Below are 72,089 nucleotides of genomic sequence, written 5' to 3' on the forward strand. Positions count from 1 at the left end.
TTCGAATAATCTTATTATTCAGGAAGTCAAAACATGCAAAATTGACACAATAGATAAATAATCAACACAAGATAGAAACTTTCTTATAAATAACACACCTTTATTTAATCATCATTTGTTGAATATGACATTATCTATTACAAGTTTCCTACCTATCTAATCTAAACTAATATCGTCCTTCAGCCCTACGCTCCTAGCGTGCTGCAAATGCTTGACCCTACTCAGTCCCTTCGTAAGGGGATCTGCTGGGTTATCTTCTGACGATACCCTCTTCACAACGAGGAGTCCCTCTTCTACCCGATGTCTGATAAAGTGGTATTTCCTGTCGATATGTCGAGATCTGCCATGATCCCTTGGTTCCTTGGTTAAGGCAACCGCTCCTTCATTATCACAGAAAATTTCCATGGGCTCCTTTATGGATGGCACGACTCCAAGGTCTCCAATGAAGTTCTTCAACCATATAGCCTCCTTTGACGCTTCGCTCGCCGCAATATACTCTGATTCGCACGTTGAATCAGCTACGGTCTCTTGCTTGGAACTTTTCCAAGTCACTGCTCCTCCATTTAGGGTAAAGACCCAGCCCGACTGCGATCGGAAGTTATCCCGATCCGTCTGAAAACTAGCATCACTGTACCCTCGTACCCTTAAGTCATCACTCCCACCGAGGACTAGAAACCATTCCTTGGTTTCTAGTATAAAGGCTGAGATGGCAGAGATGAGTCGAGTACCGTATACTTCCATTGTAGGCTCGATCATGTATGCTATGACTTGTACTCATCCTGATGTGTCCTCTGCATTGAGCATGGTCAGCAGATATCAGGGGAACCCTGGCAAGGCTCACTGGACTGCGGTAAAGAACGTTCTCAAGTACCTGTGGAGGACTAAGGACTGGGTCGTTACCCTCGGTGGGAGTGATGAATTAAGAGTAGTAGGGTATAGTGATGCCATCTTCCAGACTGATAGGGATAATTTCCGCTCTCAGTCAGGCTAGGTCTTTACCTTAAATGGAGGAGCAATAACTTTGAAAAGTTCCAGGCAGGAGACATTGGCTGATTCAACTTGTGAATCAGAGTATATAGCATCAAGCGAGGCAGAAAAAGGAGGCTATATGGATAAAGAACTTCATTGGAGACCTTGGAGTTGTACTAGCTATAAAGGAGCCTATAGAGATTTTCTGTGATAGTAAAAGTGCAGTTGCCTTAGCCAAGGAACCAAGGGATCACGGGAGATCCAGACACATCGATAGAAAATACCATTTCATTAGACACCGAATAGAAGAAGGACTACTCGTGGCAAAGAGGGTATCGTCAGATGAGAACCCAACAGATCCCCTCATGAAGGGACTGGGTAGGGTTAAGCATCTCCAGCATGCGAGGCGCATAGGGCTGAAGGATGATATTTGTAACGACGTAAATTTTCAAACAAATTTCTCAATTTCAAAACACGATGTCACAATAATAAATCTTATTCCTTTAATTTACAAAACGCATCTCCATAATTGTTTGTTTAATAATCCAGGATCCTCGAAACATAATTCTTGCTCTGGTGTGTACAATCAAGCCGGTGTCGTCCCGTGATCTTGAGAAAACTTGAAACACATAACACGGTAAGCACGAAGCTTAGTGAGTTTCCCAAATACCACACACAACACATTTACCACTCGAGACTATAACTCAATTAGTCCCTCTGGTCGATGTGTCTTAGTGGGACCCTCCAGTCCCATAGCTCGTCGGGCCCTCTGGCCCGGTCTAGCTCGTTGGACTCTCCGATTCGGTCTGTAAGGCTCCGCATGGCATAAATCAAAAAGAAATAATGTACATCATAACACATAAAGCAGGATAACATAATACTCAATGTAATCACATAAGACCTTCTGGTCACACATAACTACCACTCAAGGTAAGGTATAGTGAGAAGACTCACCTCAGATGAAGCACGGTCACTAAACATGTTGCTGCTGCACACCGGCCTCTAACATTGTGCCAAATCCATAGTAACCTTAATTAGGACCCAAGACTATACCCTTAAATACAGTCCATTAACTCAGTCCATAATAACTCAAACTACTTGGGCCCACCAAGGCCCAATACTAAATGGGTCCACTCAAATCTCAACCCTTAAACTTGAGTAAAAAGGCAAGCCCAACACAAGGGCCCACTAATGGCCCAATCTTCCCAATTGGTCCCAACCCCAAATGGCCATAACCCTTTACAAATTCTCAGGGTGGCTCAGTAACTGGGAGTACGCTCAGCGTACATCCCAGTCTTGTTCATTTGACTCTATTGGTCTTAACTCATCAAGAAAAAAGCTACCATCTCAGATCTTGTAACACCGTAAAAAATTAAAACAATTTTTCGCATTTTCAAAACACATTTTCCAACCACATTTATTAATAAAATGTCATTGTATCATATCCTTGTTTCACAAAACATTCCCCAAGATCAAAATACATAAAATCCCATATGTGTGTACGAATCATGCCGGCGCCTTCCCGCGTTCATCACTGGTACCTGAAACACATAACACATAACACCGTAAGCATAAAGCTTAGTGAGTTCCCCAAAATACCACTCTAACACATATCAGCCACTCGAGGCTATAACTCTGTTTGACCCTCTGGTCAATGTGTCTCAGTGGGACCCTCCAGTCCCAACTCTCTGTGGGCCCTCTGGCCCTAACTCCGTGGACCCAAAGGTCCTAACTCTATGGACCCACTGGTCCTAACTCTGTAAACTCTGAATCATGCATATCACATATCACAACAATTATAACACATAAATAGCATGCAAATACACTGGCACCTAACTCTGAAACACATTGTCACATACTCTGTTTACCACTTCAAGTAAAGTATAGTGAGAAGACTCACCTCAGGTAACTCGGTAAATCTCTGACTCGGTAAACGCTGGCATAGCCTCCGCCTAATCATATGAAATAAATACCTTATTTAATATAACTCTCAAACGCTAGACTATGTTCTCTTATGACACTCTCCGAAGGGTAAAAGACCATTTTACCCCTCTCATAACTCAAAAGGCCCCACAATAGACCATACCCTAAAAGTCAACCAAAAGTCAACTTTCGGGTTACGCTGCGCGTACCAGATGTGTACGTTGGGCATACCCGGCTGCCTCTCAGAATCGGGGAATGCCACCCAGTACGCGGTGCGTATTGGGATTACACCCGACGTACTCCCCTGCTTCAGTCCTTTAGCTCTTGAGGTCTTAAACAGTTAAGACCCACGTCCAACTTCTAGATCTGACCACTTCTAAGCCTCCTAATCCATAAAGTTGATGACTTTAAGCCTTTGCATGGCTGAACAAGTCACCAACTCCCATAACATTCCATTCTCTAACTCTAGAAGGCTTATTACCCAAGCATGACCTCATATCAACAACCAAGATGGAAACTTTATGGATCTAAACCACTAATACCACTGAAAAGGGACAGATCTCGGACCATGGAGCACCTTACACTCCTAAAGTCTCCACCTTTGGGGTTTTTAACCCTAGAAATGGCACATGCAACAACAACCAAAAGAAGAGGAAAGTTTTGAACTTTATACCTCTAAGTGTAGCCCCTTTCTCTGTAGATCTCAGATCCAAATTGGCACTTCAAGCTTTAGCCTCCAAGAACTCCTTTCCTTCTTCTTCACTAAGTCACCAATGCACGAAAAGCTCCAACAACACTCACACACACTAAGGGCGATGGGAGGCTCTCTCTTAGGGTTTCACTCAATGATATGGAGGCTGAGAAATGAGCCTTGGCACCCTTTAAATAGTTCACAAAACAGATTAGGGTTTTTGCATCTGGGCCGGGTACGCCCGACATAACTCTGGGTACGCCCAACGTACCTTGGCGACTCCGCATCCAAAATAAGCGCATGAGTACGCCCAGCGTACTCCTGAGTACGCCCAATGTACTCATTTGCCACACAATTCTTCTAAAGGGCTAAACTTGACAATAAGAGAAAAGAAGGAGGATTGAATAGTTGTACCTGAATCTTGGGATGTTACAGATCTCGATCGAATAAAGTCTCTTATAGCATAAAGTTGGTGACTTTAAGCCCCCTCAAGGCTGAATAAGTCTAGATCTCAATTAATCTCACTAATTTACCATAAAAATCCTTGTATCTCTTAAAGGGGAAGGTCTTGACAACCAAGACTCCATTTTTATGAACTCTAACGTCTGAATACATCAAGGAGGACAGGTACAAGGTTCTGGGGTGGACCAACCCAAAAAGCTTCAAGCTTTGGGGACATAAACCCTAAAATGGACCTTTAATTTAACTATGCAAAATAAGAGTAAAACTTTGAGCTTGATACCTCTGAATGATGCTCCATCCACAAGGAAACTCGGATCCATAAGCTTGAACATCCATTCTTCTTCCTAAAAATTTCCTTCTTCTCAAAATAATCCCACAAGGGTACTTCCTAAGCCTCCAAATGCACTCATAAACTAAGGAACGAGATCTAGGGTTTTGGGAGGAGGAAGGTACTGGAAAATGGTGGTTGGAAATGAAGGCATGATATTCTTTAAATAGGGATACTCCACAAGTTAGGGTTTTCTTCCTAGACCTAGTACGCCCAGCGTACTGGGTGGCCTTCGCGTTCCTCCCACGTATATGAGTACGCCCATCGTACTCATAATTACGCTCGCATACTCGAACTGCCACACTTTTCAAAATAAGGGTCAAACTTGCCAAATCTTCAAACTATCGTGGTTCCTTCATTACAAGTCCATTTACAACGAACCTTATATCCACGGAGAGGTGACGAGAAGCCCTATGCTCCCAACAACTCGTCCCAGCCCCCCGGGGCTTCCTTATTCCCGAGTTGCAGCCCACGAATCCCTAAATCACGGACGTTACAATATTAGTTTTAGTAATTAGATAGCTTTGAAATGTGTAAAGTGTAATTGACATTTGATGATAAATAAAAGTTTGTTGTTTATTTATAAGTATAAGTGTTGCTATCTTCTGTCAATCATTTACTGTCATTTCATTTTGCATGTTTTGACTTCCAGAATAATTATGTTATGGTATATCATATTATTCAAATTCTCCACAGTCGGTCGTATGTTGGAAGTAGATATGAATCAAGACTGTCATGAGTTGGCTTGTAGATGTCTAAGATGTTGGACATAGCAAGAGTTGTTACAACACTCATGAGTGCTCATAAGTTCTGAGTATTGGATTCAACCCACGCTCACTTATATCGCTTCATGGAAATAAATCGGAAATAGGGAAACAAGCTGCTAGACAATACGTAAGACATTGTTCCATGTATTTGTCCGGCTGATATCTAGAACAGAGGATTATATGATTACTTATCTTAAATGGCGTATCATCATCATCTCAGTTCCGTAAGACCTTGAAAGAGCTACGATTGTTGATCGGTTCCTGAAGTCATTCTTGCAGTTATAGTTATTAGACTTATCCAAGTGGGAGACTGTTGGATTAGGTGTCTAAGTTCATAAGTATTCCTGGAATGTACTTGACTCGGTTGGCATGGTCCATTTGGGTTGCATGGCATTGCAACACTTGGATAGACTAAATGAGAGAAATGACACTTAAGGTTTAATAATATATTATCAATTCTAATATATTAATAATATTATTTAATTAGTATTGATCAAAGAATTAATTTTGAATTAATTAAATGATCAAAAAGAGACTAATTAAATATATGGGTTTGATTGTGTAAATCATCTATTCTTGTATAGTGGGCTAATGATCCATGGTTTATATGAATTGGGCTAAAACCCATAAGGTGCTCTATGGATAGTCCATGGAGGTTACAAACCCATGGATCATGGAATATGAAAAGCCATGCACATTAGGGTTTACATGGAGTAACCCTACATGTGGCATACTATATAAGAAGCTCCAAGGCAAGCAAAATCGGCCACTAAGTGTAGAACAAGAGGGCTAGCCGATTTTGAGTGATAAGTATCTTCTCTCAAGGTTATTCCATTTGTTGTGGTGTTGTGTGAGAAATTTGAAGCATCACACTTGAGGTGTTAGACTTACAAGGTTCTCAAGGAATCCAAGCAACAAGAAAGGTATGTTTTCTTACTAGCTTTTATGATTCAAGTTTCCCATGTCATGCTAGATAAGTTAAGAACCATGGAAATCAAATTTTCATGTATCTTAGTAAAACATAGATCCAAGGTTTCTAGGGTTGCATGTACACCTTAGGAGTGTTAGATTTCTCAAAACCCTTCAGTAATTTCCAGAGTTAGGAAGGGTAGTACCTACTTAAGTTGGTTTGAGTTATGTTTTGGTTTCAGCGCCAGTGGGTGATAGTTTGAGTCCTAAGTGGGGGAGAACTGGGATTCTCAGGTTAAGTATTTTAGCCATTGAGGGATTTGCCAGTTCGTTGTTTTGGATTGTTGTCTTCGGATTAGTTGAGCAGATGTTGATCAGTGCATCTTTTCTAGAAGTGAGTGTGTTCAGTTCCATGTGGGTATTGATTATCTGGATTAAATGTCAATGTGTCCTTGACCACTAGTCATGGGGTTCATCATTCATCAGAGGTTCTCTCAAAAGTTTAATTGTGTCAGTCGAAATTTAGTGGTCGGGCCAATCTATCATCAAGTTCAGTATGTTCTATGTTCAGCCTTCGGGTATGTTTACCCTCAATGGTGGAGTGGGAACTTGGTTCATAGCAAACTCAGGTTTTGGTAACCTTCGGGATCACCTTGGAAGTCTTCTCAAGCTAGTTGTGTAGTGGTGAAATCCATTCGATCTCAATCAAGTATGGGATCTTGTTTCGACTAATCATAAGGATGTTTTTTTGTTATTGATTGAGGTGTTATTTTGATTTTCTCTGGTAATTCTTCTCTCTTTGGATGAGATTACGTGTTCCTTAAGGATGTGCATGGTGGTTTTTCATGTGAGTTGGGCAAGATATCATTGGATCCCTTATTTCATATTATTGTGCATGGTTCTTTTGGGTTATAGCCTTCGAATTGGACCAAGAGTGCAGTCGTTATCCTATTCTCGGGTCGTGTGCGACCATGTTTTCATAAGATTTTTTTTGGTAGCAACATGTTATGCTCAGTTGGCGTTGTGAGGGATTTGATTAGGTCCCTTCAATGCAATGGAATGAGGTAAGTATCTTTAGGCCCGAAGCACTAGGTGAATGATGCGATGACGACAAGGTCGATGTGATATAAGGAGCGTTCCAGACATGGGCTGAGGCCCAGGGAGGGCATTGCAGACTCATGTTGTGGTCTCGGAGGCAATCCAGACCAATGTTGAGGACCTGGCAGATGTATTCCAGTCATAGGTTGTGGGCCTAGTGAACATGATTGTTCATTTCATATGCTTTTGATACTTTCGGTGTTGACGTACTGATAGGAGTCGGGCGAGTCACAAATTAAGTGGTTTGGATAGAGGTATCAGTAAAGGCTGTAGGGAGTATCAATTAGGTATCAAGAAGTCTTTGTGGGATGTATGTATTATAACTCCGGTTGTTCGCAAGTTGTTGCTAGGGTTTTTTTTTTCAAGTTGGGAATTGGTTGGGAAGTCGTAAGTCATAAAGTTCTTTATGAATGTCTCGAGCGGATGCCCATGTGGAGGTACACCTGAGCCGACAAGGAATTGGATGTAACGCAAAATTTTCATGGTTTGATCATCTTTGATCGTCGAAGCAGTGGTTGGTAATGGCATGGCAGAGAGTCAAGGGTTATTAAGGTTTCAGTACATCATATGGTTTGGTTTTGGGTGAAGATCGCGGTTGATATGTTTTGAGGATCGTTTCTGCATGTTTCTGGTGGTGTCTCCAGTCAGGGACTGGGGGTAGATTTATAATTGGATGCTCATCGGTTTTAGGGAAGGGTCTGCAAGAAGATATTATGAGTCGCCATTTCCGAGTGGCCTTTTGGTGAAAACTTGTGTTAGAAATCGTGAGTGTATCTGTGCAAGATTTTTATTCAGGGAGATGTGGGTCAAGAAATTTGTATGTCAAGGAAATAGCTAGAGGGTTCAGGTTTTAGCTTATGCGTCTGTGCTCGGGGATGGTTCTACCCGTGTGAAGGTCGGGCAAGTGATGTGGCCTCAGGATTATAGCAACATCGTATTGGCCCGTCAGTTAAGTAAATTTATATCTTGTATCTCATTTGTGTTCATTGAATTGTTATCATCAGGAGTTAAATAGATAATTTGATGGATTTAGCATTGGTTCAGTATGTGCGATTTGTTAGGGAGTCAGACCAATTCGAGACCTCAAGTTTCATATAAACTAGATTGGGTTTTTGCATGGGATTGTGGATTCGTTTTCTTCGGGTGGAAAATTTTTGTTGGGATCCGTTGCCTTCGGAAGGTAATGGTATGTTTAAGGTTGTGGTTATGTCCCTCATACTGTCGAGCATGCCGGAGATGATAATGAATGATTTCGAGGACAAAATTGTAACATACACGTTTAGTTATCGTGTTTTATAATGAATAATATTGTGAAATATTATATGAATTTGAGTATTGAGTTTTTAACAGATAAGTTTTACTTGAATTGAAGTAAAACTATGTTTAGAATCATTCAGAATGTTTTGGAAGTCTTATGAGATTCCGAACAAAAGTCAAATATTGAAATTTAACGAAAATATAAAATTCGAAATAAGTATAATTATATTATTGAAAGCTGTAAAGAATCTCGTTAGAAACATTTAGGCAAAAACCTCATCAAATTCCGAGTTATAACGAAGAAGTTATGACCAATCGAAGATCTGCGACAAAACCGACAAACACTATTTAAAGTAAAAAGTGAGTTTTCGATAAACTACTTTTTAGCCTTAGTGATCTATATTAAATTCGTAGTATTCGTTAAACCGAGAATTTTTATAAAAAGAATGTCCAAATCTGAATTCGTATGAAGAAGTTATAATTTTTCTAAGTTTCAGAATAACAGTAGATAGCTAAAAACTCGGAATAAAGATCGAGTGATTTTTAGCCGAAACAACCTAAACGAGAATCGAAGGTCTCGTCAATAGTAGTACAACGGTAAAAAGATAGATGAAAACAGACATCGGATGAAGAAATTATGAATTTTTAACGGATTTTCCTGTCCCAGTCTGTTAAAAATAATAATATTAAAAAATAAAGCAAAAATTAGCCGATGGAGTCTAAACGAAAGTTGTAGAACATATTTTCACCTACGTGTGCATATAAAGAACGTCAAAAATGGAGCTCGTATGCGAAAGTTATAGATTTTTGAAGTTCGGGGCACAAAATTCGAGAATAATCCCAAAATCCGAGGAATTTCACATGGTCAGATTTCGGCCACGTCATCCTCGCTCACAGCATTCCTCGTGTCCGAATTTATGATTCATCCAAGGCTAGCTATCGACTCGTGTCACACCCTCCTCGCACCGAAGGCTCAGCTAACCAGAATCTGACGCGTGCCTTCCACCTGTCTCGCCCTCGCACCCGCCACATGCCCCCTTCGCATGCTCGCCACCTGCCTCCCTCACATGCGAGCCACGTCCCTCCTTCTCCTCCCTTCGGATCTGAAGCCTCCCCTATATAAAGGGAGGTGTGAGATCTCCCGGTTTTGGTTGGAACTTCTCACATTTTTAACTCATAAACCCTCTTTTAAGCTACTTAGCATCCCTGAAGCCCCCAGATCATACCCAACACCCGAAACATGTTCCGAAGTGCCCAAAGAGCCAGAAAAATTTATATTTTCGGTTTGAAGCTCAACCCTCGCAAGGCTCGGTTTTCAAGCAAGCTCCCGATTTTCATCGAAGAAAGTTAATTATAGTAACGAAGTGCTGCCCAAATTACTATTTTAACCTCCAGTTAATTCATGGTGAGTTCAACGTATAGGAACAATTTTATGTTATGTTTTATATGTTCTATGTGCTTTTCCATGTTATTATCTTGTGTTGTTTTTTCATGCTATTATGGTAGCAAAGTTGTACCTCTGACCATGTGATCAGTGAAAGGACTTAGATTCACGATGGTATTGGTATGTAGCCTCTAGCCGTGTAGAGCATGCCTCATAAGAGAATGACTTCTACCCCTATGGCATTGGTAGGAGGTTAGATAGGGCTAAAAGCCTAAAATCTACCAAAATGTTTAATCAGAAAGTGTATGTCTTCTGTGCCATTTGGGTTGAAGCTTTATTGATATATATCGAGTATTGAAATTGTTATGTCTCATTGATTGTATATCTTTAAATCAAATCATTGATTGATATGGAAATCTTGTCACATGATTCACATATGCCTTTGTTGTTCCTTGTTCATCTTTGCTTCAGCCATATTGAAGTGTGTGTGTGTGTGTATATATATATATATATATATATATATGGCATAACATTATATTGTATCTAGTATTGAACTCACTAAGCGTCACCGTTTATCCCTCATAATGTTTAACTATTGCAGGTAATAAGGATCTAGTATAGTGATATATTGATAGAAGATTTTGAATAGTTTAAAACTATTACTTTTGTATTTAGTACTCATGTATGTATAAATTATAGTATCCTGGGAAGTTATGTAATAAATAAAACTTTGTAATAGTCGGTTTGTATCCAGTCTTATGTAACCAAATTATCAATGTAAAATATTATTTATGAATATGCAAGTAGCATGTTTTGGAGTAATATGATGTAGTTCAATTTTAGAGAGGGGTTCTCTTATTTGAAAGTGTGGGTCTTTCAAAAATTGAATTTAAATGGGGAAGAGTTGTAACACCCAGTTTTGAATCACTTTAGTATTCAGTGATATGGTCCGATCATCAGTTATCTTAAGGCTTAGGATATTGGGGAAGAAGGATTTGGCCCTTTTTGGATGAGGGTGTTAAAGTCCAAGTGATCTGAGTGTTCGATGGTGTTTCAGAGCCCAAGAGCATAATCGTAAATTGTTATCTCAATCCTTTATAAATTTTGGGTTTGGATCGGGGAGTTTTAAGGCTATGATGGGTTGCTAGAAGTGTAGGGCTTCGCGTTACCTTTCCGTAGGTATAAAGTTCGTCGGAAATGGACTTAGAATGAAGAAGTTATGGCATTCGGAATAATGTAGGGTTTTAGGGAAAAACCCTAGAACGCGGGGCGTACATGGGGAGTACGTTGGGCGTAACTTGGCGTGCGCTAAGCGTAGTCAGTAGACTTGGTCGCGAATCTTCGACCTCGTACGTTGGGCGTACGAGGAGTGTCTAAACCCTAAATTTTGATCATATGTACCCAATTTAAGCATCCTTATTCCTGAGGGTTGACCTCCTTATCAACCACTAAACCCCCTGAAACCCTAAAAACGAGTCTTAGCCTCCATTGTTGGGTGTTTGAGCCTTTGGTGAGGATTTAGTGTTCATTTGTGGATCTAGAAGAAAAAGGAGGAACTTGAAGACGTATTGTTTGAAGGAAAGCTTTGAGATCCAACATTTGCATCTTATTTTGGTAGCTTGGGAGGTATAAAGTCATAACCTTGACTTTTCATTGCATAGATCTTCTTCTTAGTTCATTTTTTGGTGATGTTGACCCTTTTGGTTGATGATTGGGAGTTTAAGTCGTTTGTGAAGCTTGTAATTGTAGATCTGGTTATATCATGGGTTCTTTGGGCATAAAGGTGCAAACTTTATGGTGGTTTTGGTTCCATGCATGTATTAAGTCAAATATTAAGCTCTTTTGAGCTCTAGAGTCCCATTTAGCCATGCATGCACATAAAGTTGGAAACTTTATGGGATTAACCACCTTGGGGAAGTCAGATCTGAGTTTGGATCCAAGTCTTAATGGATTAAGTGTTTAATTGGAAAGTTGGTTTTGGGCTGGTAAGTACGTTCAACGTATAAGTATGTACGTTGTGCGTACAAGCCTCCCATGCTGTACGCTGAGCGTACAGGCTGAGTACGCAGTGCGTACTCAGCAGACTTGGGCCTTTTTGTTTTGGGCTTGGTCATGTTGGGCCACCTGGATTTTATGGTTGGGATGTTTTGACTTGATGGACTTTCTTGGGTAAAGGCCCACGAAAGGAATTGGGCCCAATTTGGAAAATCGGGCCATTTTTAATCCTTAGATGTTTATTTTTTGATTTTGGGCCTTTGGTCATCTAGTTTGGGCATTGGCTTTGGGCCAAGCTTGAGGAAGGGTAAAAAGTCTTTTACCCTAATTTGGACTCATAGTGTGAGTCAGGGGCTAAATGTTGATGGGTTGTCATTTTGGTATATGATAGCGCGTGAATTTTAGTGGATCTGCAGTCAGAGATTATTCGTGGGATCAACTGTTGATGGGGGGTGTTGTCTTGTTATTGGCGGTTCGGGAATTTGTCAGCCAACAGCCAGGGACCATATGTATGATTCGGCAGTGAGAGGTGAGTTTTCCTCACTGTACTTTCAGGTCGAAGGTACCAAGGCCGGCCCATTGGTTTGATAAGTCGATATGCTAAGTATGGAATATATATATATATATATATATATATATATATATATATATATATATATATATATATATATATGCATGCTAGTCTTGATATGCTAGTCTAGTAGATCGGTAGAAGTACTTGTGATTCTGTCTGCATGATTACTTGTATATGTTTGTTGGCTGTTGGCATATTGTGTTGGGTTGAGGTTGTAGTGCTTCATGTTGTAGCCAACAAACCCTGGAGCATTCCCGATATGAGCTGAGGGCCAAGTAAGGCATGTCTGACTCATACTGAGGGCTCAGGTGCATTCCATATACGAGCTGAGGACCTGGTTGGTATGTCAGACTCGTACCGAGGGATTGAGGGTATTGGAACAATCCAGAAATGAGCTGAGGGTCGAGCAGGGCATGCCAGAATCATACCAAGGCTCAATAGAATTCTAAATATGAGTTGAGGACCTGGTTGGTATCCCTAGACTCATATTGAGGGTTGAACATCGGTATTCCAGTCCGATGACGGATTAGGTTGGAGCAAGCCAGACATAAGCTGTGGGCCCCCGGGGCAAGCCAGACTTATGATGTGGGCTCAAGAGTAGGCCATATATGAGGTGTGGGCCAGTTAGGCAATCTAGACTCATACTGTAGGCTCAAGGGTAATCCATTCTCTTAGTTGTGGACCCAATATATGTTGTTATTTGTATATGTTATCTGCTTATGTATTGGTACTTTGGGGGAACTCACTAAACTTTGTGCTTACAAATTTGTTTGTGGTTTAAGGTTCTTCAGATGATTCGTAGCAAGGTGAAGGCATGAGCATACACATCCTTGGTTTTACAACGGATTGAATCTTGGGAGACTATGATTTTAAATCATGTTTTGGAGACAATGTTCTTGTAAACACTTTTGTTAATAAATGGGTTGTTTTGAAAAGTTTTAATTTGCTGAAATTTTTGGGACGTTACAGAAAACATTGCTCTAAGTCATAAAGTTTCCACCTTTATGACTTTCCATGGCTAGATAAGGCCCAAAAGCTAAAACCCTAACTCCATAATCCATTAAGACATTACAACTCTTGCAAGGAAGGAAAAGAAGGGCCAAGATCATATTTTTATAACATTAAACATTCCAAAACATCCAAAAGGACAACTCATTTGGTCTAGAGTAATCCATACTCACTTAGACCGACAATATGGGACTAAAAGCACATAACTTCTAAAACTAGTAAGATCTAGAGATATAATCATGAAGTTCAGAACTTTGTACCTTCTGGAGGTTGTTCAAGGGGTGTAAAACTCATATCTATGAAGCTTGGAGCTCCTTCCTTGCTTTCCAATGGCCTCCTTCCTTCCACGATGAACACCAAACACCAAAAATGAGCTCAAGACACCACAAATGGGGGTTAGGGTTTGTAAGGGGCGAAGTGGCCAATGGAGGCTGATGAAAGAGAGGGTCTCATTGAGATAATGATGCTTTAATAGGGTCCAGCTGTCCAACCCATAAAAATTAGAGTTTAGTCGTCAACCATGTATGCCCATCGTACGTAATCAGACCCACATTTTCATTTAAATGCCACTTAGGACCACTTTGCAAAAAAAAATTCATAATAAGGGTAAAAAACGTGAATTACCTTAATAGTGAATATTACAACATCCGTAGGATTTTATTGAGGCTAAGCACCATTTATATGCAAAAAACAAAGGATATTTTCGTCATTCACAATCACTTAACATAATTTGTTAGCAAAGTTAGTCACACGAGCCTTTTGTGTGTAAGACTTGCTCCTTAAGGACCATCTCAGGGAAAAAAAAGTTGTAAGGACCATTTTAGGAAAAAACTATAAACCTAAATGACCATTCATGTAATTTACTCTTGAAACTGTTATTAAGCATTATGACATAAATTGTAGTTTTATTGTCAAATATAACAATAATAAATATTTGACTAATTATAACCATTTACACAAACTTCATATGTATTAGATTAGGGTAAATTACACCAATCATCCCTCGTGTATGTGCCCAAAAGCACGTTTGGTCCCTATTTTCAAAAATTAACTCGGACCATCCATCATGTCGTTAAAAGTTGCACGTTTCGTCCCTAACAAATTATTGTGTTGCGGTTTTAGTCCTTGCCGGATCTGAAATGACTATAACGCCCTTTGTGTATTGTTTTCCATTAAATTAAATTTTATTATGATTATTTTTAATTTAAAAAAGAAAAAAAGGCCCCTGTCCTACCTTCCCACCCACCTCATCGTCCCCTTTATCGATATCTCTCTTCCTCTCATCTCTAACTTCTTCCAAGAAACCCAAAACCACCATCCTTAAACCATCGTCGACAGCTACTCCCTCCGGTGGCCACTCCCTCAGGTGGCTATTCCAATCACCGTCCCTAACCTCCAATGAACCTTCTCTCTACATCCATCGACGTTTGAAGCCACTTACAACATCGTCATCGCCACTTGAAAATGTCGATCTCTACCTGTAAGCCATCGTCACCACGTCTTCGTCGGAAACCCTAGCACCTGAAAACCATCGTTGTCTTTGTACCATTGTCTTAGAGAGAGCTAGAGGACCAACATCTTTGCACCATTGTCTCAGATCTACACCATCATGTAACAGATCGTCAACTCCTAGAGTTTCGAGACGAAGAGGAAGGATAGGGAGGGGAACGACGACGTCTGGTTGAAGAAGAACGATGTCCGAATAGATCACATCAAGTCTCCTCACTGAAACAAATTCTAGGATTTTTTTTTCAAACAAGTTTGGGGAGAAACCATCCGGAGTTGCAGGTTTCATGACAATGGTAGGATAAGGGATTGAACAGTTGGTGTCCGACTACAGTGTTCCTCATATCCTTTCATATCCCTTCTTCGTTTAACTGATTTTGTAGATCTAGGGTATGGATTTGGGTTTTATTTTAGGGTTTAATTCCAGGTTTATTTTTTATTTTTGGAGATGAATGGTGGTGTTTTTATCGGAGATTGCTGGTGGCCGGAGGTGGCTGGTGTTAGAAGTGACTGCTGGTTGTAGGAGGTTGTTGATGGGGGGAAGGTTCGGAACCAATTTAAGTGGAATTTCCATTTTCTAAAAAGTATACTTAACAAAAAAAATAGTATATAAATTATAAACAAATGAAAAATAAATGAAAAAGAAAAAAAGGGCAAGATAGTCATTTTATGTCTGCGAGGGTCGAAGCGTGCAACTTTTAATCAAATGAGGGACAATTCGAGTTAGTTTTTGAAAATAGGGACCAAACGTGCTTTTGGGCACATGCACAAGGGAGGATTGATGTAATTTACCCATTAGATTAATTAAACTCATAACACAATACAAAATAAGTTGATAGATATTATATATTAACATTACCAACTAAGAAATATTATGCACAACAAAAAAAAATGGCTTCCAAGTTCCAACTAATGAGCAAGTATATCTTTAATTTTTGGTTTTCATCTTTTAGTTTTTACACAAAAGCTTCGTGCATGTTCTTCGACCTTAGTAATCCAGAATTAACACCATCAAATGACCGTACATTTTAAGTTGAGATCAACCTTAAACCATACATTTAGACCCAACTCAAAGAGAGAAGAAAAAAACCATGTCAAATTAGAGTTTTATATTTTTTTAATGTCAAACAATAAAACTATAAAAGTGTAACAAACTATATAAAGTGTTTTAATAATAATAATGAGCCAATGAAAAAAACAAAATCTTTTGTTTTTAAAATACAGTTATAACTGAAAGAAAAAACTATTACTAATCCTAAACGTGTTTTAAACAAAGAAGTTAGTAATGCTGTTTTTTAGTTTAATAGTATTTTACTATTTTTAAATCACAATCACATAAATCGATACATATTATGACATTACCTTCGTGTACCCGGTTAATAAATACCACTTCGTGAGCCAATGAAAAAAACAAAATCTTTTGTTTTTAAAATACAGTTATAACTGAAAGAAAAAACTATTACTAATCCTAAACGTGTTTTAAACAAAGAAGTTAGTAATGCTGTTTTTTAGTTTAACAGTATTTTACTATTTTTAAATCACAATCACATAAATCGATACATATTATGACATTACCTTCGTGTACCCGGTTAATAAATACCATCAAGTTTATGAATATACCCACGAGTATCAACTATCCTGTTTTATAATACTAACAAATTAAAATGTATTGGAACATTCACTATTAAAGATTCAATTTTAATCATATGTCAAAGATGACTTGATTCTTCTAATAACTCTAACGTTAACAGCATCAACAACTTTACTATCTAATAAATGTTGCATAAGTTAATCATCACCATAAAAGAATTATAATTTCTGAATTTTATAACAAACTAATCAAGATTATAAAATGAATATTAAAAACAATATTAATAGCTCTTATACTCATATAAGTAAATAGTAATTATCTTTCTATTTATAATATTCTATATAGTAATATTTTAATCTAACGTTGACATGATATATCACATATATGAATGGTTGGAGACGAGGACAGGTAAATGGGTGGTAATCGGATGAGTATAACCTTAAGACGGGTATGAATGGGCAACAAGGGTGCACGTTACTCCGACGTGGCACAACTAAAACACCATTATAATGTCGGCTACACCGCCCTGACATGCGTTTTCCAGCGTTAAGGTATTACGTGTTAGGGTGGTAACGGGTTGCATTCGATCGATTTTTTCACAACGGTCATAATTTGGACCTTTTTTAAACGGTTAAACTGTAAAAAAAATTATTTTTTCAAATTTAACTCTAATTTTACACCTATAAATACACATCTAACTTCATTTTTTACCTACGCATTCAACTTATTTCTCTCATATTATTTTATAAATCCTCAAACAATTTCTCATTCCATTACTATGGATCAAAACCCCAACACTTCTCATCTCAACACAAACACATCCCCTCCTCTTGGTTTTGCACAATACGATGTGTATGTGCACATCCTCAACTCCCAAAGCACACCACAATCTCTAATTTTCCCTGAAAAATTTTCAATCACGCCTCACCCCTATCACAATTCCCTACAACCATTCTACAAAACTTTTTCAACATATTCGCTACCATGCAAAAAAATACCACACAACCACCACCCACGCAAGAAACGGTTCTTGAGACGCAAGCGGGGGGAGTCGGAAAAAAATGGCCAACAAAGGGAGAGCAAGAAGGAAAGGGAAACGGTCGCGGTGGAGCAATCGGAAGAAGAACCTCCAACATGGTGGACTGCGGAGGAAGAATACGCATTGGCGGTGTCGTGGTGCGGGACATCAAAAAATCTAACTCAGGGAAACGATATGAGAAAAGTCGTTTTCTGGGAAGTTGTGATTGGAAAATTTCGGACTATTTTGAAGAAGGATAAAAATTATGCAATCACGATATGTTGAGTAACAAGTCGACTCAAATAAGCAGGAAGTGTACCAAGTTTAATTCCATCCAGAACAAACTTTCCTCACATATGCAAAGTGGTGCGAATGATTTTGATGTTTATAAAGCGACGAGGGATCAATATCATGTTGATACGTGTCATGTTTTCGAGCACAAAAAGTTTAGGAGATTGTTAAGGAAGACCCATATGGAATAAAACAGACACATTTTCGGAACCACAATCCAAGAGGTATCGTAGCTCGAGTTTGGTCGACGTTTTGGGAGCACGCACAAACATCAACCTCAATGCGGACACGAACGAGCTACCAGAAGACCTCAACGACATTGAAGAGATCTCCCCACCTCGATGACCGATAGGACACGACAAAGCGGGGCAGGCTTAACGACATGCGGAGGAAAGCGAAAGTAGACTTTGAGAGCAAGCGTAAGTGAAACAAAAATTTGACGCCCACAATGAAATCACACTTCAAAGATATGAGTTGTAACGTGAACATTTGGGGTTCCTTCGTCGAGAAACCGAAGAAGATCGCATGACGAAGGATTTGACAATTCTTCAAACTAGCAATGAGAATATGCCACCGAGACGGACGTAAGTGCTCCGAAAAATGAAGGCAAAGATTGAGCGGAAATATCTAAGTGAAGAATAGTGTATCAGTTTTTTAAAATTATTAGAACTATCATATGTTTTCGGTCATTGTTTTTTTCTTCTTTTGTAATGTTGTTCTTATTTTTAAAATGATATGTTTAATTAAGTATTTAATTTAATTATGTTCTATTAATTTATATGTTTTTTTTAAAATATTATGACATAAATTAAAAAAATAAAACAAATTAGAAAAATAGAAATTAAAAACATAAAAAATATAAATAAAAAAGAAATAGAAAATGGTAGATGTTATCGGATGTTATTTGGTGTTACCCATTTTCACATTGGGTGTTATAACACCAAAAGTATGACTAAGGGTGTGTTCGACAAAATTCGCTGGTAGCGGGTAGTTTGTAGCGTTTTGTAAAACGCTACATGAAGTAATATTTGGATTTGAAACGTTTTGTTTAAACTAAACACTAGAAGCTTGTAGTGCCAAACAAGACTTTCTGTTCAAAACGTAATGTTTTGTTAAACGCTAGAAGCTACAAGCTTGCAAACGATCCGTACCGAACACGCCATAAGATAATTAGATAAACATTTTTGGCATGATAACATCTTCCTTAATAAATGAAGGTTTTTTTTGCCACGTGTCAATCTCTCATGAGTTTTGACACTTGTCATTTTATGGTAATTTTGAAATAAATATTATCTACTTGTCAATTTTTGGTTTGTTTCAATTTTCAAATTAAAGTCATATACTTATATATGTAAGTATTAAATATTATATATATGATATTAAATTACAATAAATATATTTCTTTCTTTCTTATTATAAAGTTATACATTAAAAAATATTTTTTGTTTACACTTTAATGTTAAAACTTTTTTAAAAAATCAACCCGTATAATATACGGGTCTCACACCTAGTGTAATAGCATATTACTTACACCCGATTGCCTAAATCCTCAATACCATAAGTCCATAACAATTCCAAGACCAAAATCCACAAATTTTTTAAGAAAATATCTCATATTCCGTACCATAACCATTTACCTGCTCAAAAGTTTCATGTTCGGTTTTACCGCTGGTTTCGGATATTTTTAACATCCTAAGGGGGTGTTTGGGATATCTTTTGAGAGAGCAAAAGAACTTTTGGAAAAAGATAACAAACAAAAGATGTTTAGGGAAAGCTCCTTAAAAGCTCCTTTTGGATTTTTAAAAAAAGGAAAACTGACTTTTTAGAAAAATCAAGAAAACCTAGCTTTTTTAAACATTTGCCAAAAGATCTTTTACCCCAAACACCCCCTAACTCGCACAAAACCCTATATGCTCCCACTGAAGGCCTGGACTCTTGCCTTGCTCAGACATCACGTCTCTTCTATCGGCCGGTGTAGCCATCCGTACGTCAACATTGGTGGGCGTCGCTTGGTGCTGAGGTATGTAGATCGTCTCCTGATGCAATTTCACTCTCTCACTTATCAAGCACATATTTTGATCGAGGGTTTGTACATAATTTTTTATTACACTCTACAAAAGGGACAAATTCATCAATTGTTTTTGGTTTTATGGTCATTAGTACTGGTTGATTTCTCCTGGTTTCTCTAAAGCGTATGGAATCGAGTTTATTCAGAGATCTACCATGTGCTATTTGTGTGGTTATAAACCCTACTTTCTGCTAGCTTTTTGAAAAGTTCATTTACAGAGCTTATTCAATACTGGGATGCTGGGCATAGCTGAAATTTTTGCCATTTTTTGAAGTAACTTCATCATATATCCTCAACTCAAGTTTATTGTGATTCAGATTATGCTTCTATTATGTTCTCAATAGGGCACTATATGTGCCAAAATCAATTGCTTCTTTTTATGGATTTGAGGACAACATCACAATCCATTGATCAGTTGGCTGGAATTAAGCAGGTGCAGAAATGGCTGGAAACATTGTATTCAACGAGAATGAAGAATTTGTGTACAGAATTAGCACTGCTGATGAGTGGTCAGAACTGCAAACAAGTGGATGTACATTCGGTCAACAATTAGACAAAGATTCTGGCTTTATCCATCTCAGTAAGCTCAATCAGGTTCTCATCTCTCCTTTTGCATTCAATTGCATTGTCTTAATATGGTATTTAGATTGATTTTATTATGAGGTTTTGTTTGTTGAGGTATAATAACACATCGATACACCAATTTTAATAAAATAATATTGTAACATCCCAAATTTCCATAACAAGATTTAACCTCAATATTCATAATAACTCCTAAGATCTTACAATTTCAAACATAATAACTTAGATAAAGCAAAATTAAAGAAAATTCAACAACTAAACATAAAGTTTGGGTGCAATGTTTCTTTAATGCTTCCAATAAACAAAAATTCTAAGTTTGGGTGCAATGTTTCTTTAATCCCATATATATAGGATTAACATCTAACGTCACAAATAATAATTTAGGCAGATCTATAAAATATATAAATTTCTAGCACAAGAAAATCATAGTCCAAACATCACAATTTAGACTACAAGTAAAATATAATACTTACTTAATTATGGGTTGGTTCTTAAATTTTAATAGTTCAACTTAGATGGCTGTAACGCAATTTAGATTAGTGTGCATGGTGCGGTTTTTGGGCTAAACCGAACTGCAAAATGAAGGCTGCGGTTTTTGTAATCTAAAAATCGATGGGTGCGGTTTTTCCAATGGCTTGGTTTCGGTTTTAAATGGATTGTCATCTTTGGTGCCGTTTTGATGAGGTAGGTACTTTTTTTGAAATCGTGAATATATTTGATTGCATGAATGCATTGTGCGGTTTTTCCACTGTCGGTTTCTTTTGTTGTGGACTTCAAACTGTGAAAACAAGCCCGTTAATAGTCAAGCAGCTCGTTCACCAATCGAACTTCAAATTGTGAAAAGTGAAAACAGGCTCATTAAGACATTAGGTCATTTCTTTGATTCCATCGAGTCATTTTATTGATTCCATTTGCAGCCCACAAGCACAAATAATGAACTATTAACTATTACCCCATTTCTTTAATAAGTTCTCACCAACAAAAAATAAGGATAAATTCCAACAAACAAAACATCATGATAAATTCGCACTAAACATCTTTTTATTGTCAACAAAAAATAAGGATAAATTCCCATCAAGTGTCCAAGTCATATATGTGATATATCATGCCATTATAAAAATTCTATCAAATGTATTTTGCCATTTTCCACTTAAGCATCCTAAATATGAAAAAAACCATAAAAAAGAAAATCCACAATAACTTAAACGAAATATACACCTAAACATAATATGTTACGTGCTAGCCAAACAATCTACATTTTGTTTAGCATCCTTGGAAATTTTTTTGTGCATTGAAAATGTATCTACATAACAAATAATATGATAATATTAATATGTATTTCAAATATCAAGTTAAAACTCAAAATATATGAAGAAAACTTTACTAATTTATTTAGCGACCAACTTCTCATTCAATTCTTCTATTTGTTTATCTCGACATAGTACCAACTACCTCAAGATCCGCTAGTGTAGATCGTAGCAAATCTTGTGCACAAATTAAGGCTTCTATGGTCTCGATGCTAAGCAAACTTCTATCAAGGTTTCTATGATCCGACCGATGATACTAAATATGAATTCTGATGCAACCGTAAAGATCGACATTGCCAAGATATGTCTAGCTAGTCTAGACAACATAGAGAATTTGACCGAGTTCGCTTTTCACCAACCTAAAATATCAAAACATTCATCCCTTTTTCTTTTCCTTTTGCTAAATAAATATCCGCTTCACTCTTAGGCCTCGTTTGTTTTTCTACAAAAGTACTTTTTGAGCACTTTTCCTTTCTGGCGGGTAGACGTTTTGCAAGTGCACGTCTTCTTCCGCAAACTTGGAAAAAGACAAAAGACATTTAACCACTTCCAAAACAAACAACACCTTAGTCTTGAAACACCACCCTGTGTGTTTTGTGCTTTTGTTTTCTCTACTTTATTCTTGTAGTGGTTGAATAATTTATGAAGAGTATTCTCCACCTTTCCTAGTATTTGTTTGCCTTTCTTGAAATTTTTACAGTAAATTGTTTCAATGCAAAAACTGCATATCGAATCTTGAAGCATGGATCCAAGACAACCACAACATGTCATTCATGCCGTCTTAATATTTTTCATATTTAGCTTTCATCGACTTTGCCATATTTTTCTTTTGTTCACCCGTACTTGAGTCATGTATATGGCACAGTCGACTAGACCTGCCAATCTGTGTCTGTGTGTCGTGTATACGTGTTAGACACAAATTTACATGACACGAATTTGGCAAACACAAACACGACACGAATTGTAAAACGTATCTTGGGTATCAAACGTGAGCACGACACAAATAGACAAGTTTTTAATCGTGTTACACAAAACACGGATAAACATGAATTTATGCGATTTTAATTTGTGACTATACGTGTCGCGTGTCGACACAAATTTAATTCGTGTAATATACATGTGTAAACGGATAAATTCGTATGTTTGACACACGTAAGACACAAAACACGAATTTCTAAAACCCATACAAAGAAAACTCATATTCGTGTCGTGTTCAAATTGTCGGGTCTAAAAGTCGATGAAAGCTAACTTTGATAAATATTTGGACTATATAGATCACATATGTTGCAGTTATCTTTGGATCTATGCTTCAAAAATCAATATGTTGCCTTTTGCATTGAAACAATTTATGCTAAAATTTTAAGAAAGACAAACAAATATTACAAAAGGTGGTGAAGACACTTCATGAATTGTTTAGCCACTATAAGAATAAAGTGGAGAAAACAAAAGTATAAAATAGACGTAGTGACAAGTCAAGTAGTTTTTGTGACACAACTATTGACGTAGAGCTTGAATTTGACAAGTATGATGATGCAGGTCAAGAGACCAACAGTGAAGTGAATACATAAGCTTTTAAGCTCGGTGAGTAATTATGGTTTTGATCATTTAAGAGCAATAATTTATGCATGCTTTAAAACATTTCTTTGAGATCTCATGGTTACATGTAAGTAGGCCAAAATTGTTAAGGGGTTAGCTAACCTTGGGATCCATAAAAGGATGTCCCATAAGGTCCGGTTGCAAGTTGGTCCTTCATACCATACCCCCGTACGATGGGTATTTAAATGACCAAACTTAACATGTATAAAACATTCATGCTATCTTGATAATATACCATAAACATGCTCTTTAAAATATTAAGCAGTAATAAAGTAGTATAACTAATGTACTATAAAACATGTTTTTAAAACATTAAGCAATTAATCATGGCAAAGTAATTTACAACATATTATAGCATGTATGACTAATGTACTATAAAACATGTTTTTAAAACATTAAACAATTAATCATGGCAAAGTAATTTACAACATATTATAGCATGTATGTATCCCATTAAATCACATAAGTACTCACTTTGCTTTAGCTTGAACCTTTATGCTTTTAAAGCATTCCTTCTACTAATTATTTGTAAATGATTTTTTTTGGAATGAAGAAAAATGGTAATATGGTTAGCTATTTATAGATGAATTAGGTGCATCACATCTCTTGTTCTTTATGCTTTAGACATGATACTCTCATAGGAATATGACACATTGTACTTGTTTCATCTTATCTCCTTAGAGTGTTACACATCATTTCTTATAGCCTTGATTAGTCATTTATAACTTAATTAAAATCTGGACAACTTATAAATCTATGCCTAGAATCTAGTTATAGGTTTACTTGGTCACCAAGCTATGGACTTCTATGCTTATATGACTTGTTCCTATGTTGTAGAACTTGTAAGCTCCTTAGAAAGCATGATATAAGCATTTGTAAGCTACTTGTGTGCTTGCTTACTTAGGTTTAACTTTTCTTGCTAATGAAATCTTCTACCCTTTTTCTATAGCAATCATTAGTTGTTTATGGCTTTCCTTTATACAAGTGAGTCATATACTTAATTATATGTATCTATATAAACAATAAAAATATACCTTTGTTGTAAAATTTTCTATCTCTGAAAACTGGGCTGTTACACCTTCTCACCCTTATTAGAATTTCGTCCTCGAAATTTTATTCGAAAAGGTGTGGGTATTTATTGCGAATTTCTGACTCGACTTCCCATGTTGCTTCCAACCCATGAGAGCAATCCTAATAGACTAATAATAAAGATATCTCCTTGTTTCGAAGTTTTCTGACCTTACGTTCTGTGATAGCAATTGGTTTTTCTACAAAGTTAAGTTTGTCGTCAACTGTGACATCTTCTACCGGGATTACTACGCCTTCTTCGGTAATGCATTTCTTTAAGTTGGATACATGAAAAGTGTTGTGTATCGCTTTTAATTCCTCTGGTAACTCAAGTTGATATGCCACTGCACCTATCTTTTCGCTTATCTTGTATGGTCCGATGTATCGTGGTCGTAGCTTCCCCTTTTTACCAAAACGTAGGACCCATTTCCATGGTGATACCTTCAACAACATTTTGTCACAAACTTGGAATTCAACAGGTTTTCTCCTTTTATTGACATAAATCTTCTACCTATTTTGTGCTACTTTGAGCCTTTCTCTTATTTGAGTTACCTTGTTAGCGGTTTGTTGGATGATATCAGGTCCAATTAACATCTTTTCACCAACTTCCATCCAACAAACATGTGTCCTGCACTTTCTTCCATATAGTGCTTCATATGGTGTTGCGTTAATGTTACTATGGTAACTGTTGTTATAAGAGAATTCTATCAGAGGTAGATGAGTATCCCAATGCCCTTTTAGGTCGATTGCACATGCTCGTAACATATCTTCCAAGGTTTGAGTTGTACGTTCACTCTGACCATCAGTTTGGGGATGATACGCCGTACTCATTTTCATTTGTGAACCCAACTGCTTTTGGAAGCTTCTCCAAAAATTTGAAGCAAAACGACGATCTCGATCTGATATAATCGATATTGGCACTCTATGCCTTGAATCAATTTCATCAATATACATTTTGGCCAATGTTTCCAATGTTTGTGTTTCCTTAATTTGCAGGAACTGTGCAGTTTTGGTCAATCGATCTACAATGACCCATATTGCATCCAAACCCTTTGGTGTTTTTGGTAGTCTTGTTACAAAGTCCATAGTGATATGTTCCCATTTCCAAACAGGAATATCTAATCGTTGTAACTCTCCATAAGGCCTTTGGTGTTCAATCTTAACCTTCAGACATGTGAGACACTTCTTAACATAGTTGGCAATTGACTTCTTCATTCCCGGCCACTAATACAAAGTTTTCAAGTCTTTCTACATCTTATTACTTCCGGGATGACTACCGCACCTAGTTCTAAATCATGTGTTGGGTATCCTTTCTCGTGTTCTTTTAATTGTCGAGATGCAAAAGCAATTACATTCCCCTTTTGCATAAGCACACACCCCCATCCTTGCTTAGAGGCATCACTATATACCACAAAGTCTTCACTTCCTTTTGGTAAACTTAAAATTGGTGCACTACTTAACTTACTTTTCAAGGTCTGAAAAGCAATTTCTTGTGTTGTTCCCCAATTGAAGTTACATGCCTTCTTTGTTAATGCTGTTAGTGGAGCTGCTATCTTGGAGAAGTCTTGAATAAACCTTCGTTAGTAACCTGCTAAACCAAGGAAACTTCATATCTCCGTTGCTAAACATGGAGTTTTCCACTTTGTAATGCACTTAATTTTACTTGGGTCTACCATGATACCTTTTTCATTTATAACATGTCCCAAGAATTCGACTTCTCGGATCCAAAATTCATATTTTGAGAATTTTGCATAAAACTTTTCTCGCTTTAGTAGTTCCACAATTATTCTCAAGTGTTGTTCATGCTCCTCTTTGCTTTTGGAGTAAATGAGAATGTCATCAATGAATACGATGATGAATTTATCTAAGTAAGGTTTACATACCCGATTCATGAGATCCATGAAAACAGCTGGTGCATTTGTTAAGCCAAAAGACATGACTAGGAACATGTAATGCCCATATCTTGTTCAGAAAGCTGTTTTTGGAATATCTTCCTTTAATATCTTTAATTGATGGTATTTTGATCGTAAATCGATTCTCGAGAAATAGCTTGCTCCTTGCAATTGATCGAATAAATCATCTATCCGGGGTAAATGATATCGATTTTTGATCGTGACTTTATTTAATTCTCGATAGTCGATACACATTCGCATGGTCTCATCCTTCTTTTTAACAAACAATATTGGTGCTCCCCAAAGTGACGAGCTTAGGCGAATAAACCCTTTGTCAAGTAGTTCTTGCAACTGGGTCATAAGCTCTTGCATTTCAAAGGGTGCTAGCCTATATGGTGCTTGTGTTATGGGTACTGCTCCAGGTACCAAATCAATACAAAATTCAACTTGTCTATCAGGTGGTAATCCAGGTAGCTCATCAGGAAATACTTATGGATATTCACCCACTACCGGTACCCCTTCTGTTGATTTCTTTTCCTTTTTAGTATCTATCACGTATGCTAAGTAGGTTTCACATCCTTTGCGTATTGACTTTCTTGCCATTCTTATCTTCAACCTTTACCATCTTCTTGTGACATATTATACTCTTCCCAATCTACCATTCCAAAATTTCCGTCTTCATAGTTGTCGATTTCTCCTATACTGACTTGTTCGATGATTTAAATATTTTCTTGAATATACGAATATTCAATTTGATTTTCTTGGATTTGATCGTCGTCTGATTCTGCCATCTACTAAAAGATTAAATTTATTAATAATAATGACAAAATAAGATATATATTTTTTATTTTTTTAGATAAAATATTAATATTAAAGAAATAACTTAAGATGTCAAAATTTGGGGAAATAAGAAATTTTTTCCCTATCTGTTGATTCTATACATTTCGAATAACTTAGGATGTCAAAATTTAGGGAAATAAGAAAGTTTTCCCTATTTGTTGATTCTGTATGTTCCGAATATATATATATATATATATATATATATATATATATATATATATTATCCTTATGCTGTATTTTTAGAGTGTGGAGGTTTAATAAAGCAGGTAGTGGTAATAACCGAGCTCGTCTTGTATCTGGAGTATTTGGACTCGGTTTTCATCTAAAAGCTGGGTTTTAAGTTCCAGTTTTGCTCTTGTTTCTTTAAGCTCTTCTTCCAAAACCGTGATATAAGTTCTCTGCTCGTATGCTTCTTGCTGAGCGAGATAACATTGTTGATTGGCCTCAGTTATCATATTTAGTAGCTCGTTTATATAACAGAGTTCTGGTTTGCAAAATCATAGTGATTTTCTCCAACATAAGATGCAGCATCTGGTGGTGGAGGATGCGCCACACAAGGTGGAGGTATAACCTCTTCTTCTGGCCAAATCATCTCTTCCCATGGAAGCTTGCTTATGAAGTTGTTATTGGTTTCTGAGAGTTAATCATCAGAGATGAAAATAATTGGTGCAAGGTTTTGGTATGGACCAACTTGATTAATTGGCATCGGACATTCCAGAGGGTGATTTATTGGGTTTGGTTCCTTGCGCCTAACTCCAGAAGGGCCTTCACCGATTGAAACATGTATTCGTTACAGAGTGTATAATATATATATATATATATATATATATATATATATATATATATATATATATATATAAGAAAATCAAAGCTATTAAATCTTTATTTTTAATTTAAGTCCAAGTCTAAGTTAGTCTTGGTTTAACCTAAATCATTAAGACTAAGGCTCTGATACCAACTTGTCATGTTCCGCCCCTGCTGGTACTAATGTTTAATTTAACTATGTCATTTAGTAAAAACATATTTATTACATAAAGAGAAATTTATTACATATAAACTGGTAAACAGGGAATATAAAATACTATCTTAGTAACTTATTTCACTTCAACTTATTTATATAAAACTACTTCATGTGGTCTCTTACTCCTTCTGTCCTGAGATACATACAAAAATACTTCATGTGGTCTCTTACTCCTTCTGTCCTGAGATACATACAAAAATACATAAACTTTTAAGCTTAGTGAGTAGTTATGGTTTTGATCATTTAAGAGTAATAATTTACGCATGCTTTAAAACATTTCTTTGAGATCTTATGGTTACATGTAAGTAGGCCAAAACTGGTAAGATCCATAAAAGACTGCCCCATAAGGTCCGGTTGCAAGTCGGTCCTTCATACCATACCCCCGTACAATGAGTATTTAAATGGTCAAACTTTACATGTATAAACCGTTCATGTTATCTTGATAATATACCATAAACATGCTCTTTAAAACATTAAGCAATAATAAAGTTGTATAACTAATGTACTATAAAACATGCTTTTAAAACATTAAGCAATTAATTATGGCAAAGTAATTTACAACATATTATAGCATGTATGTATCCCATTAAATCACATAAGTACTCACTTTGCTTTAGCTTGAACATTTATGCTTCTAAAGCTTTCCTTCCGCTAATTATTTGTAAATGATTTTGTTTTGGAATGAAGACAAATGGTAATATAGTTAGCTATTTATAGATGAAATTAAGTGCATTACATCTCTTGTTCTTTATGCTTTAGACATGGTATTCTCATAGGAATATGACACATATTGTAGTTGTTTTTTATGCTTTAGATAAGATGAAACAAGTACAATATGTGTCATATTCCTATGAGAGTACCATGTCTAAAGCATAAAGAACAAAAGATGTAATGCACCTAATTCATCTATAAATAACTAACCATATTACCATTTTCTTCATTCCAAAACAAACATTTACAAATAATTAGTAGAAGGAATGCTTTAGAAGCATAAACGTTCAAACTAAAACAAAGTGAGTACTTATGTGATTTAATGAGATACATACATGCTATAATATGTTGTAAATTGCTTTGCCATGATTAATTGTTTAATGTTTTAAAAACATGTTTTATAGTACATTAGTTATACTACTTTATAAGTGCTTAATGTTTTAAAGAGCATGTTTATGGTATATTATCAAGATAGCATGAAAGTTTTATACATGTTAAGTTTGGCCATTTAAATACCCATCGTACAGGGGTATGGTATGAAGGATCGACTTGCAACCGGACCGTATGGGGCAGCCTTTTATGGATCCCGAGGTTAGATAACCTCTTACCAGTTTTGACCTACTTACATGTAACCATGAGATCTCAAAGAAATGTTTTAAAGCATGCGTAAATTATTAGTCTTAAATGATCAAAACCATAACTACTTACTAAGTTTAAAAGTTTATGTATTTTTGTATGTATTTCAGGACAGAAGGAGTAAGAGACCACATGAAGTAGTTTTATATAAATAAGTTGAAGTGAAATAAGTTACTAAGATAGTATTTTATATTCCCTGTTTACCAGTTTATATGTAATAAATTTCTGTTTATGTAATAAATATGTTTTTACTAAATGACATAGTTAAATTAAACATTAGTACCAGCAGGGACGGGGCATGACAAGTTGGTATCAGAGCGTTAGTCTAAATGATCTAGGTTTAACTAAGACTAACTTAGACTTAGACTTAAATTAAAAATAAAGATTTAATAGCTTTGATTTTCTTTATATATATATATATATATATATATATATATATATATATATATATATACTCTGTCACGAATACATGTTTTAGTCGGTGAATGCCCTTCTGGAGTTAGGCGCAAGGAACCAAACCCAATAATTCACCATCTAGAATGTCCGATGCCGATTAATCAAGTTGGTCCATACCAAAACCTTCCACCAATTATTTTCATCTCTGATGATGAACTCTCAGAAGCCAATAACAACTTCATAAGCAAGCTTTGATTTTCTTTATATAATTATATATATAGATATACTCTGTCACGAATAGATGTTTTAGTCGGTGAAGGCCCTTCTGGAGTTAGGCGCAAGGAACCAAACCCAATAAATCACCCTTTGGAATGTCTGATGCCGATTAATCAAGTTGGTCCATACTAAAACCTTGCACCAATTATTTTCATCTCTGATGATGAACTCTCAGAAACCAATAGCAACTTCATAAGCAAGCTTCCATGGGAAGAGATGATTTGGCCAGAAGAAGAGGTTATACCTCCACCTTGTGTGGCGCATCCTCCACCACCAGATGTTGCATCTTATGTTGGAGAGAATCACTATGATTTTGCAAACCAGAACTCTGCTTATATAAACGAGCTGCTAAACATGATTACTGAGGCCAATTAACAATGTTATCTCGCTCAGCAAGAAGCATACAATTAGAGAACTTATATCATGGCTTTGGAAGAAGAACTTAAAGAAACAAGAGCAAAAATGGAACTAAAAACCCAACTTTTAGATGAAAACCGAGTCCAAATACTCCAGATGCAAGACGAGCTCGGTTATTACCACTCCCTGCTTGATTAAACCTCCACACTCTAAAGAAGCAATATATATATATATATATATATATATATATATATATAGAATCAATAGATAGGGAAAACTTTCTAATTTCCCCAAAATATTAATATTTTATCTAAAAAAAATAAAAAAATATATCTTATTTTGTCATTATTATTAATAAATTTAATTTTTTAGTAGATGGCAGAATTAGACGACGATCAAATCCAAGAAGATCAAATTGAATATTCGTATATGCAAGAAAATATCAAAATCATCGAACAAGTCAGTATAGGAGGAATCGACAAAAATGAAGACTGAAATTTTGGAATGGTAGATTGGGAAGAGTATGAAAGAGTTTTAGAGCAAGATGAAGATCTAAATGCTCGAAATGAGAACTCGAGTATAGATGTCACTTTGCCATTAAACTATTGCCAATATTTATTTGGGAATTTGATGTCATAATTAGTATGGACTGGATGTCTGAAAATCGAGCCTATATAATATGTCATAAGAAGATGGTAAAGGTTGAAGATAAAATTGACAAAGAGATAATTGTTTATTGTAGTCATAGAAAAAATCATGTCAATCTTATCTCAATTTTAAAGGCAAGAAAGTCAATGCTCAAAGGATGTGAAACCTACTTAGCATACGTGATAGATACTAAAAAAGAAAAGAAATCAACAGAAGGGGTACCGGTAGTGGGTGATTATCCATAAGTATTTCCTGACGAGCTACCTGGATTACCACATGATAGACAAGTTGAATTTTGTATTGATTTGGTACCTGAAGCGGTACCCCGTTGCTAGAACTACTTGACAAAGGGTTTATTCGCCCAAGCTCGTCACCTTGGGGAGCACCAATATTGTTTGTTAAAAAGAAGGATGAGACCATGCGAATGTGTATCGACTATCGAGAATTAAATAAAGTCACGATAAAAAATCGATATCATTTACGCCGGATAGATGATTTATTCGATCAATTGCAAGGAGCAAGGTATTTTCTCGAAAATCGATTTACGATCAGGATACCATCAATTAAAGATATAAAATGGACTTGAAAGTTGCAAAGCGATCTAATCCAATGAAGATCAGAGATTAGCTATGCTTCTTGAAAAGTAAAATCATCAACATAGCAAGGAAGGCTACATTCTGGATTAAACGAATAAAAATATGTCAACTTAGTACCAAAGACATTCTGGTTCCCCAATTTCTCGACGATATCAAGACATATTAGATGCCTACTATTATCCATATAACTATCATTTCGAATTATATATATATATATATATATATATATATAATGTAGTGAAAGGTACTCATATCTGTAGCATGGGACAAGAAAAAGGAAACCTTAATATTTGCTTAAGTTTTGATGTTATATGTCCCAAATTTTGTATTGACGCATATGTAATATAAAGGTTATTCATATTATTAGTGATATTTTGTAGAATGAATACTCGAGAAAGGAATAGAAACAACCCAAGAAATACAAGACCATCGGGACAAGGAAGCGGACCTACATCAATTCTAGACAACTCTGCTAGAGGAGTTGATATAGCCGCATAAATCTCTCGAAGCCTCCAAGAAAGTCTCCTAACTATAATAGCTCAAATTCAATTGGTTATGAATCAAAGCTCGATGCGTGGAACGCTTGAAGAAAATCATACAAGGCTCGAACATGATAATGGTCATACTGACGGATGCGACTACAAAGCATTTACTACTACAGGTCTTTCTGAGTTTAACGGAAAAGGAGGATCCATAGCAACGATGAATTGGCTTGATGACATGGAGAGCTGTTTCCAGACGTGTCAGTGCGCCATCGACCAACGAGTAAGGTATGCTTCAATTAAACTGAAGTTGAACGCCCTCCATTGGTGGAAAACCATTCAAACTAGCCGTGGCATCACAAAAGCATATCATCAATGACATGGGAGGAATTCAAGAATCTGGTCGATAACAAATTTTGCCCAAGCGTTTGAATATGATGGAAGAGGAATTCATTAAACTAAAACAAGGAAACAAGTCAGTAGAAGAATATGCAGAGACATTTCTGGAAAAGTCTCGATTTGCAACTGACATGCAACAAAAACTAGCAAGGTAAAACGTTTCCTAACTAGTTTAAGAAAAGATTTACAAAGGCTTGTCAACATGTCTCGGCCAAAGACCTTTGAAGAAGGCCTGAAACTAGCAATCCTAGCTGAGAAAGATGGGTATGAGCCATACAACTACCAGTCAAGTGAGAAAAGAAAGTTTGAAGGGAAGAATTTTAGTCGAGCATTCAAGAAGACAAGAAAAGAAGGTGCAATAACAATTGACAAACCAACTTGTCCCAAATGCAATAAGAAGCTTACAGGGGAATGTATGATGGGCAGAAATGTATGCTACAAGTGTGGTCAACCTGGCCATATGATGAATAACTGTCCTAGGAACAAGACATGCTACAATTACGATTCAGCTGAGCATCTTGCGAACAATTGCCCAAAGCCTAAGAATGTTCATCCAATAAAAGCAATAGCAGGCACTAACAGAAATGGACCAGAAGCTGGGAAAGCCAAAGGAAGGTTATATCAACTTACTACTGAAGAGACAAAGGAAATGCCAGATGTGGTGACAGGTATCTTCAGAAGGTGAGTTGCACCTGATCCTACATCAGCTTGGAAGGAGAACGAAACATTTCCTTATAAGGGGTGTGGATACCTTCCTAGTCACAACGCGTTTTAAAGTCATGAGGGCAGCATATCCCATAAGAACTCTGTAGTTAAGCGTGTCTGGGCGAGAGCAATTCAGGGATGGGTTACCCTTGGGAAGTTTTTGTGCCGGGAGCCCAAAACGGACAATATTGTGATACGTGCCAAAGGGGGATGTTACACCTGGAAATGCCGATCTCTATGGTTACATCAGAGTCAACATTTAGTACCAATGATCATGTCATAGATTAGTATAGAAGTTTGCTTAGCATCGAGACCGCGAAAGCCTTAGTTTGTGCACAAGTTTAGCTACGATCTACACTGACATATCTTTAACTAGTTGGTAATTATTGTATTGGGTTTTATGTTGGCTGATTAGCTAGGAAATCCTAATTAGCTAGTCTATAAATTACGTCTTTACCTTCTTTTGTATTTATACCTCTTATTTGATAATAATACGAAACCCTAGCCGTTCTATGTCTTTTACTTGTTAGTTCACATGTATCAGAGCGCGATTGATTATTTGTATTTTCGTTTTTGAGGGCGAGCTGTGGTAGACACGATGTTGTGCGGATCGAACTGTTATTGGAAATATGGTCATGAAAGATGATTCTCTTCAGTCCATTAGTACCCAACTCAATGGCAAGAACTATGTCTATTGGAGGTAGTAATGAAGAATTTCTTACGAGGCAAGGGTATGTGGGGCATTGTTAAAGGTGACAAGAAAAAACCAACAAATGACAAAGCTGTGAATTATACAACCTTATTGGATTCATGGGAGACTGATAACTCCAAGATCATTACTTGGATTAATAGTTATGTTATCCAGTCTATTGGTACTCAGTTGACGAAGTATGACACAACAAAGGAGGTTTGGGATCACTTGGATAGGCTATATACTCAGTCTAATTTTGCAAAACAGTACCAGTTAGAGTTTGATATTCGAGCCCTTCAACAGAACAATCTTAGTGATCAAGAATTCTATGCAGCTATGTCAGATTGGTGAGATCAGTTGGCTCTTATAGAACCTGCTGAGCTGAAGGCTTTTAAGCCTTATACTGATAGAAAGGAAGAGCAACGTTTGGTTCAGTTCTTGATGACATTACGTTCAGATTTTGAATGCTTGCGTGGATCAATCTTGCATCGCACACCTCTTCCCACGGTTGATTTGGTTGTTCACAAGTTGATTGCTGAAGAAACTCGTATCAAGTCCCATACTGACAAAGGTCCCAAAACAGCCACTCCTACTGTCTTTGCTGTTCGACAACGACCTCGGTCTTCAAACCAGAATGGTCCTAAAGTTGCATTTAATTAGTGTGCTTTCTGTAAGAAGAACCATTGGAAAACAAATTGTCCTTTGTTGTTAAGCAAGGGAAATCAACAACAACAGACCAGATCACCTGCACAGTCTCAGTCTTCTGGACAGCTTCAGCCACATTCCTCGTTTCCACCTTTTAGTATCTTTAACATTCTCGTTTGGGACATGTGTTAGCATCATGTTTATAGTTTTTGGTTTCCACTGGTTTGTTAGGTTCTTTGAAAACTGATGATATTTTTTATTGTTGTGTATGTAAACTGGAAAATTTTCTGTTTTACCGTTTAATAAAAGTGTCATTTGTTTCCATTGATATTGTGCATTCCAATCCCCGGTTACCTCCAATGGTTTTAAACAATTTCTGATGGTACTATGCATCAGTTATCATATATAGACACCCATCAACAGAACGGTGTTGTAAAAAGAAAACATCGACATCAATTAGAAACTGTAAGATCGTTACTGTTCTCTGTTCAAGTTCCCAATATCTTTTGGGGAGAAGCTTTTATTATCGTCACTTATGTTATTAATCGCATTCGTATTGCACACTTCGGGGAAGTCTCCTTATAAAATTTTGTTTGGGTGACTTCCAAATTATTCTTCATTACGAGTGTTTTGGTGTACCTGCTTTGTCATGAAGCCTCATGTAGAGGGAGATACGTTGTCTTCAAAATCAGTCCTTTGTGTATTTTTGGAATATAATATTGGTCAGAAAGGTTATCAATGTTATGATCCGTCGAATACAAAATTGTATGTCTCTCGCAATGTCACTCTTTTTAGAACACATTCTGTTCTATAGCGTTCCTGTTCAGTCACATGATGCAACTCAAGAGGAGTTTCATACTATTGATCCATTTAACATTGATGTTGATGATACATCACTTGCCACTGATCCAACATCCGTTACTGATCCACCACCTGATCTACCATCTGCCGCTGATCAACCACCCGTCGTTGATCCTTTGCTTACAGTTGATCAGAATCCTCCACCATCGAGGCCTTTTCGAAATAAGAAGTCCACAAAGCTTTTTGACTTTTTTTTATTACTTTTACTTACCAGTGTTTGCCTCACTTATTGTAGTGTTTGCCTCACTTATTGTTAATGTACATTGTCTCTCTAAGCCATCATCGTACAAAGAGGCTGTCTATGATCCCTTTTGACAGACCGCTATGGCTGAGGAATTTGCAACTCTTTATCAGACTCGTACAGGGGATCTGGTTCTGTTTTTGCCCAAAAATCACACGATTGGTTGTCATTGGATATATAAAATCAAAACAAAGTCTAATTGATCCGTTGAGCGTTGCCAGACTTGTTGCGAAAGGGTACGCACAAAATTAGGGTATGAATTATGAGGAAACTTTTGCTCATGTTGTAAAAATGATGACTGTTCGCACATTGATTACAGTTTCTTCCATTTGCCAATGCGAGATTTATCAGATGGATGTTAAGAATGCGTTCTTGAATGGTGATCTTCATGAGGAAGTATATGTGTTTCCTCCCCTAGGTATTGCTCACCAACCAGGTGAAGTTTGTTGACTTCGGAAGACACTATATGGTCTCAAACAAGCCCCTCGTGCTTGGTTTGAGAAATTTTATATGATGATTACTTCGTTTGGTTTTCGACCAAGTAATCATGATTCAACTCTATTTATTCGGTGTACGAGTATAGGTCGGATTATTTTTTCCTTATATGTCGATGACATGATTATTACTTGAAGCGTCCCAAAATTTACAGATAAAAATTTCATTTTTAATTCATTCCAAAATGTCTGATGAACATGTCAAAACATCCAAAGATGCGTCATAGTGTAATAAAATCAGAGTACAAATCCCAAAATCATATAATGTGGAAAATACGGGCGGATGCGGTGCGATCAGGCCAGACCCTTCCTTTTTGAGTTGGAAGTACCTAAAACATAAATTGAAAACTGTAAGCATATAGCTTAGTGAGCTCCCCCAAAATACCGCATACCATACATATACTACAGTAAAAAACATATTGGGTCTATTTCATCCCCTTCAGTATCTTTCAACCGGTACTAGGTCTATTTCACCTCTTTGGTATCTTTCAACCGCTATCGAGTCTATTTCACCCCCTACTATTAACACATATAATCATAACAATAAGAGTTACAGTGACATCAACCAGATACAAGCATAACAGATAATTATCACGAAGATAATCATCATACTACAAACATAATCTAGTGGGCCAACATTGGTGCCTTCGACCCACAAATACAGTGAACGAAACTCACCTCAGACTGAAGGTATCAAATCACACTCAAGATGTTAACTCGCACAATCCTCTCACTAAATCACAAATAATGAAACCCTAATTAGAAATTAGGCCCATAATCCAATCCGTTGGTCCAAACTTTAGTCATCGCCTTATTGGGCCTAACCCATCGAGGCCCGAATCCATACTGGCCCAAAAGGTATTCCAAGTCCAACAAAAAGGACCCTAAGGCCCAACATAGGCCCGAGAGCTTCATAATGACCTAAAGCCCACAAATGACCTGATACCACAAAAGGGCCCAAAGCCTAAACCCAAATTTGGCAAAAAGCCAACTAATCCTGAGCCCAAAACTCCAAAAACCAACAGCCAGACCTACGCGCGATGTACCTGGCTCGTACACCCCACTTATGCAGTTGATCCGAAATCGGGGTGCAAGCCCAGTATGCGCAACGTACTTAAGAGTACGTCCGACGTATTGGTCCTTAAAGTGTATTAAGCCATAAAGTTGCCAACTTTATGCTTTTGCATGACTTAATGGGGCTTAAACCATGGATTTAGCCTTCTATTTTCCTTAAGTGGTCACCAACTCATGCATGGTTGAGTTCTAACCCACAAGATCCGATTTTTATGACTTCATGCATCTTTAAGAGTCTAAAAGGACATCTAAAATGGTCTGGAATAGTCCATACTCCATGAGACCAAGGTTATGGGACCAAAATATACTAAGTTCTTCCCCAAACTTAGATCTAGACTTAGAATGAACAAGTTTCAGACTTTATACCTCCAATGAGCTAGAAATGATGAACAATCTGTGGATCTACAAACTCCTTGTCTATAGCTTCTCCTCAAGTCTTCTTCTTCAAGATCACAAAAGAACACCCAAAAACTCTTTGTAAGCTCAAGAATGCCCTCAAGATGGCTATGGTTTCGAGCTTAGCACAAAAAGACAATGGGAGCGGATAAGGTGATGAACTTGAAGGACTTAATGAACTTTAAATAGGGTGCAAATCCTAAAAATTAGGGTTTGCCCCTGGCTTGAGTACGCCCTACGTAGCATGGGTACGCCCAACGTATGCAAGGGTTATCCCGATTCACGCATGCAAAGGGAGTACGTCGTGTGTACCTTGTGTACGCCCAACATACTCTTGACTAGTCCATGATTAAATGAAATAATTAGTAAGAGTTCTTATCTGGCGACTTGGGTGTTACATTACCGGTGATGATCATGATGGTATGGTCTTTAAAGCATGATTTGGCTCACCATTTTGCTATGAAAAACATAAGCTTGTTGCGTTATTTCTTGGGGATTGAAATTGCTCAATCTCCAAAGGGTTTTTTTTTTTTTTTCTGTATATTTTAGATTTATTTGAACGAGCACGACTCAAGGATGATTGGACAGTTGATATGCCTATAGAGAGTAATGCAAAGTATTCTCTAGCTGATGGTCTCATTATTAGATCAAAGCCTTTATCATACCATTGTAGAGAGTTTGGTTTACCTCACTGTCACTAGACCAGATATTACTCATGCAGTTCATGTGGTTAGCCACTTTGTCACTACTTATTCTACTGTTCATTAGAGAATTGTTCTTCGTATTTTGAGATATTTTCGTGGTACATAGTTCTACATCCTTGTGTTTCCATCTACATCGTTTTGTATTGTGACAACGAGAGTACGATAATGATTGCCAAAAATTCAATGTTTCATGAGTGCATAAAACACATTGAGATTGATTGTCATTTCACACATCATCTCTAGAAGGGACTATCTCCCTTCCCTATGTTCCTTCTACTTTGCAGATTGCTGATATTCTTATGAAACCATTTACTACTCTTCGATTTCATTTTCTAATTTTGACAAACTCTCAATGTTTATTGTTGTTGCATTGTGAGTTTGAAGGGGAATGTTAGCCTAATAAGATTTTGAATTTTATTTTGTATTGGGTTTATATTGGCTCATTAGCTAGTCTATAAATGTATCTCCTATTTGATAATAATACGAAACCCTAGCCGTTCTATGTCTTTTACTTGTTAGTTCACACTTATGCCGAGCAAACAAATAGATGAATTCAATGAGAAGTTGGTGGCTATAAGACACCGATAAGGATTTCTTCATATCTGAAGTACTTACTATATATATATATATATATATATATATATATATATATATATATATATATATATATATATATATATATATATATTTGTTACATACATACATTTTCAAAATGCAAAAATCTTTCAAGGATATGCGTTGATTGACTTGGCGACAGGCTAGCACGTGAGTAACATACTATGTTTTGGCGTATATATTATTGTGGTTTTCGTTTGTATTTTTTTTTTCATATTTAGGATGCTCAAGTGGAATGACAAAATACATTTGATGGATTTTTGATGACACAATTATCACATAGATGGCTTGTACACTTGGTCGAAATTTATCATTAACTTTTGTTGGTTGGAATTTATCCTTATTTTTTTTTTGTTGGAGGGAAATTATCAAAGAAATGAGTTGATAGTTCATTACTTTGTGCACGAGGGCTGCAAATGGAATCAAAGAAACGACTTAATTAGTGTTTTCAATTTTCACGGTTTGAAGTTTGATTGGTCATTAGGCTGCTTGGCTATTAATGAGTCTGTTTTCATGGTTTCAAGTCTCGTACAAAAGAAACTAAGAAAACTTTGTTTGCTTAATAATTTGGGTTGAAAAATCAAAGTGAAAATATGTAACTTTTAGTTGTTTATACATTATCTTATACGAAAACTTTGTGTTGCATCTATAAGATGCATTATTTTTGTATAAATCTAAACAACTTTAGTAAAGTTATTGGATAAAATTATGATCCGACTACTAAAAATCATTGAAACTTTTGCAGGTAAAGTGGGTCTTAGAATCGTTCTACCTGAATTTTACAAAGGATCTTTTCCTGCTCCAGATTGATTGTAAAAAGGTAGTACAATTACCTGTCCAATTATCTTCACTCACGTCTATAATAATTTAGGGTAAAATAGTCAATTTGCTACTAGTTAAAACTAACTTGATTTTGATTATTTAATTTTATGTAATCAATTCGATGGAATTAATTGGTTTTGTGAGTTGGACTTGTTTGTTTCAGCTTGGCGATGGATTGATTTATGAAGATGTGGATGGGTCCAACGTGTTTCCACATTTCTATGGCCCATCTCGAAGTTTTGTTCCTCTCACTCTTGACATGGTAGTGAAATCCGAGGGACTAATTTTGTCAAATGGCAAATTTGTTTGTAGCATGTTGAATTAGGAATGGAAGCTACTTTTAAATATAATGTTTTATTATATATTTTTATAACGTGAACAAAAGTTATTTTACCTACATGTTCTAATGTTTAGTCAAAAATCTTTTTTAAGTCACGTGTGTTTGATCTACAATATAGATATTTTTTTCGTATCTTTTTGTTATCCAACTTTTTATTTTTTTATTGTTGTCCAAGTGGTTGAAATTGTTTTCCTTGAAATTTGTTGAAAATTTGAATATTGTTACTGAATTTATAATTGTATGTTTAGCAATGTTTGATCAAACTAATTTCTGTAGGTAACAAATAAGTGTAATCAGACTGATTTTCATAGTAAAAACAGTTATAATTATGCAATCTTAACTTCAATATCCTTGTTTTGTTAGTAAATAACTAAATATATTAATACAGCCGGAGGAATCTGCAAAAAAATCTATAAATTTTGGTTCTATTTGACACAAAAGTCATGATTTATTTATTTATTTTTGCAATTTAACCATTGAAATGTGTAAACACTTGCAAAATAATCCTTGTAAGTGGTTAGGATCGATTTTAAGTGTTAAGATGCAAATAAATAAATAAATAAATAAATATGAATGACTTTTTCGTTAGTAAAATTAAAGTTTAAAGATTTTTCTAAAGATTTTTTTTATATATACTAAATTTATTTGAAAAAAATTATATTTATTTATTAAAAAAGTCAACATAAAGATTTTTTTTTATTAAAAAACACAATAATGATAATTTATATATCATTTTTGGAATTTTTTTGATTCTTTTTAATAAATATCATTACTACAATCATAAATATACCATCGATGTCCTATATAACTTAGGAGGACTTTGTTGATTTGTCGCAAGAAGTGCATTTCTAGGCCAAATGCTACTTGTTGAATTTTTAGCTCTTTGGTGTAAAACGTTTACTATAAAACTACAACTTATCGAAGATCTTTTCACAACCGAACGACACATCAGGAAATAAAAGCTTATTAGAGGCTGTTATTCCTAAATAGAGCTTCATTATACACTGTGTGGCCTTGAAACATATTTCTTAAGACAAATCAACAAAAGTATGTTTTTGTGTTCATTAATCCTCATATATGTTAATTTTGTTCATTTTAACCTTTTATCAGGTTTTGCATCCTCTTAGCTGGTCATCATTGACATAAAAGACCTCATATTTACACATCACCTCCACCACACTCCGTCACCAACAACACATCTTCACCACAAACCCCTAGTAGCCCCCAATAGCCCCCCATTAGTACCATCTTCGACTCACCTTCTTCATTCTTTGTAAGTAGTGCGTTTCTAGGCCAGATATATCATGAAGCTCTATTTAGGACTTGTATTTAGATGGTATATTTATGATTGTAGTAATGATATTTATTAAAGAGAATAAAAAAAATCCCAAAAATGATATACAAATTATTATTATTGTGTTTTTTAATAAAAAAATACCAGTTTTTTTTTATTAAAAGGGATGTGGATAGTATCTTTATTTTATGTTTTTAATAAATATATGTATAAGTTTTTTTCAAATAAATTTAGTATATGTAAAAATGAGAATCCCCAGAAAAGTTCTTAAACTTAAACTTTATTAACAAAAAAGTCATCCATGATTATTTTATTTACTTATTTTTTACAATTTAACCCTTAAAACCGACACTAACCGAGTCAAGGGTTGTTTTGTAAGCGTTTACCGGTTTCAATGGTTAAATTGCATATATATATATATATATATATATATATATATATATATATATATATATATATATATATATATAGGGTAGTTCAAATAAAAACAGTAAATAGTGTGAGAACGTAAAAAATACTATTTTATGTTATTATTCTGCAATGAATTTTGTATCTACAACTTTATGTCATTATTCAATAATGAATAAATGAATAGTCATAGGTTAAAACTAAAATTAGAATTTACTAAAAAAATGCACATACATAAATTTATAATAGAATAATAACATTCTAATGAATATATGATTAATCAAACGTTAATATTCATATTAGAATTACTTCAAAAATACACATATACAACATTTATTACAAAATAACAATATAAACATAGTATTTTTATGTTCTCACACTATATATATATATATATATACACACACACACACATATATACATACACACACACACACACACATATATATATGTAGAAAATTAGGGGTGATTTTTTTTTGTAAACAAAGCCAAAATATAGAGATTTTTTGCTGATTCCCTATAAAGATGATTATAAATAAGTAATTGTCAATTTCCGCATGGTTTTAAGGCTATAAGGAGTAGTAACATGTGGTAGCATGTCTTAAAACATTCTCACATCATATTTTTATGGACACCTAAGCATAGTATGATGATATGGATTGGTGATGTGTTTAGAAGGTAAACAACTTTTTTTTCTTAAATCAAATAAATGTTTATTTAACTATTTTAATAAAATAAACTTTAAAAAGGTACAAGTTACTAAGTGCAACATTATGGTTAATGTTGGAATTCTTCCTTCGAGTAGGAAGTTTTATTAGGTAAGTTGTGCGTTAGTAGGGCCTGTTTGGTTTATTTAAAAATGTGGTTATTGGTTTAAGTTGGGAAGATTTTTGGTTAGATTGCTTGTTGATGTGGGGTTGAAAGCACAAGTTGAAACTCTTAGGGTTTTGTCACTATAGGTTGTAGTCATATAGTGGAACTCTTGAAGTTTATTTCAGATTCTCTTATGCCTAGTAATGTCAGTCGTGGAAGTTAAGAGCCAAATAATGAAGTTTTTGGGTAGACTTGGAAATTCGAAAGGTTATGAAGTTGTCAGAGTGTAGCTGAATCCAAGTGGGGGAGAATCGCTTGGGGTTAATGGAAATATTTACAAGTGCGGGTCAACCCAAAGTTTCCTATCCAAGGATAAGAGAATATCTACTTCTGGGTGTTGTATGAATCGAAGCTTATGCAAGGAATAATGTTTAACAATTAGTTGCAATCAGGGCAGTAGATGTTGCGGAGTCAAAGTTATCTCTTCCGAAGACATGAAGCATCAGTAACAGTACATTTTGGGTTAGTGTCTAGGTTCAGGTTGAGGGTTGTGTACGGACATCTCTTCCTTTTATTTTCTGATTAAGTCTTTAGGGTTCAAAGCACAACCCGAACACCTGATAGGGTTAGCAGGCTAGGGGTCTGGCTCGTGTTGATTTTGGATGAGTATTTTTGTGGATTGTTGACAAGAACATGGGATGGGCCCATGACAATTGCAATAGTGTTGTAAGAGTATGATTTTCCCTGTAGCATTCATTTGACTGAGATAGACCGTTGCAAGGGTACTTATAAGATTGTGGGAGGAGCACAACATTCATATGGTTGAAATAGACCGTTGGCTGATTTGGGTCGGGTATAATTTAAGACTATGATTTGGCCCGTAGCATTCACTTAGGGTGACACATACTTGTTTTTGTTTGTGTGTTGGTTGGTTAGTCATTCTTTGTTTGGACTTGATGTTTGTTAGATCCATGTTGAAGTATAGTCTAGGATAGCCTTTGTCGTCAGAATCTTGGTTGGAGTCACATTTTACGACCGTGTGAGAGGTTGTCAGCTTCAACGGTCAGTCGGAGATTCTGTATTCCACTTTATTACTAGGACGACCTGGGACTAGGAAGATCTCGTTCAAATTGAATTTGAGATTTTTTTCGGTCAGCAGGATTGATGTAGCTTCAATTATTGGAGCTCATGTTTCGATTCGCCTTTGTACTCGAGTGCAAGGTTGTTGGCATAGAAGGATGGTTATGGAGTTTCCAGTTATCAATAAGACGATGCAAGGCCATAGAGGTTTTGGTCGGCTCAGATTGTGGATTGTGGTCAACATGGTTGCGGTTCAAGTGGTTATGTCCGTCTGGAAGTCGAGCACATTATAGAGTTTTCAGATTTCATATGAAGTAATTATTCCTCTCTTTGTAAGTTAATTGTGCTATGTTGGTGTTCATTTCTTCATCGAGTCACGTGATTTCTGCTAAGCTTTTTTGGTAGCTGTGTCGGAAGGTGATCGTCTATTTGAAGTGAATTTTCAGTGTTGTATTGGATTCTGATAGTTCAGGCGGCGTCGACTCGTGTTGTAATACTAAGTTGTAAGGACAGATTTTGAGGACGAAATCTAGTTTAAATGGGGTAGAGTTGTAACACCTGTTTTTCAGAATGGTTTAACTAAAGACTTAACGAGATCAAAGATGGAGTTTTTGGGAAAAAAATCTACACATGACATGGCACAAGGATGCCCACAATGTGGCATGGCTTAAATGAGCGTGTCCTCAAGGTGAGCCCCACGATGTGGCAAGAGAAGGGCCATGACGTGGCGACTGTTTTGTGACAACTGGAAATTTTTTGGAACAAGCAAGGTCTAAATTGTAACCGTGTACAAGTGAATTCACAACGTAATTTTTGTTGCAATAAAACTTTGAAAGCCAAAAGGGCATTATTTGTATATATATATATATATATATATATATATATATATATATATATATATATATATATATATATATATTGTAACAACCCAAATTTCACGTCCAAAAATTTGATTTTTTAATCAATACTTTGGAAAACATTTGTAAATAAAACATTGTCTGATCATATCATTTCACATTCATACATCGTGTTTGAAAACCAAATACGAAATCAACCAAATGTCAGAGTATAATTCCCAGAACAGTCTCGTAAGGCGGAAAACAATGTGTGTGTGTATGATGTGCCGCTACCGCGACAGCTCCTTCCCCTTCGATGAAGAGGTAACTGAAACCAAAACTGAAAACTGTAAGCATGAAGCTTAGTGAGTTCCCCCATCGTACCACATACCATACGATCACATAACATACATATATTGTCAGGCATATCTGGGTGCCCGACCTACCCCTTCGGTCCTCTCGACCGGATACTGGGGACTATTTCACCCCCTACTACTACCACATAACACATATCACATAATCTATCTAGCATGGCTGGGCATGACTACCCCTTCGGCCCTATCGACCGGTACTCTGGGGACTATCTCCACTACTGTCATTAGCACATAGCATTATATCATACTAGCACATAAACATATCATGTAGTAGCAAACCTAGATGAATATCACATAGAAAATCATCTAATCATACAACTCCTACTGATGGGCCGACATTGTGGCCGTAGACCCACCGCTATTGGAAGGTAACTCACCTCGAAGTAGCTGATGATCTGCATAGGAACTGTCTATCTGCTGCTGCTGCTCCGGAAATCCTCCGACTGTAATTCCCACAAAACACTCAATCAAACACTGCTAACTGTCCTTAGGGTAAAATGACCATCTTACCCCCGACCAAGTCAAAGTCAAAGTCAACTACCAGTTGACCTGACTCGCCGAGTCCCTATCCTTCCATTTGTCCTTATACCATCTCTACTCGTCGAGTTAGGCGATGACTCGAAGAGTTTTCCTTCTAAAATAACGTCGACTGAATCTTCATACGACTTGCCGAGTTGTATGAAAAACTCGTCGAGTTCACCTTCAACTGATAAACAGGTCCTGTCCTTGACTCGCCGAGTTGTATGAACAACTCGTCGAGTTCATCTTCATCCATATGAAGATTGGCTTGGACTCGCCGAGTCTGCTCATGCACTCGCTGAGTCCCATGAATATCCCGAACAATGGCTCAATCCAGAACATTAGGTCACTCCCCGGGACTCCCTAAAACCTTTCCACACTCAACTGGGTCCTGCTGACCCTCAACTGATTTGGGACCCAAGCTTGGGCTCGTCGAGTCCAAGGATGGACTCGCCGAGTCTGTCGCATAATCTCACTAGATCTTCGATTTCTGATGAACAACTCTTGATCAAAGGATAGATCTATGCTCCTAGGACCGTTCTAGCATGTAAAGTTACAACCTTTACGTGCTTGCATGAGACTTTAAGCTCAAAAGGCACTAAAACAAACCCTTGAGTTGCATGGAGCCTTTCTTGGGTGGAAAAGCACCCCTTTTCTGCTTTGTGACCCCTCAAGGGTCCTAGACCCGCACCCTCATCCCCAACCATGCTTGCATTCATGGTTGGCTAGCTAAAAATGGCTCATAAAGCCCTAAAACTACACAAAATGGGATCTAGCATTTGGAAGATCAAGGTACATAATTTTTACCTTGAACGAGCTGCAAATGATGCACAAATTCGGATCCCCTTCAGTCCTTTCTTTCTCCTTCAAGCTTCTCTTCCTTCCTTGGATCAAAAAAAATCCAAACTCACTTCAAATGCTATAGTTTGCTTCAATGACGGCTAGGGTTTGCTATGGGGGTCCTCTGGGAGTAAATGGGATGAAGGAGGCTGGGTTAAAGTGTTTAAATAGGGTGCAAACCCTCGGATTAGGGTTTTTTTCCAGACAGGGTCTACTTGCCGAGTCCGCAGCTTAGACCCCGCGCCTTATCCCGCTTCTACTCAGCGAGTTGGTCCTTCAACTCGCCGAGTCCAAGGCCAAAAAGCAAATATTTAAAGAGTTAATTACAAGAATATGTACCAAGAACCAGGTGCTACATTTATGTATATATATACTTTGAAAATCCTATTCGTAATAAACACTTGAAAGTCAAAAGTTATAACAAGTCAAGACAAGTCAAATAGTTGGAACCAGTCATGAATTACATATTGCTTTAGAAATTTCGGCCTAGTACCCCACCAACCTAGTGATTTCGGTTGGTCTAGGACCGAAATCATCCTTTAGTGGATGACCCCAAGACCGAAATCACATGGAATCACTAGGACCGTAATCACATGTGATTTCGGTCATACTAGGGAGTTTTAGTGGGTTTTCGGTCAAGATAAAGAAAAGATAAGGAAGTTGACTTTATGATTATATATTTCACCATTTTCCCATGCAAAGATTACTCAATAGTATCCCACGCAATTACCCAAAAAATATCCAAGCATTATCCAACAGTTAACCAAGTAAAAGTCCCATCACCTTTCCTCCTTAAACACGACAAGAAGCACCCAAAATCCCCACCATTTCCATTCTACTTTCTGTTAACTTCACTTTTCTCTCAATATTCAAGTCCAAGCTTCAAAGGGTTTAATTCTCCAAGCTTGTTTTTTGAATTTGGTAAGTATTTCTTCAAAATTTGGTGTATTTAGGCACAATCATGTTAGTTTCATTTTATTTACACACATTATTATGTGTTAAAAATCTTAGGATTATATCATCTTCAAAGAGTTCATCACCCACATTCAAGTGTCTAGGCTTGGAAATATTCACACCATATCTTCAAACAACCCACAAATCCACTTAAGGTGAGTTCATACCCCCGCATTTTTGAGTTTTTAATGTTTTAGGGGGGGGGGGGGGGGATACAAGTAAATCTTGGTTTACCACACAAATACTTGCAATGTTTCATCTTTATGTTAAAAATAAGATATTATTTGCATGAGTTATGGTTGTTACTAGCTTTTATACAAATATTTGTGATATATTGGTTTTCAAATGAAAAACTAACAAAAACCAAATATAATCCATGTCATCAAATCATAAGAAAAATTATGATTTGCAAAACTACAAGGTTTTTGGAAGCTTTTTACCAAAAATATAGTTTTTCTAACAAAAAGGAGAACATTCTAGTTATTTCACTATTTTGTGGGTTACAACCCAAAAATATAATGTTTTGACCATACATTTTGACACTAGACAAGATAACAACTTTGTATTTATATAAAAGATTATATAAATAGTCTCAACAAACAAACAAGATAAACTATAATTGGTATAGTTTGGGAGTCACAAAACTACACTATCATTTCAGAAGAAACAAATAATTATTTAAAGGTATAATTATTTCATTTACAAGAGAAATGAGTTTTCAGTTCATGTAAATCGGTTGATACTGGTTGTGAGACATTTAGCTTCACCGTACCTACCAGAGTACACACCAAGTCTTGAATTATAACAAGAGTATCTTGTAGGGAGAGTGTGACACTTGTGTATAGATCTATACGGGATTGACAACTTCGCACCTAAACTGTTAGCTACAGTTAGACCGACAGGTCTGGGGTGACAAATATCGTAACAGTTCTGACGCCTGAAGCACGTCGTTTTTGCCACTAGTCGCATTAGTATGGTTATAATAACTCACATAGGGTATCGATAACACATTTGATTCACGGGTTAACATACATTCAAGTAGTTTTATATAAAGATAAAACTTCATAACATCATTTTTCGGTACAATATTACTTACATTTTTAGTCTTGGGGTTTAAGACTTACAACTCATTTATAAAGAAAATATCAGATTTTCTGGAAATATACACTATCATTTTACTCGAAACAGTTACAAATCATTCTCATACAAAACGCTTATGAACTCACCAACTTAATTGTTGACACTTTTCAAAATCACTTGTATTTTCAGGAAACCAGTAAACAGGTAACGACAAGAGTCTCGGGAGTCTCGGGGTAGAGAACCAAAGAAGAGATAGTGTGTACCCAAACCAATACAAAATTCCCAAGCAATATAAATTCTGATAATAATCAAGAAGAAAGCAATAGATAACATACCCGTAATAGCACTTGATGGAACCTTGGTCTCCCCGATTGCCATTGTAATACTCGGCTCCTCCCAGTTGGGTCTCCTGCCCTATCCTCACAACCATCAGAGATCCTTAAGGTAACCAGAGCAGGTGCACTCACTGCTCCACCCATCAACATCAGATATTCGAACTTGTTATGGACTACTTGATTGTAACATAAACATAACGGGCTTGCCCCCTGAGGACAATCCCGACTGACATGGCCAAACCTTCCACACTTGTAGCAGCCCATGCCTCTAGAACGACAAACGACATCGTGCTGCTTCCCGCCCGTGCTACATTGACCCCGACCCTTCTAGCCCCTTAATCGCTAATCTGAAGTCTTGGGTCTCTTCGTAGGACCCTCAGCTTATTGCACATTCTCTGGCTCCCTCTTCCCAAGGTGCTCCAAATCAATCTCCTGCTCCTGGGTTACCCCGACCATCCCATCATCCGTCTGAACAACCAAGGTCCAACACCTGAACCCAACGACCAATCTATCAATCACACGCCCAATGATGTTGGGTAACTCCTCGCCTAAGGCTAACAAATCCCCTGCAGAAACCCAATCATAGTATCGACCCCCCTAAAAACATGGTGCATAACCCACCTTCAATCCCAAATGACAAAAACTAGAAATAATATTCTCTTTCCTGAAGGATTCTAAGGCTCCACAAGCTTTGGGCTCGAGATGAGCCCCCAAATGGCCCGCTACATCTCGGCCCGAAAAGGCCCGAAGACGACCATCCAAGAGCTCCAAAATCCCTTCCTTGACTTAACCAAAGATCACAGAAGTCTATTCTAATATATCGCGAATATCTGACGAGATGAACTCTCGCATGCGCTCATCGATCGGATCAACACCTGCACCTGAGCCTGAATTCGAATCTGAACCTCTTTCCTGAGAGCTCATCACCATACTAGAAAAACAACATGCAAATGATCATAACATACTCAAGAATCCTCATCCCATAGACTTCCTAGACTCTTCGAAACTTTCACCGATTCGAGTATGGATCCTGTTCTTTCAGTAGTACGTGCCCAATACTACCTTCCACATATGTCCATAATTTTCTCAAGAATCATCCCAAATCCTCTAAGTCACCTTCTCAAACTGATACCCAAATACTCGCTACACAGCACGACCAAACCCACTGAAGCACTACCTAGACTTTCCTAGGTTCCCGACCTCACCCTGCCATCAGCCGCTGATGAACATAATGTCAGTTACCCACCTCATGAATACAATCTCATGTAGCAAAGCTTAGATAATCCTTCGAGTAATAGACTCATCCCAACAACGGTTAGACTCAAATAAGAGTTGCATAATAGGGTCAAATCTGTCACTCTGAGATTATCCAACCTTTGCCACATGTGACTTGACATATTCACTTAATAGCTGACTCACATCAATTATGAGTTCCACAAAGCACAAAGCAAGCAACATTCGTGCAGTAACATTCCAATCCATAGAATAACCAAGAACATCCAATCCCACATACTACAAATCATGCTAGGAACTCCCACTCTCGTTGCTTATTGCCTTATGCATACAAATTATACCCAATCTAGCATCCCATGCTTCCTAGGCTACAAGGCATCATATATTAGGTCAATCTATCACTAACTAATCAGAACTAGCATGCAAGGCTACAAGCTCATACAATAGGCATACAATGCATCTCTCCCAACAGTCTATCATGCAAACACTGAGTAGATCCTTATCCCTAACTAGCATGTGATTCATAGCTTCATAAATCAAATCATATCAGCTAACATGTATGGGTATTTTGGGAAAAACTTACTATAGCTCGGCTGAGTACATGCACCACTCCCTTTCTTATCTTAGAAAACTCTTTTCTTAAAAATACTTTTCTTTTTGAAAACTTTACCAAATCCTTAGTTTGAGTTCAGACACACCTAAGAGTATGTCAGAATCCCTCAAACAAAGGCTCTGATACCAACTTGTAACGCCCCAAAAATAAGAACCAAAATAAATTTTTTCTTTTTTTAAGTTTATAAGACAGTAAACCATATCGTTTTCATAAAACCAAAGTAATCAAATTTTATCAATACATCATCGTTATCAGCGTAAATCACAATGCAAAATCAAATGGTGTATGCTCTACAATCATCCCAGACTCTTTCTTTTGAAACCACAAGTAACTGAAACATAAACTAAACACCGTAAGCACAAAGTTTAGTGAGTTCTCCAAAATACTGCATACCATACATACAAAAATAAACACATAATGGGCCCCGCCCTGTCATCGAGACCTACCTGGTAAGCATACAAGAACATACATATGCAAGAGTCACACAAACATCTAGCACCCTACATAACAAACCATGGGTCAGAATTGGTGCCTTTGAGCCGCTAAACACAGTGAAGAAACTCACCTCTGAATCTGAACAATAGTTGAACAGCCTCGGCTCCAAATATCAGCTCTACCTGTCACTTATTCATCAAATAGTCCAGATATCTATAATACCCCTTAGGTCAAACTTGGAAAAAGTGAAAAGTCAAAAGTCAAAAGTCAAAGTCAACAGTCCATGTTGGCCCAACACGCCGTTTTGCCCCTTGGCTATGCCGTGTTCCACCCGCATCAAAACAGTCGCAAAAAACCCCAGCCAACACACTGTGTTGACTTGCAACCACACCGTGGTTTCCTGAGTTTCAACAGCTTAATACATTTAACTATTTTCTTTGATTCCAAGAGCTCCAAAGCTCAGATCTAGCCCAAAATATGATCTAGACGGATAAAGTTTCCAACTTTATCCATTGGGACTACCCAAAAAGGTCCAAAACCCAATCCATAAATCTTAATAATGCAAGGGCTTACCCACTAAGCACTTAATCCTTAAAGTCTGAAGTCCATCCTTTCCAGAAGTGACAAAACTCAAGATCTAACAACTTGGAATGATAAAAATCGAGTATTGGACACTTACAAAGGTCCAAAAGAGTGCCAATGTGAAGAATAGGGACTAGTTTGCTTGATCTTTGCTTCCTTCCTCCTCTTCCTTCCTCCTCTTTCTTCCTTCTTTAGTTTCATAAAGCACCAAACTAGCTAAAAAATGGTGGAAGATGATTAGGGTTTTCAAGGAACGATTTTGGGGAAGGGAGGTTGTTGAGAGGGAGGCTATGTGGGGTTAAGGATCTTTAAATAGGGCTCAACCCCTTGAACTTTAGTGTTTTCTCCTTCAACCGCTACCACATCGTGTTACAACACCACCACGCTGTGGTGGCCCATAAAAATATGGGGCCCAAAAGCTTGTTGCCACCCCATGGTGAGACTTCACCACGTCGTGGCCAAAAAGAAATCATACATAAATCGGGAATAATTTTATACTTGGAATCGAGTGTTACACCCTCATTTCATTGATCATGTTTTTCAATAAAGGATGGGGATTATGGCAATTTTTACTCTTGTTCATCATCTAGGGTTTGATTCAAGTGGGGAATTGAGAATCCAAGCAAAAAGAAGAGGAATCAAAGGCTTGCTAGGTATAATTTCCCCTCCCATAGCTCTATTTTCGAGTTTATGGGTTAGTGTTGAACCCAAATGTCAAATTTAGCTTCAGTAAATGATTAGGATTTGGTATTTTAACCTCCCTTGAGCGGTTTCCATGCTTCTAATATTAATCCAGTCATCTTATTGATGGATTTGATGATTTTGGTAAAAATCTCCACGAACCCTAGAAATCTAATTTTGGGATATTGTAATTGATGCTGAAATGTAATTGGATTTTATAACCTAGATGATATGTTATAGCAACAAATCCAATTGGAAAGCTTAAAATTCATCCATGATGGGAGAATTATGTATAAGCTTAAATGTAAATGGATTTGGGGACAAAATGTTGAAAATAACGGAATCCTTTTTAGTTGAATAATTGATGAGTAAAGGAAGTTCATAATCATGAATGAATACTCTTGTGATGATTTGAATTAAGAACTTAAGATGTTGTTTGATTCCTAGATTGAAATATGGAGTTATTGGTCATAATGGAAAAATAGGAAAGTTGGAATGGAATTGGACATTCCATAACTCCATTATGGAATTAACCTGAGATTTTTGTAACGTTTAAGCACTTGAAAACACCCAATGAGGTATTAGATGATTTGGGAATAGGTCATATTGGTTAAATAATGTTCTTGTTCAACTTAATCTCTTAACCCTTTCATTTGAGTGTTTGTAAGCAATATGAAATTAACATTTTGATAAAGGTCTTAATGATTAATTCATAATTAGGATAGGGTTTACTTGAGTATTTGATAAGTTTATAAGCTTTTAGTCCTTAATAACCATTTGGTAAATTTTGGTGGCCATTGGAAGTCTAGGGAGCAAGTTACAAAGCTTTTAGCAAAATTCTGCACAAAATGGTGACCTGCAGTTTTGACACGCGATATGTCTTTTTGACACGGGGGCGTGTCCCTTTGACACATGGCATGTCAAAGGTTCTGTTTAGTGTATTTTTTTCATGGAAAACCTAGTAAACAACCCTCGTTTAACCTCAAACTTTATATATAATCTAATAGGAAGTAAACAAGCTTATGTGGAATATCTAAATGTCAAAAATCCGTGAGTGGTATTTTGGTCATATTAATGACTTATATTCATCCATGTTATATATGTGGTGATTAAGAGTGTTGCTCTAAGTAAATGAGCTATAAGAGGACTAGCTAATCTACATTGGAGAACTAGGTGAGTACGTGTTGGCATTTCCCACTTTGGGGGTACATGACAAAATGATTTTATAATAATGACACACTAATGTTTGATATATGAAATGTTTTGAAATGAAAGTGTTAAATGTTTTTGGAAAGGATATTTTAAAAGAATGCCTTGAAGGCAATAATGTTTTTGAAAGCAAAGAACATTTAAATGTGAAACTATCTTATGGAAAAATGTTTTGATAAGTAAAGTATGTCTATTCGAAATGCTTAATGATAATATGATAATGTTAAAAGAAAAAAGGAAAGAAAATAAAACAAAAGTAAAGTAAAAGATGTCCGGACCATGATGCCTCATAAGAGGTCTAGAGGAATCTGCTGGAGTAGCGCATCCCCGTTGAGAAGTAGATGTCCTATATGAATGATGCTATTCTGGATTGATTTGTTCCTTCCGCCTTGGTCTTGGAAATGGTGCCTAGGTGGATTGATTTGTTCATTCCACCTAGGTCTTGGAAATGATGCCTTGGCGGATTGATGTTGTTTTTTCCACTTTGGTCTTGTAAAGTGAAAATGGATAAAAAGCTAATGAAATGAGAGAATAAGAAATGAAACCCATGAAAATATATGGTATGTTATTTATGAAATGTTATTTTATTTATGAAATGATTGAAAATGTTTTGTGGTCTAAAACTCATTTTAACTCACGAGACATTTTATCTTACCTATGTCTTTTTAATGCCATGTATCTCAAGTGATAGCTAAGGTGTGAAGTATTATAGAAGTAATGAAGTCCATAGGAGACTAGTGGAGCATAAATTACAATTTCCTTGATCTTGTAAATCTTGGTTTGCTTGCTATGGTTTATTTCATACAATGTTAGTACACCCAAGTTATTATTTTTAAAACAACTTGTTTAAACTCTGATGTTTTGTTTTGTTAAACCTTGTTTGTTTGGATTAAACCATATCTTTAAATTTGTTTTAAAAACTATGGGGTGTTACAGTTTATATCAGAGCCATAATTTAAGCGAATTAGGATTGGATCATTCCACTCCTAGGCTTGAACTTTGGTTATGGAAAGCATGATTGAGACATAGGATTTATATGTCTTAATGTAGGTAGCATCCTATGCAATGAACGATGATCAGAATTGACTTAGTTAGATGCTTATGACACTTTGGATAAGTCTAGATGAAATCATAGAATGCTCAATGTGTGCTTCTATAGTAAGTAATGGAAGTAAGACTAGCCTATGGATAATCTAAACCACTGGATCAAAACCTTTTAGTGGTGAAGTCAAGGTCGGTTATGTATGATGTGGGTATAATAGTATAGGGTCCGTATTATTATACACACATGGTACATACCTGAACTTGGTGGAACCATGAAAGGATTTTATGAAATGTGGTAAAGATTCGAGTGAGTTATGGACTTAATGGACACATAAATTATGTCAAATTAGGATCATGAGAGAGTTTTAAGCATGCTAATAGACAATTGGAAAATTTTGACAGCTTTGACTTTTCTGTCAAGGTCAAACAATTAGTATAAGATGAAAATTAATGGTGACATTTGATATACCTTTGAAATTGAGTTTGTATCCATTAAGTACTATTGGCTGTTAGTTAGACACACTAAAGAATGATGTGAATTAAGATATTTAATTTTTTAACAATCAAGTAGCTAGATAGGGACATAATTGACTTTTGGTAAAAGTTAAAAATGGGAAAAGAATTGGAACTTCAAATTCATTATTAAGAGAATTAGTAAGAGTTGGTAATTAGAGACGATCTTATGTTACTACATAAGAGTGATAACTTCAAATTACAAGCAATTTGATTGAAAAAAAAATGGAATGAAATCATGAAGTCCATATTTAGATGAAAGTTAATACTCGGATGTGATTGACAACATTGGAACGTGAGCACATGGAGTAATTAGAGAGATTGTGACATGATGATTAAATAAAGATAGTACTAGAAAGCGCGACTGAGAAAAATTGGGAAGGAGTATGATGTTGTTGACTCGATGAGATCTATTGGGATCCTAAGGAGTTGACAACTAGATGACAACAATATCAAGTCTTAAGCGTGATGGTAGATGTGGAAGAAGGGTGTCCTTGTGACACCAGGACCCTAGTAAAAGACGAGCGATGGTGCATTAACCTAATGCACTAGACTAGAAAGTGAAGTCATCACAAGGAAAGAAGAATAGTGAAAGATACCTGAAGGTATTTATCGAACTTGAAAGGAAGAAAACCAATATGAAGACTTTCTCGAATCATACAAATATTAGAAACTAAAAAATGATGATAATAAGCCCATGAGAGTACCTTACCCTAGGGTACTAGACTATCATGATGAACAATTTAGTAGGAGGAACTTTGTAAGCCCTACTTATAAGATCTATGATTGGTGATGACTTGATGATGAAGGAGCAGTGTCTAGAAGATGTCTTATGATTAATCAAAGAGGAAGATGATTTCACATGATGGAATATTGAAGAAACACAAATTGAACATCAAATATATTATAGTACTAACAATGAGCGGACAAGAATGAACACTTAAAGCTCATAAGAAAGGGTTGTCAATAAGACTTGGATAGAAAATGTGATGACGCAATGTACAAGAGCTCACAACACTCTTCTAAATGATTAAGAACAACATTTGATGCTTGGAGTTATGAGTGACATTAATGAACCAAATATACAAGACTCAAAACTTTTAAGTTGTGCAACCCGATGACGCAAACCAAGCACACCCAAGTACAAATGGGTACTAGATTTGAGTATTGCTATTAATCTAGATTCTATAACCAGAAAAAGAGTGGGAAAACTTATGATAATGAGATCTTCCGTTACGAGTTCATATAGAGGATAGAACTTTCACTAAGAGCATTATGGGCCACTTGACTATGGCTAAAGAGCAAAGAAATCAATTGATATAAAAGTTGGTTATGTCCCCATAAGGAAGGAACAAGAAATAGAAAGTTGTGAAGTATGAATAATAAGAAGTTAAACTAATAAAATGTCGAATGGAAGAGCTGAGTACTCGAATAACAATGTTGAGGGATACAAGAATGATGAAACTATGATGTACGCTTTATGAAATCAATGGGAAAGGAATATGTGGGATTCGAGGTCCATAAGGACTACACGTGAGGCAACAAACTTCCATGAAGAAATAAACAAAACATTTTGCTGGATAATTAGGCTCATCTTGTGATTTAGCCTTAAAAGAAATGCCTTCATTTCTTTTAAGGGGTAGATAAGTAATAAGAATCAAGTTACAAGTGACAAAATAATTTGAGACCAACGAGGCTTTGAAATTTTAGTTGAAACAACACTATGTGCTTTAGAACTTCTGATCATGGTGTGCTTAGGTTTGTAGACCTAAGAAACACATTAAATCATGAGATGAGATTTGACACGTCAATTAAAGTGAATGAAAGGGGATATGGAAAAAGTTCTAGAAGTAAATATGGACTTGAATAGTATGGTACCCACTAGTACAAAGGTAGTAGACAAGGAAAGTTATACATGATTGGCTTATCTTGTTGATAACGCTCAAGGAAAACATCATTAGGAAAAAAAATGACTTGCAATCCTTGTTGAGGATAAAGTGTCATTTTGTTGACCTAAAAGTAAGACTTTCGGGAAGAAAGGTAGATGAAAAGATATATCGGAAGCCAAGTCTTGTTAATGACTTACTAATAGAATTAGTAAGGAATGGAATGTTGGTGGAGTGCTTGAGTACGAAGGGACATTCTTAGGAAAATTAGAACCTAAGTAAGGAAATAGACAAATGATGGCTTAAAGGTTTAAAAGGACCCAATAGGGCTTCTTATATGCCTTAACTTGTTGGAACATGATGGGACTATATGTCCTAAAGTAAGTGATATCATTGTTAGAGTAATTTGTTAAAAGTTAAAAAAGGTGGCAAAAGGGTAAAAAGTGTTCAAGAGGGTTAATAACCCCTAATTATGTATTATTGATTATTAAATGGACTGCAATTGTGACCATCTGGGAAATTGAAAGGTGAACAAGATTAAATTCTAATGAAAGACTTTTTTTGGTTAAACCTTGTTTTTTTGGATTAAACCATAGCTTTAAATTTGTTTTTTAAAAAAATATGGGGTTGAGAAAACGTCTATTTATAGGTTTCTAAGTCAGTATACTTTCTGACCTCTTGGGAGAAGTCCACAAGGGTTGCACATCGAATTAGGGTTGAGAAAACGTTTATTTATAGGTTTTTAAGTCGATGTAATTTCTCGGCGCTAAGGATAAGTGTTCGCGGCACTAAGCCTAATATGGTCCCGATCTTTTCGTTACCAAAATCTTTTTCTGATTTTTCTAATTTTATAAAGAGCGTGACGCGTCTTTCATATTTGTATGCGTTTTTTGATTAATAGTCTTTTTTAGCTCTTTTCAGCTCCAATTTGTTCCTTTTGCTCCAAGTCATGAATTTTCCTATATTTATCAAATACAGAGCATTTTAGGTATTTTTTATCTTTAATTATATAAATTAAGCCCTAAATATTAAGATAACAACCCAAAAATATATGACTAATTTGGGCAATGTCAAAATACTGTAGACTTATTCCTTCTTTGCCCTCAAACAAACCTATAATCTAACTAGGTTGTATATGATCCTGGGTGGAAATGGCCAAAAACTATATTGTCAAAAGGCTTTGAATAACTTTTTTATTCTTTCATTCCCAAGAAAGTAGTGGTAAAAAGCTCCCCCAAAGCTCCAAAGCTACTCAATATCTTACAGTTTAGAACACAGTGGTTAGAGGAACCCCGATAAGTGCTTTATCTAAGGCATGATCTTTCTTTTCATTCTTGAGAACTATTCTCATCTTATCCTTTTAGAAGCTTTATAGCAATAGATTTTGGTGGATAAAATTATAGACATCATTCAATATTAAATTCCATTCTAGTTTTTTTTTATTTAACCTTAGAAAATAATTTACCCAAAATCAAACACTATTTAACAAGTCTAAGATTCATATTTGGCTCTATAATATGTAAAGGGAAGCCTTAAACACACCACAAAGTTATTTATGTAGGTAATACTCTTTTCCAATTTCAATCACTATGAAACTTCTATATCTTTTGAGATTCAATGACTGTCAATGACATGTTAATCTCGGATTATGTTCATCTAAATTCTATAACAGGGAGGTCGTGGATCATAGAACATATGCTGAATCAACCATGCAAAAATCGAATGATCCCCGAATCAATTTACGTTTAAGATTCACAAGTACCACATCATTTCTAACTATAATATCAAATTGATGCGCCGACAAACCACACACACTCCATTACCAAATTATAAAGAAAATGTGTGATTTTCATAGGTAGCATAAGACTCACATTTTTAATTATATAAAATGGGATTTTATTATATTACTTTTAACTTGAACATCATCCTATCTAAGTGTAACACCCATGTTCCAGATTGGTTAAGCTCACTTTTTATCAAGGATCAAAGATAGGGTTTTGGAAAAAAAATCTATGTCACGACGTGGAGCAAGGATGACCATGATGTGGCACTAATTGAAAGGAACGTGTGTTTTTAATAAGTGGCACAACGTGGCAGTAGGTTGGCCATGATGTGGCAACTGTTCTGATATAATCTCGTAATTGTAGGGTTTCTTTCCATATTTAAGCAACATTTCCAGAGGATTAGGGCATCCTCTTTAGCCTCCATCCATCCACCTCAAAACCCCATCCTCGCTTAAGGAATTGTGGTTCATTTTTATATTCTTGGTGCCTTAAACAAGAAGAAGAAGAAGAAGGAGGAGGAGGAGGAGGAGGAGGAGAAGGTGTTTTGGTGCATTGATCCAACAAGCAAACTTCATCATGATCTTCAACATATTCTGGACCCTTTTGAGTATTCAAGTTCCAAGATTTATAGTTTGTGCTTCTAGATCTAGAGTTTTTGTCCCTTTTCTTCATATTGTGAGAGTTTGAAGGAATGGATTCTATAAAGTTGGCAACTTTATGGATCATAGAGGTCCATTTGGGATTATATGTTTAAATCTAGTGTTTCTTTGTGTATTTGGCATCATATACAAGTTTGAGTTCATTTTTTCCATAGATTTGACCTAATTTGGGAGAGACATGCATTGGACATGAATGTCCATAAAGCACTGATCTTTATGATGCTTTTGGAGTATAAAAGTTTTCTGGAAAGTTTAAGTTGGTGGCATTAGTGATTTAGTGCTTAAAGGATGAGCTCATGTGTTATAATATCATTAATGACTTAGGGTTAGAAGTTTTGGCTTATTGGAATGAATTAAGGGATAAAGTTGGAAACTTTGTCCATTAAGACCTTAGGTGTACCAGATATGAGCTTTGGAGCTCTTGGAATACTTGGAAAACAACTTAATGCATTAAGTTGCTGAAACCCAATTCCCACGGCGTGGCATCTATGTAACACTCGTAATTTGTTACATTTCCTTTTATCCCTTAATGAAAATACTTTTTGTTTTGGTCCTTATCTAGTACACATGGCGTACTCCATGAGTACGCTTAGCGTACTAGCTATTTTCTGGTCGCGGGCTTCACCCACGTGTGCATGGCGTATGTGGAGTACGCATGGCATACGTGGTTCAGGGGAAAACTCTAATTTTTAGGGGTTGCACCCTATTTAAGCAACTTAAACAACCTTTAGACATTTTATTGATCATCCTCCATCACCTTACCCTGAAAATGAAACCCTAAGTGCCTCTTGTGAGTTTTAAGCTTGAAAGTGAGATTGGGTGGTGTTTTAGTGCAAGAAGAAGAAGAAGAACTCTTGGTGGTTGCTTGGTAGTAGCTTGGGCTTGTAGATCCAGATTCATCATCATCTTTGCAAGCCATTTGAGGTATAAAGTTCTCTAATTGATGGTTTATTAAGATAGATCTAGTTTTCGTACTTTGTTTATGCATTTTTGGGTCTTTTGAGTTAAAGTTGGGCTTTTGATCTACTCCAGAAGTCATGGATGTTAGATCTTAGCTCCATAGAGGTCCCTTGTCCATAAAAAAGAAAACTTTATGAAGGATATTGGCCCATGCAAGTGTTAAGAGCCTTATTAATCTTCTTTTTGAGTGTTGGGTCCCATTAAGTCATGCATGGGTGTAAAGTTGCCAACTTCACGTATTAAGTCACCCATTAGGATCAGATTTGAGTGTTTGGCTAGAGGTATTAACTGATTAAGTGATTAATGGGGTGGATTGGTGATCTAGGAAGTACGTTGGGCGTACTCAGCTGGTACGCTGCGGGTACTGGCCCCGGAAAGAGTACGCTAAGCGTACAAGCTGAGTATGGCCGCATACTCAACAAGTGAACTTTCGGTTTGGGCTTCTAGGATTTGGCCCTTGTTGGGCCATTGGACTTATGAATTTGGGCCATAGATAGATTATGGACTTTCTTGGGATTAGGTACATAATGATTTTGGGGCCCAATTTGGAAGTTGGCCCTTAATGGGCCTTGTGATGCCATTTAAGAAAATTGGGCCTTTTGAGTAATTGAGTCGGGCCTTGTTTTGGGCCATGTAAGGAAAATGGTAAACTGGTATTTTACCCTAGAATTGATCAAGTCGCTTAGATTCTTGAATAAGGATCAAGCTCTAATTGTTAATTGGATATTTATTTGATGATGTTAGAGCGGGGGTTTTCCAAACTGGCAGACCGAAATTTATTTGGGAGATTCAACAGCTAGAGGTGAGTTTCCTCGCTGTGTTTAGTGGGTCGAAGGCACCAATGCCGGCCCATGATTTTTTATGTTTTGGATGCTAGTTGTTTGCGTGATTCTTGCATGTGTTATGTGTTCATATGTTTACCGGGCGGGACCTGATGACTATCATGTATGCTATTTATCTTTGTGACTATTGCATGTGTTGTATGTTTATATATTTATATGTTTATATGAATACCGAGCGGGGCCTGATGACTGACATATCTGTTTACCGAGTGGAGCCTGATGCAGGGTGGGGCCCATTATATGTTTTATATGTATGGTGTGTGGTATTTTGGGGAACTCATTAAGCTTTGTGCTTATAGTTTTTAGTTATGTTTCAGGTACTTCTAGTTCGAATGGAAAGATCCCGGGAGGATTACAGTGCATACACCATCTCGTTCTGTATTTTTATATTACTGTGATGTACTTGGATGTTATCGATAAACTTTGATTCATCATGGTTTTTATGATGTTGTTTGGATAATGGTTTTAATTAATCTAAAAATCAAAATAGTCTTAATTTTTGGGACGTTACAAGTTAGTATCAGAGCCTTAGTTTGAGGATTTAGACATACTCTCGGGTGTGTCTGAACTCAAACTAAGGATTTGGTAGATTTAAAAAAAAGGAAAATGTTTTATAAAAAGAGTTTTCTAATAAAAGAAAGGGGTGTGGTGCATGCAATCGACCAAGCTCAAGTAAGCTTTCCCAAAATACCTATACATGTTTATGTTATGATTTGAATTGTGAAATTGTGAATCGCATGCTAGATTAGGGCTAAGGATCTGCTCAGGATTGCATGATAGAATGCTAGGAGAGATGCCTTTGTATGCCTGTTGTATAAGCTTGTAGACTTGCATGCCAGTACTGATCATTCAGTGATAGGATGGCCTGTTAGGTTATTCTTGTTCCGATTATTCAATGGTCTAATGTTGCTTGCTTTGTGCTTCTTAGGAATTCACATTAACTTCAGCTAACTCGTAAGCGAATATGATAAGTTACATATTAGTGAGACTAAATAATTTTAAAAAGGTTAGGTTTAAGTCTATTGTGCAACTCTCGTCTGAGTCCAACCGTTGTAGTGTGAGACCTTTCATTCGAAGAATTATTTGGTGTCAGTAATATGTAATTTTATTTGTGAGCTAGTGAGAGGATGTTAGAGAGAGTTACTTCTATAGATGATGCCGGAGAGTGATGTGGGGATTGCCCTAGGAAAGCCTTGGAAGAGATTTAGTGTTGGGAGCTTTATCTTGTTAAGGATTGTATGAGTGATCAAGGAGTGACTTGGAGGATTCATAGCGATCCTTAAAGAAAGTACAGATAGATATGGAAGGTAGTGTGGTCTCGTACTACTGGAAGAAGAGGATTCGTACTTGAGTCAAGGAGAGTTGTGATGAAACCAGGAAGCCTGTAGAGTGTGAGATTCCTCGATATATATATATATATATATATATATATATATATATATATATATGTTTATATGGTCTATTTTTAGTATGGTGATACTTCGAGGAAGACCGTTTAGTGATTCTGGTGCTGGTGAGGGTCTAGGCTCGGGTTCTGGAGCCGGGCAATTGGATGATCAGACGCGCGAGTTCATTTCATCTGAGATTACCCGCATTACACTTGAGCAGACTATTGTGATATTTGGTACGATCAAGGACGGTATCATGGAGGTGTTGGAGGAGCGCTTGGGCTCTTTCCGTTCTGAGATTGTGGCTTTGGTTAGGGCAAGTTCGTTGACTTTCAGGGAGTTTCGGGCATGCGAGGCTCAAGAGTACTTTGGGGAGAAGGATCCGATCACAAGTAGGCGATGGTTAGCGGATGTTGCTAACACCTTCCACACTAGAAGTTGCCCCGATGGGGTAAAGGCTAGACTTGCTTCCTGTCTTCTGAAAGACATAGCTCGAGATTGATGGGAAGCAGTTGGGTGCTCCGTGGGAGATGAGGCGGTTGATTCGATGACATGGGATGATTTTGTGACTAGATTCCGAGCTGAGTTTACACATTGATTGAGGTGTAGCAGTTGGCGAGGGAGTTCCAGGACCTTCGCTAGACTACTGAGACAGTGGCTGAGATTACCGCGATGTTCCATGAGAGGGCATTTCTGGTTCCGCAGTATGTGGTAGGCAAGGAGATGAAGAAGGCAAGATACCATGAGATATTGAGGAGTGATATTCGGCAATTCGTGAGCCAATCTAGTTGCAAGACACTGGAGGATATGATTGCGAGAGCCAGAGAGAGGGAGATTGATCTAGAGATGGAGAGAAAGAGGAAGTCGGATCAAACTCAGATTTTAGGGGGTTCGGGGAGCCACTGTGGTAAGTGCGGCAAGATGCACAATGGGGCGTGTAGGGTGGGTGGTTCTTACTGCTTCAAGTGCGTTCGAACGGGTCACATTAGCAGGGATTGTTCTGCTACTACTACCACCACCACCCTGATATTTGTCTTGATTTGCTTCCATTACAATCAAAGGGGCCATAAGAAGGCCCATTGTCCGATTTTGGCAGCAGCAGGACCAGTGGTAGCACCCGCTCCGGCAACTCTTCGGATTATTGATGGCCACTAGGGCAAGGGAGATGCACCTGTGGTGAAGAGTAGGGTTTTTCAGGTGAAGACTGAGGAGGCTTGCACAGCACCTGATGTGGTAACGAGTATGTATCTTCTCCTTATATATATATATATATATATATATATATATATATATATATATATTGAACGATATTTCTTCTTATATTTATGTGTTTTATTTTTGGATCGTTCCTCGTGAACGGTATTTCTTCTTTGATTTAGTTTGATTCGGGGGCTACCCGATCTTTTGTATCTCTTGCGCTCAACAAGCGGCTTGTTGGAGCTCTGGGGGAGCTGGATTTTCCATTAGAGGTTGAGATTGCGAATGATCGATTAGTGTGGGTATCGAGGGTTCATCGAGGCTGTAGTCTAGAGATGTTCAGTGAGCAATTTCTGATCGACTTGGTTTGTATTCCTCTGCATGGGAACAAAGTTATTGTAGGGATGGACTGGTTGAGCCCGAATGGGATGGTGATCAATTTTGAGTATCAGTTAGTATGGATTCAGACCCTAAGTGGGGGAGATTTAGTGGTTCAAGGAGAGAGAGCTCTGCATGGGCCGGTCCTATGTTCATCAGCTAGGTCCAAATGCTATCTTCATCAGGGATGTTCCGGATATGTCACCTATGTTATGGATACCCAGGATAAGGGTAAGGTAACTATGAATGATGTGCTAGTTGTGCGGGAGTACCCAGATGTGTTTCTGGAGGATTTACCTGGGGTGCCTCCGGAGAGGCAGGTGGAGTTTAGGATTGACCTAGTTCCTAGTGCGGCTCCGATACCCAAAGCACCATATCGGTTAGCTCCTCTAGAGATGCATGAGTTGTTTACATAGCTACAGGAGCTGTTAGATAAGGGGTTCATTCATCCGAGCAGTTTTCCATGGGGAACACCGCTCCTGTTCATGAAAAAGAAGGATGGGTATCATCGGATGTGGATTGATTACCGAGAGCTAAATAAGCTAACAGTGAAGAACCGTTATCCACGCCTGAGGATTGACGATTTGTTTGACCTGCTTCAAGGAGCATCTTGGTTTTCCAAGATTGATTTTCATTTGGGTTATCACCAGATGAGGTTCAGAGAGGAGGATGTGTAGAAGATGGACTTTCAGAATCATTATGGTCATTACGAGTTAGTGGTGATGCCCTCCCGGCTTACCAATGCTCCAACCATGTTCATGGACCTCATGAACCGCGTATGCAGGCCGATGTTGGATCGGTCTGTGATTGCATTCATTGATGATATCCTGGTCTATTCCAAGACTGAGGAGCTGCATGAGGATCACTTAAGGGAGGTATTAGAGACTTTGAGGAGGGTGATACTTTTTGCAAAGTTCTCAAAGTGCGAGTTCTGGTTGCATGAGGTGCAGTTCCTAGGGAACCTTGTCAACTATAACAGTATTTTGGTCGATCCGACCAAGGTCGAGGCCGTGGTAAGGTGGGAGGTTCTGAGGTCTCCATCTGAGATTTGAATTTTCCTTGGTTTAGCAGGTTATTATCGGAGATTCATTCAAAAATTCTCCAAGATAGCAGTTCCTCTTACTCGATTGACGAAGAAGACAATCACTTTTCGCTGGGGGCCTGATCAGCAGACAACTTTTGAGACACTAAGGAAGATGCTATATGAGGCACCAATACTGACCCTACCCGAGGGTGTTGAGGATTTCGTGGTTTATTGCGATGCTTCGATCTTGGGTTTGGGTGTAGTTCTGATGCAGCGGGGTCGCGTGATTGCCTACGTTTCGAGGCAGTTGAAGCCTCATGAAACGAATTATCTGATGCATGATTAGAGCTGGGGGATGTGGTTTCGCCCTCAAGATTTGGCGACATTAACTCTTTGGGGTCCACTGTACTATCTACACAAATCACAAGAGCCTGAGGTATCTGATGGATCAGACAAATCTGATCATGAGGCAGCGCCGATGGCTGGATGTGGTGAAGGATTATGATTGTGAGATTCTTTACCATCCGAGGAAGGACAATGTGGTGTCCAATGCTCATAGCCTCAAGGCGGTCGATGCTCTGATCAAGGATATTTGTTTGAGGATGACCGTGATTACTCCACTTTTGGAGAAGATTCGAGAGGCTCAGGTTGAGGCCATGAAAGAAGAGCACCGGAAGAGTGAGCGCAAGTGGTTATGGTGGCTTCCTTTGATTATGATAGCCGAGGGCTATTCACTCTTCATTGGAGATTTTGGGTTCCATATTGGGGTGGTGTGTGTCAGGTTATGATGGAGGAGGCACACAAATCAAGGTTCTCCATTCATCCCGGGGCGACAAAGATGTATAAAGATCTTTGTCTTGATTATCGGTGGCTCTGCATGAAGCAGGATATAGCTTGGTACGTAGAGAGGTGCTTGACTTGCAGGAAAGTTAAGGCCGAACATTAGTGGATTCATGGCAAGATGTAGCGTTAGATATTCCCGTTTGGAAATGGGAGGAAGTCACCATATATTTCATTACGAAGTTGCCATGGACTGCACGCGTAATGAATTCGATTTGGGTCATCGTGGATCGATTGACCAAGAGCGCGCATTTTATTCCAATTCAGGAGAGTGTATTTGCAGAGAAGTTAGCTGAGGTATACATAGGGAGGTCGTGGCACGACATGGAGTGCCGATTTCTGTGGTTTTAGACAGGGACGTCCAATTTACTTCTAGATTTTGGAAGAGGTTCCACGAAGAGTTAGATACTTATCTTCATTTCTATATGGCTTTCTACCTGCAGAATTACGGTCAGAGTGAGCGTACCATTCAGACCTTAGAGGATATGTTTCAGGCGTGTGTTTTGGATTCCGGTGGAAGTTGGGATACGTATCTCCCTTTGACAGAGCTTTCGTATAACAATAGTTATCACATCAGTATTGATCAACCTCCTTTTTAGATGCTTTATGGGAGGAAATTCCAGACCCTGATATGTTGGGGTGAGGCCGGTCAGCGAGTCATGGGGAGTATCGAAGTGGTACTCAAGACTACCGAGTTGATTCAGCAGGTACTGAGTAGACTCCAGACAGATCAGAGTCGGTAGAAGATCTATGCCGACAAGCGCCGATCAGATCTAGAGTTCCAGGTTGGTGATATGGTTCTCCTGAAGGTGTTACCTTGGAAAGGTGTCATCCGATTCAGGAAGAGGGGCAAATTGGGCCCCAGGTACATCGGTTCTTTCAGGTTTTTGGCCCGGGTGGCTCAGTTTGCTTATCGCTTGGATCTTCCCAAGGAGCTTATTCTGTTCCACAACATGTTCCATGTCTATCAGTTGCAGCAATTTCTAGTGGATGATTCCACGGTGGTTCTATTGGAGGATATTCAGGTGGATGATCACCTTAATTATATCGAGAGACCGGTGACGGTTCTCGACTGAAAGAGGAAAACCTTGAGGAACAAGGTTGTTGAGCTAGTGAAAGTTTAGGGGTAGCATCGCAAGGGTTCAGAATGGACGTGAGAGTCGAAGGACGAGATAAGAGAGCACTATCCAGAGTTGTTTGGGGCAACGAACTTCGAGGACAAAGTATGATTCAAATGGGGAAGAGTTGTAACACTCGTAATTGGTAAGTTTCCTTTTAGCCTTTAATGCAAAATCCTTTTTGTTTTGGTCCCTAGTTAGTAGGTGGGGCGTACTCCATGAATATGCTTAGTGTACTGGCTCTTTTCTGGTCGTGGCCTTCACCTATGTACGCGGGGCGTACGCTGAGTACACATGGCGTAAGTGGTGTAGGGGCAAACCCTAATTATTAGGTTTTGCACCCTATTTAAGCAACTTAAACCACCTTTGGACATTTTATATGTTTATATGTATACCGGGTGGGGCCTGTTGACTGAAAGACCTGTTTGCCGAGTGGGGCTCGATGCCGGGCGGGGCCCATTATATGTTTTATATGTATGGTATGTGGTATTTTAGGGAACTCACACAATTTTCAGTTTATGTTTCAGGTACTTCTGGTTCGACGGGGAAGTGACCGAGATGATTGCAGTGCACACACCACCTCGTTCCACATTTTTATATTACTTTGATGTACTTAGATGTTATCGATACACTTTGATTCACCATGGTTTTTATGATGTTGTTTTGATAATGGTTTTAATTAATCTAGAAATTGAAATTTTTAGTCTTAATTTTTGGGACGTTACAATCTAGCTGCTACGACGTAATGATTGGGGAAGAACTCAACTGTTTTTTTTCAATATGTTGCCACAACATGGCCAATGGAAGGCCACGACGTGTCGATTAACTGTGATGAATTTTAGGCTATTGACTTTGAGGATTGACCTTGGACCAATCACTTGTTGACATGGTTTGACTTTTGGCCATGATTGTTGGATTTAATGTGTAGGCTAAGGTTGGACCTTATATGCTTTGATAGGTGTGTGGTAGCATCAATTGCATAGATTTGAGCGGTGGGTTAGATGACTTTGTGAGATAGGTGAGTCTTCTCACTATACCTTGTAGGAAGACTAGGTGGTGGCCCCTGACAAATGTATGAAAGGTCAGGATTTGGCTCCTGACAATTTGTATGCAAGACTAGGTTCTAGTCCCTAGTAGTTATATGTAGGATGCTAGTTGTATTTGTGATGCTTACATGGAAGATAATGAGGTGGCTCTTGGAACTTGTTTGTAAGACCTGGGTTTTGGCCCCTGACATGGCAAGGAAAGACCATGATTTGGCTCATGGCATGATAGTGATTGTAAGACTACGGTTGTCATATAGAAATCCCTATATTATGTATGGTATGTGGTATTTTGGGGGACTCACTAAGCTTTGTGCTTACAATTTTGTGGTTTAAACATTTTCAAGTACTTCCGATTCCAAAGGGAAGGGCCCGACTTGACTGCACAACATCCCCTTATGGTTTTTTCCGTACTGAATACTTTTGATTTACCCTGATGTTTTACAAATACGTTTTATCATGTTTGGTTTTGGAATAAATAGTTGTATGACTTAATGGTTTTAAATGAAAATTTTATCGGTGTATTTGGGACGTTACACAAACCTTTTTGGTAACCCACCCTCAAAATCCAACGATACGGTGAGGGTGGTAAGCAATGATATTTTAAAAACTAGCCTCATTAGGAATTAAAGAGACCTCCTTAAACCTCTTTTATAACATTATAGTGGGTGAGCCAAGTCATGGTAAGATTAATAATGTTTTAATTAAACATGTGAGGGCACACATGTTGTAAATGTATTTGTAACACCGTAATTTTCAAACAATTTTTCACATTTAAAAAAACATATTTCCATTCATAAACATTATAAAATCTCATCGTTTCACATATCAATCCATATAACACAATCCAAGATCATAAAGTATAAAGACTCCCTTTGCTGGAAACACTTTCCCCTTTGCAAAATCACACCAAAAATGATCAAAAAGGCTCAAACTCTCTCATAACTCGCTCACAATCGCTAGGGTATCTCTCTCTGGACTGGTAGCCGCAAATGGAGGCCATAAAGGCCTTTAAATAGGGCACAGACCCCGAGAATTAGGGTTTCAATCCACAGCACGGACTCGTCGAGTCCACCCTTCCCGACTCGTCGAGTCCGTTCATTAATCCAGTCAGCATTTGCGGTCCTACTCGGCGAGTCTACGACTCAACTCGTCGAGTCCCTCTCTTTTTCTCAAAAATAAATGATAAAATATAATACCTAGAATTCCAGATGTTACATGATCTGGAGTTGGGGGCTGTGGTGTTCGCTCTCAAGATCTGGCGTCACTATTTGTATGGGGCCCGATGTACCATATACACGTATCACAAGAGCTTGAAGTATCTGATGGATCAGCCCAACCTGAATATGCGCTAGAGGAGATGGCTGGATGTGGTAAAGGATTATGAGTGTGAGATCATGTACCATCCGGGCAAGGCTAATGTGGTAGCCGATACCATGAGTCGCAAGGCGGAGAGTGCCCCGTTACGGGATGTTTGTTTGAGATTGACAGTGATGACTCCGGTGTTGGACACCATTCGGGAGGCCAAGGTAGAGGCAATGAGACCGGAGAACCGCAAAAAAGAGCGGGTGATCGGATAGATATCTGAGTTCGTTGCCGATAGCCGTGGGCTTATGACCTTTCAGGGTCGGATTTGGGTGTCATATGAAGGCGGGGCACGTACCATTCTGATGGAGGAGGCGCATAGATCGAGGTTCTCGATCCATCCCGGGGCCACTAAGATGTATTTGGACCTGAAGAGGGAGTATTGGTGGCCCTGTATGAAGAGGGACACCGCGTGGTTCGTAGAGAGATGATTGACTTGTTGCAGGGTGAAGGCCGAGCACCAGCGTCCGCATGGAAAGTTGCAGCCACTTGAGGTTCCCGAGTGGAAGTGGGAACATATTTCCATGGATTTTATCACCAAATTGCCGAGGACTGCGAGGGGAGTTGATGCAGTTTGGGTGATTGTTGATCGGCTGACGAAGAGCGCTCACTTCCTTGTTATTAGTGAGAGATTTTCTGCTGAGAGGCTGGCAGACTTATATGTGCGAGAGGTGGTATCGCGACATGGAGTGCCGATCTCAATCATGTCAGATCAAGATGTGCGTTTCACTTCCAGATTCTGGAAGAAATTCCATGAGTAGTTGGGTACAAGGCTGCATTTTAGTACCGCATACCACCCATATACGAACGGTCAGAGTGAGCGGATGATTCAGACGCTCGAAGACATGTTGCGAGCATGTGTGATGGACTTTGGAGGAAGTTGGGACACGTATTTTCCATTGGCTGAGTTTTCTTATAACAACAGCCACCATTCGAGTATCGGCATGCCTCCCTTTGAGTTGTCGTACGGGATGAGGTGTCGGACTCCCATATGTTGGGGAGAGGTCGGGCAGCAAGTGATGGGCAGCACTGAGTTAGTGCTTCAGACAACTGAGCAAATACCGCAGGTCAGATAGAGGTTGTTGACAGCTCAGAGTCGCTAGAAGAGTTATGCGGATAGGCGACGATCCAAGCTTGAGTTCCAAGTGCGGGATTTCGTACTCCAAAAGGTATCTCCTTGGAAAGGAGTGGTCCGATTTAGGAAGAAGGGCAAGTTGGGGCACCGGTACATCGGCCCGTTCAGGGTGACTGCGAGGGTAGGCAGGGTAGCATATCGTCTGGAGCTACATACAGAGTTGAATCAGATCCATGATACCTTCCACGTGTCTCAGTTGCAAAAGTGTATAGCCAACGAGACGGCGGTGGTACTGTAACATCCCGAAATATCAAGAGTAGAGTAGAAGGGCTAAAAGAGTAAATTGGGAAAGAGTGACTCGGCGAGTCCATGGGTGGACTCGACGAGTAGAGTCGCGATTGGGCCGCGTGTTAAGTAGCCGACTCGGCGAGTCAGTAAGATGGACTCGGCGAGTAGGCGCTGAGTGGAGAAAATCCTAATTCTCGGGGTTGAGCCCTATATAAAGAACATAACAGCCCTCTCTCAGCCTCTTTATTCATCCTCAAGTCCAGAAACCCTAGCCTTCGTGTGTGAGTGATCATATCTCATTGGGAGCTTGAAGGAGGTGTTTGATTGAAGGAATTTTGGGAGTTTGAAGGCTTGGAGCAAGGGGCTTTGCTTGGATTCGAGCTTCATTGCAGTTGGGGGTGTTCCTTGGAGGTAATATCTCGTTCTTGGGCTGTTGTTATGTTGTTTCTGCATTTTGGGGTTTGTGGGGAGCTTGTCTTTGGATGTAATTGGAGTCTAGAGGTTAGATCTGAGGTTGCTACCTCAGATATGGAATGGAGAAGGATCAGAGAGCATGAAAGTCCCTGTGTTGGAGTGTTTAGTGGAGCCATCATGTCCCAAACCCTAGCCCAATGTGCAAATGGCCTAGATCTCTTTGGATTCACGTAAAGTTTGCCACTTTACGTGATGGATGGGTTGTAGGGGGCTAGATCTATGTTTTGGATCAATTGCATGGCCTGGAATGCTTCTGAATGGATTCAGACCGGTGGTACTCGGCGAGTCACATGGGTGTACTCGACGAGTTGCTTGAAGATGAGCTGGAACTCGACGTGTTGGAAGAACAACTCGGCGAGTTGGATGAAGATGGCCTGGAACTCGGCGAGTTGTATGAACAACTCGGCGAGTAGGTTGAAGATGGCCTTAGACTCGGCGAGTCTGTTCTTGGGCTCGTCGAGTCTTGTCGAAGAGTCCCAATATTTTTCTGGTTGAGTCGAGAATCGGTGAGTCAAGGGATGACTCGGAGAGTTGTATGCGAGTGGACTCAGAGTTGTTGAACTCGACGAGTCTCGGGGTGACTCAGCGAGTTAGGTCGCGGATTGAGGGAAGTTCTGAGTATGGGGACTCGGCGAGTCATCGGGTTGACTCGGCGAGTAGAGTCAGTCAGGGGTTGAATTTGACCTTGTCT

General features: G+C 37.7%; 1 protein-coding gene across 3 annotated transcripts; it reads left to right on the top strand.

Moving 5' to 3' along the window:
- Positions 1-19,643: 19,643 nt before the first annotated feature.
- LOC145055154 (dihydroorotate dehydrogenase) lies at positions 19,644-40,366 on the top strand. Of its 3 annotated transcripts, none has more exons than XM_079003448.1 (4): positions 19,644-19,791; positions 20,273-20,433; positions 39,818-39,892; positions 40,058-40,366. In XM_079003448.1, exons 2-4 carry the CDS (start codon positions 20,281-20,283, stop codon positions 40,217-40,219), a joined length of 390 nt encoding a protein of 129 aa, XP_078859574.1. In that variant the 5' UTR covers positions 19,644-19,791; positions 20,273-20,280; the 3' UTR covers positions 40,220-40,366. The 3 variants fall into 3 exon arrangements, with proteins under 3 accessions (XP_078859574.1, XP_078859576.1, XP_078859575.1); XM_079003450.1 differs by lacking the exons at positions 39,818-39,892; positions 40,058-40,366 and adding exons at positions 29,384-29,447; positions 29,603-29,768; XM_079003449.1 differs by lacking the exons at positions 39,818-39,892; positions 40,058-40,366 and adding an exon at positions 30,897-31,166.
- Positions 40,367-72,089: the final 31,723 nt, after the last annotated feature.

Source organism: Lactuca serriola, chromosome 5 (assembly GCF_051521515.1).
Source record: "Lactuca serriola cultivar US96UC23 chromosome 5, Lser_US96UC23_V15, whole genome shotgun sequence".
Lineage (NCBI taxonomy): Eukaryota > Viridiplantae > Streptophyta > Magnoliopsida > Asterales > Asteraceae > Lactuca > Lactuca serriola.

Bases quoted from the DNA above. Each gene is read 5' to 3' on its own strand.
- LOC145055154 (XM_079003448.1), top strand. From the start codon at position 20,281: ATGGCTGGAAACATTGTATTCAACGAGAATGAAGAATTTGTGTACAGA. The intron at 20,434-39,817 runs GTTCTCATCTCT...AAACTTTTGCAG, and splicing joins ATCTCAGTAAGCTCAATCAG to GTAAAGTGGGTCTTAGAATC. The intron at 39,893-40,057 runs GTAGTACAATTA...TGTTTGTTTCAG, and splicing joins TCCAGATTGATTGTAAAAAG to CTTGGCGATGGATTGATTTA.